The 72,089-nt window shown below is 43.2% G+C and overlaps 2 protein-coding genes and 1 long non-coding RNA gene across 3 annotated transcripts; all 3 read left to right on the top strand.

Moving 5' to 3' along the window:
- The first annotated feature begins 14,788 nt into the window (after positions 1-14,788).
- On the top strand, positions 14,789-37,462 carry LOC137359236 (deleted in malignant brain tumors 1 protein-like). Its single transcript, XM_068025296.1, has 5 exons — positions 14,789-14,913; positions 23,029-23,061; positions 23,817-24,131; positions 36,215-36,505; positions 37,317-37,462. The coding sequence occupies exons 1-5, from the start codon at positions 14,868-14,870 to the stop codon at positions 37,460-37,462; spliced, it is 831 nt and encodes a 276-aa protein (XP_067881397.1). The 5' UTR covers positions 14,789-14,867.
- A 3,457-nt stretch (positions 37,463-40,919) lies between these two features.
- LOC137359235 (deleted in malignant brain tumors 1 protein-like) lies at positions 40,920-58,092 on the top strand. Its single transcript, XM_068025295.1, has 6 exons — positions 40,920-41,222; positions 48,357-48,674; positions 48,758-48,838; positions 48,927-49,201; positions 54,151-54,251; positions 58,077-58,092. The coding sequence occupies exons 1-6, from the start codon at positions 41,198-41,200 to the stop codon at positions 58,090-58,092; spliced, it is 816 nt and encodes a 271-aa protein (XP_067881396.1). The 5' UTR covers positions 40,920-41,197.
- On the top strand, positions 58,090-59,934 carry LOC137359252 (uncharacterized). Its single transcript, XR_010971480.1, has 3 exons — positions 58,090-58,208; positions 58,944-59,100; positions 59,371-59,934. It is a non-coding gene; the product is annotated as an uncharacterized lncRNA (long non-coding RNA).
- Positions 59,935-72,089: the final 12,155 nt, after the last annotated feature.

Genomic DNA, 72,089 nt, shown 5'->3' with positions numbered 1-72,089 from the left:
ACAGGATTGGCAGATAAATGTTTCAGGATTTGCAAACTTCAGGCGGGATAGAGGGGGATGAAAAAGGGGTGGAGGAGTTGCATTTCTGATTAAGGAGAATATCACAGCTGTACTGCTGGAGGACACCTCGGAGGGGTCATACAGCGAGGCAATATGGGTGGAGCTCAGGAGTGGGAAGGGTCACGAAGTTGGGAGTTTTCTACAGGCCTCCCAACAGCCAGTGGGAGGTAGAGGAGCAAATATGTAGACAGATTTTGGAAAGATGTAAATGTAACAGGGTTGTAGTGGTGGGTGATTTTAACTTCCCCGATATTGACTGGGACTCACTTAGTGCTACGGGTTTAGATGGGGCAAAATTTGTAAGGAGCATCGAGGAGGGCTTCTTGAAACAATATGTAGAGAGTCCAACTAGGGATGGGTCCTTACTGGACTTGGTATTGGGGAATGAGCCCGGCCAGGTGGTCGGAGTTTCAGTAGGGGAGCATTTCGGGAGCAGTGACCATAATTCCAAAAGTTTTAAGGTACTTGTGGAGAAGGATAAGAGTAGTCCTCGGGTAAATGTGCCAAATTGGGGGAAGGCTAATTGCAACACCATGAGGCAGGAACTGAAGAATTTAGATTGGGGGCGGCTGTTTGAGGGGACATCAACATCTGACATGTGGGAATCTTTCAAACATCAGTTGATTAGTATCCAGGACCCACATGTTCCTGTGAGGAGGAAGGATAGGTTTGGCAGCTTTCGGGAAACTTGGATAATGTGGGATATTGTGAGCCTTGTCAAAAATAAAAAGAAAGACTTCATAAGGGCTGGAAAGCTAGGAACACACGAATCCCTTGATGAATATCAAGACAGTAGGAAGGAACTTAAGCAAGGAGTCAGGAGGGCTAAAAGGCGTCAAGAAAAGTAATTGGCAAATAGGATTAAGGAAAATCCCAAGGCTTTTTATACATATATAAGGAGCAAGATGGCAACTGGGGAAAGAGTTGGCCTACTCAAGGACATAGAAGGGAATCTATGTGTGGAGCCAGAGGAAAAGGGCGAGGTACTAAATGAATACTTTTCATGAGTATTGACAAAAGAGAAGAACTTGGTGGATGATGAGCCTCGAGAAGAGGGTGTAGATAGTCTCAGTCATCTCATTATCAAAAAGGAGGAGGTGTTGGGTGTCTTGCAAAGCGTTAAGGTGGATAAGTCCCCAGCGCCTGATGGGATCCACCTCAGAATATTGAGGGAGGCAAGGGAAGAAATTTCTGGGGCCTTGACAGAAATTGTTGCATCCGCATTGGCTGCAGGTGAGGTCCCAGAGGACTGGAGAATAGCCAATGTTGTTCCTTTGTTTAAGAAGGGTTGCATGGATAATCCAGGAAATTATAGGCCAGTGAGCCTTACGTCAGTGGTAGGGAAATTATTAGAGAGTATTCTTCGGGACAGTATTGACTCCCATTTGCAAACAAACGAACTTATTAGCGAGAGGCAGCATCGTTTTGTAAAGAGGAGGTCGTGTCTCACTAATTTGATTTTGTTTCTTGAGGAAGTGACGAAGATGATAGATCAAGGAAGGGCAGTGGATGTTATCTATATGGACTTCAGTAAAGCCTTTGACAAGGTTCCTCATGACAGACTGGTACAAAAGGTGAAGTCACACGGGATCAGAAGTGAGCTGGCAACATGGATAGAGAACTGGCTCGGTCATAGAAGACAGTGGGTAGCAGTGGAAGGGTGCTTTTCTGAATGGAGGGCTTTGAATAGCGGTGTTCCGCTGGGATCGGTGCAGGGAACTTTGCTGTTTGTCGTATATATAAATGATTTGGACGAAAATGTAGCTGGTCTAGTTAGTAACGACACAAAGGCTGGAGGAGTTACGGACAGTGATGAGGATTGTCAGAGGATATGGCAGGATATGCATCAGCTGGAGACTTGGGCAGCTGGAGTTTAATCCGGGCAAATGTGAAGTAATGTATTTTGGAAGGTCTAATGCAGCTGGGAAATATACAGTAAATGGCAGAACAGTTAGGAGTATGAACAGGCAGAGAGATCTTGGTGTACAGGTCCACAGGTCACTGAAAGTGCCAACGCAGGTGGATAAGGTAGTCAAGAAGGCATACGGCATGCTTGCCTTCATCGGTCGGGGCATAGAGTATAAAGATTGGCAAGTCATGCTGCAGCTGTACAGAAATTTAGTTCAGTCACACTTTGAATATTGCGTACAATTCTGTTCGCCACACTACCAGAAGGACGTGGAGGCTTTGGACGGGGTTGAGAAGAGGTTTACCAGCATGTTGCCTGGTCTGGAGCGTATTGGCTATGAGGTGAGGTTGGATAAACTCGGATTGTTTTCACTGGAACGACGGAGGTGGAGGGGCGACATGATAGAGGTTTACAAAGTTATGAATGGCATGGACAGAGTGGATAGTCAGAAGCTATTTCCCAACATTGGGTGGAAGAGTCAGTTACTAGGGGACATTGTTTAAGTTGAGAGGGGCAAGGTTTAGAGGAGATGTGCGAGGCAAATTCTTCACAGAGAGGGTGGTGAGTGCCTGGAACCTACTGCCGGGCGAGGTGTTGGAAGCAGATACGATAGCGACGTTTAAGAGGCATCTTGACAAATACACGAAAAGGATGGGAATAAAGGGGATACGGTCCCCGGAAGTGCAGAAGGTTTTAGTTTAGGCAGGCATCAAGATCGGCGCAGGCTTGTAGGGCTGAATGGCCTGTTTCCGTGCTGCAGTGTTCTTTGTTCTTTGTTCTAGATTAGAGGACAATATAAATGGCTTGGTACGATGAGCGGTTCTTTGCCAAATGGAGTTTAATCCTGAGAGGTGATGCATTTTTGGGAGGAATAACAAGGCAAGGAACTATAATGTGGATATCAGACCCTAGGAAATAGAGGCTCAGAGAGACCTTGGTGTACTTGTCCATAGATCACTGAATGCAGCAGCAGATAGATAAGTTTGTTAGGAAGGCCTTGCCTTATTAGCTGAGGAACAGAATGTAAGAGCAGGGAGGTTATGATGGAGCTGTATAAAATGCAAGTTAGGCCACAGCTGGAGTACTGTGTACAGTTCTAGGCACCACACGAGAGAAAGGATGTGATTGCACTGGAGAGGTTGCAGAGGGGATTCACCAGGATGTTGCCTGGGCTGGAGAATTTCAACTATGAAGAGAGACGGCACTGACTCGGGTAGTTTTCCATGGAGCAGAGAAGGCTGTGGGTGGGTGGGGGGGGGGGGGGCGGTGGGGGCGGTGCATGATTGAGGCATGTAAAATTATGAGGAGCATTTGTAGGTTAGATTGAAAGACACATGTTCCTTAGGGGAGGGGTCAGTAACCAAAGGGTACAGATTTAAAGTAAGGGGCGATCGTTTCGAGGGGATTTGAGGAAAAAAATTTGAACCCAGAGGGTCGTTGGAGTCAGGAATGCACTGTCTGAAGCTGTGGTAGAGGCAGGAACCCTCACAACACTTAAAACGTATTTAGATGAACACTAGAAACGCCATAGCATAGAAGGCTGCGGGCCAAGTGCTGGAAAATGGGATTACAATAGTTAGGTGCTTGATGGCCGGCACAGACACGTTGGGCTGAAAGGCCTGTTTCTGTGCTGTATAACTCTATGACTCTATGATTGACCATCGCACAGTAACTTTGGAGACCAAGTCCTGTCTTTACATTTTATGAATACCCACCATTGCGCTGTGTGGCAATACCACCATGCTAACTGGCATAGGTTGAAACAGATCTGGCAATTCAAAACTGGGTATCCATGAGGCACTTTGGGCCATAAGCAACAGCAGAATTACATTCAACCACAATGTGTAACTTCACGGCACGGCATATCCTCCACTCTACCATTACCATCAAGCCACGGGATCAACCCTGGTTCAAAGAGACTGTTGGAGGGCTTCCCAGGAGCAGCACCTTGAAACGAGGTGTCAGCCTGGTGAGGTTACAACACAGGACTACTTGGATACCCAACAATGGAAGCAACATGTGAGAGACAGAGTTAAACAATTCCACAACACACAGATTAGCTCCCAAACCGTCGCCTTCCCCACCCATATTGCCAGTCCTCCTGACTCCCAGTCTATTGCCAAAAGGCTTGAAAAATTCAGCCTGTTGAAACAGGCAAGACTTCCAGCCACATGACACACCAGATAAAATAACTTGTAGAGAAAACAGGCAAGTACCTTGGTCGATGAACTCCATTTTTCCCACAGTTCATATGAAACCCCTCCTTCCCCCTCCCACAAGCTTCGTGTACACTCTTAAACCGACAAGCTAACTGTTAAAAAATCATTCTTCATACTGTTCCCACTCACTTGTCTGGATGAGTGCAGGTCCAATAAAACTGAAACAGATCTCCAGTCCTGTCGCATCCAGTCGCGAATGTTGGTGGACAAATGATCAACCAACAGGAGGAAGAGGTTCCACAAATATCCACATCGTCACTAATAGTGGAACCCAGCACATCAATGCAAAAGACGAGGCTGCAATATTTACATCCATCTTCAGCCAGAAGTGCAGAGTGGATGATCCATCTCGGCCTCCTGCTGAGGTCGCCAGCATCACAGATGTCAGTCTTCAGCCAATCTTATTCACTCTACCTGATATCAATAAACAGCCGAAGGCTCCAGATACTGCAAATGCTCAGGGCCCTGACAATATTCTGGCAAGAGCACTGATAACTTGTGTTCCAGAGCTAGCCAGACGATGAGCCACGTTGTTGAATTATGACTACAACACTGACATCTACCTGGCAATGTGGAAAGTTGCCCAGGTATGTCCTGTGCACAAAAAGCAGGACAAACCCAACATTGTCAACTACCGCCTTATCAGTCTACTCTCGATCATCAGCAAAGTGATGGGAGGGGTGATCAATCGTGTTTTGAAGCGGCACCTGCTCAGCAATAACCTGCTCAATGACGCTCAGTTTGGTTTCCGCCAGGGCCACTCAGCTCTTGATTTCATTACAGCCTTAGTCCAAATATGGGCAAAAGAGCTGAACTCTAGAGGTGAGGGGAGAGTGACTGCTCTTGACATCACGGCAACATTTGACTGAGTTTAGCATTAAGAAGCCCCAGCAAAACTGGGATCAAAGGGCATCAGAGGGAAAGCTCTCCGCTGGTTGAGTGGTACCCAGCACGAACGAAGTTGGTTGTGGTTGTTGGGGGTCAATTATCTCAGCCCGAGGACACCAGTGCAGGAGTTCCTCAGGGTAGTGTGCTCGGATCAACCATCTCCAGCTGCTTCCTCAATAACCTTCCCTCCATTATAAGGTCAGAAGTGGGGATATTCGCTGATGATTGCACAATGTTCAACACCAACTCATAATATGTGAAAGCAGCCTGTGTTCATATGCAGAAAGACATGGAGAACATGAAGGCTTGTGCTAAAAAGTTGCAAATAACATTCACACCAGACAAGTGCTAGTCAGTGACCATCTCAAACAAGCGGTAATCTAACCATCTCCCCTTGATGTTCACTGGTATTAGAATTGCTGAATCCCCCGCTATCAATATCCAGTGGGTGACCGTTGACCAGAAACTGATCTGGAGCAGCCAGGTAAACGCTGTGGCTACAGGTGCAGGTCAGATGCCAGGAATTCTGCCGCAAATAACTAATATCCTGTCTCCCCCACTGCCTGTCCACCATCAACAGGGCACATGTCAGGAGTATGATGGAATAACCTACACTTGCCTGGATGGGTGCTGTTCCAACAACATTCAAGAAGCTCGACACCATCCAGGACAAAGCAGCCCGCTTGAATGGCACCCATTCACCAGTTTCAACATTCACTCCCTCCACCACCGACATACAGTGGAAGCAGTGTGCATCAAGAACAAGGTACACTGTGGCAACACACCAGGCACATATCAAAGTCGCTACCCATATTACCTAGAAGAACAAGGGCAGCAGATGCATATGAACAGCACCACCGTAATATTCCCCTCCAAGCCACTCACCATCTTGATTTAGAACAACACCATCATTCCTTCACTGCCGCAGTATTGAAATTCCAGCACTTCCTTCCTTATAGCACTGTTTGTGTACCTGCACCCTAAGGACTGCAGCAGTTAAAGAAGGCAACTCACACCACCTCAAAGACAATCAAGGATAGTCAATAAATGCTGGTCCAGTCGGGATGCCCACTCCCTATGAATGAATAATGATTTAAAAAATCTCACCTGCCCTCCCTCCGATCGCACATCTTAACTTTATTTTTTCTTGCCCTCTTCTTTTCACTTTCTAAAAAAAACCTGTTACATTTCTAACCTTTTCCAGTTCTGTTGAAAGGTCATAGACCGAAAATGCTAACTATGGCTCCACAGATGCTGTCAGATCAGCTGAGTATTTCCAGCACTTTCCGACTTATGGTCAATGTTCATTAGGTTGACTGAGTAACACATTAATAACAGGGATATCAGAAAATGACAGTGTTGGCAGAGAGATCCTCAGTTCTCTACTTTTATACTGCATTCCCTTCAGTATTTGAGAAATTCTGTGCAGATCCTGCACGTGTAATATAATTTAAATCTTTTCTTTGTTGAGTATCAGTGGTTTCTGCAAGTTCCGTGGTTAGTGTAACAATTTTCAATCTGTTCATGTGTAATTGCCACTGTTTGCAGGACTGATTAGCTCTTCACAGATACAAGAGGTTGACCCACATATCTTCAATCTCCACCACGCTGTGCGTGTGTTTCATGTTTCTCTGACAACCTGTTGCGGTCAACACCCATGGCTCATACTGAAATTGTCAGTCTGTGATATTTGCAAAACACACCTTGGGGGAACAAGTCTATCAGTTTGGAAAAAGACCGGATACAGCCACAGAAACCAAACAGTTTGTGGCAGTGTTATGGCGGTCTTTACCTTGTTTGAAATCATATTTGTCGAGATTGAAAATGCAGTTTGTGGAATTCATTGATTAAATGTCCATTTCTGGGGAGTTTCTGTTTCATTCTAAGTGAGATACGGAGGAATTAATCATTTGAGAATTTTCTACCTGTGATAACTCTATTGTGGCAGCTTAGGGACGGCCCAGTGGCGCAATGGTTCGCACCGCAGCCTCCCAGCTTCAGTGACCCGGGTTCGATTCTGGGTCCTGCCTGTGCGGAGTTTGCAAGTTTTCCCCGTGATTGCATGGGTTTTTGCCGGGTGCTCCGGTTTCCTCCCACAGCCGAAGACTTGTAGGTGATAGGTTAATCGGCTGTTGTAAATTACCTCCAGTGCAGGTGGGTATTTGGGTATATAGTAGGGTAGCATATTTGGGTGACACAGACTCGGTGGGTCGAAGGACCTGTTTCAGTGCTGTATCTCTAAATAAAAATATAAATTTATTGATCTGTTATAGTTCTTGAGACTCTTTTCATTGCCCAGATCTACTTTCACTCCCAAAGAAATCAGGCTGACATTAAATGTGATATAATGTGGCACATTATTGAAGCAACCCTCTGCCTTCAGATCCCCTCTTTGAATTGAATCACAGCAAGTTAACCACTGACATTGACAGAGGCTGCATTTCCAGTGATCGGATCACAGCGAGTTAACACTTTACATTAACATAGGCTCAAACCTCCTGATTGTATTTGATTCTTAACAGTATTCCTGCTTCATTAACCTATACAGGAAACAGCCTCAACATCTCATGGGATCTTCTATTTTAAATTAAAACCACAGCGAGAATTGATGCTTTGGAGTATCTGACTTGGATTGGACTCAGAGTGATTTATCGTGACCTGTTGATATTGTGCGTTATACATTTGGAAATTGTACACCGATTACAGATATTCTGTGCTGTGATTCAGTCTTTGTGATCAGAGATACGTTTATTTGCAGACGCTAAGCTGTCAACTATTTCCAATGAATTAATGATATTGCCCATACATGCTTCCCCCAATACTTTGTCCTTTTGAAGACAGAGGCGCAAGGGGAGAGCCAACTGTGCAACAGCCCCAACAAACAAATTTCTCTGCAGCACCTGTGGAAGAGCCTGTCACTCCAGAATTGGCCTTTATAGCCACTCCAGGCGCTGCTTCACAAACCACTGACCACCTCCAGGCGCGTATCCATTGTCTCTCGAGATAAGGAGGCCCAAAAAGAAAAGATCAGAGATACGTTTATTTGCAGACGCTAAGCTGTCAACTATTTCCAATGAATTAATGATATTGCCCATACATGCTTCCCCCAATACTTTGTCCTTTTGAATTTTAAACAACGTAATTTCAAATTCCGAGTTTTAATATGCTGCTGCAGTATCTTGACATTACAGAGCAGCAGGCAAGAAAAACAGAAGCAGAGAAATCACCACAACGCCAGGTGCTTCCTCTCAGTTCAACAGAAAAACACGCAGTGGCTGTTCTGAGGCTCTGCAGACTGTGAGCTGCTTTTTACATATTTCAGTCATGGAAAACCGTTCTTGACTCCAAGTGATCACCTTCCAGAAAACAGATTCCTTTTTTTTTTGAGGGAACACATCACATCACTCCCTGTATAGTTTAACGATGATGAAAATTCGCTACTTATGATGACCAGTCAGTGTGGCTGTGTGTGTTCCCCGTCTCTCGACAGTCTCAATGAGTGATTACATTTCCTCAAATAGGTGGCAGGTTTCCTGATAAAGCTGCACAGTCCTTGCATGGAGGGCAGCAGTTTTGAGAGGAATGGTACAGATACACTCTGCTGTTCTACAGTGGGCAAATACAGCAAAACTCAGCAGAAAAGCAGTGACTGTTGTATTGCTGATAATGGTGGTAATGGTAATCGAGGTGACTGCCCTCGACATCAAGGCAACATTTGACCAAGTGTGTGCTGAAGTAGATAACTTTCCTGATCCCATCATATTCCCTTTTCCCAGCCTCTCCAAAGTTATTTATCTATTGTTTGTAAGTCTTTACATTCAATTGTAACCTCACCCCATTTCCCCATGACATCATCTTCGTTAAAAAGTCAAAATACTGCAGATGCTGTAAATCTAAAATATGAACAGAAAATGTTGGAGCCACTTAATAGGCGAGGCAGCATTTTTAAAAAGAGAAAGAGACGTAACCTTCCCTTCTGGAGAATTTTCTTCAGAACTGGAACATGTTGTGCTGGAGCAGTGTTTCAGTAAGCACAGAGGCTGGGAATAGGGGGACGGAGGAAGGTGATAAAGAGAGAAATTGTGATGGGGTGGAAGGCAGTAGTGATTAAATGAAGAGCAGAATCATTACCAGAACCTGCTGTCAAAAACAAATGGGGGGCAGTAGGTCCCATGTGATTTTATTTTTGAAGTTGATGCTGAGTCAGGAAAATTCAAACAGTGTCGGAGGTTGAGGACAGGTGGGTCAGCTGGGAGTGGGACAGGGAATTGTAATGGCAAGTGAATGGAAGCTAAGGGACTTAATGGAAGTACTCAGCAAAACAATTGCGGTATGTGCTTCGCCATCGCAGTGCAGAGGACAATTGTTAATAATGGATACAATGGATTAGATAAAGAGTACAAGTAAATCACTGTTTGTGGGCCTGACGTTTGAAAGAGAGGAGGTGAAAATGGAGAGGAGGATGACTGGTGGTAGAGTTGCACTGAAGTTGGCAGAAGTGATGGAGGAAAGTTCATTGAATGGAGAGGCAGGTGGAGTGAAAGTTGAGGGTAAGGGCAACTTCTTTATGGTTAAGGAAGGATGGTAAGAAAGATAGTGGAACTGGAATTGAGAGGTTCGAATGCCCTTTCAGCCACAATGGCAATGAGCTAAATACACTTCATTCTAAAACACACTTCTAAATGGAAAAGAATAATCCCGTTTGCTTTACAATGTTCGTTACATTTCAAGTAAGATGTCCTTCTGATACAGCCAGGCCTGATAAGTCGACATTAACATTCGCACCACACACATGCCAATCAATTGCCTTGTCCAACAGGAGAGAGTCCAACCCCCTCTTCTCGAATTCAAACGACAATACCATCGCCGAATACGACAACATTAACATCCTGGGGCTTACCATTGACCAGACACTTTACTGGAGCAGGTATTTATATACTGTGGCGACAGTAGTAGGTCAAATGCTCGGTATACTGCAGCCAGCAACTCATCTACTGGCTCCACAAAGACATTTCGCCATCGACAAAGCACAACTCAGGAGCTGGAAGGATATTTTCCACTTGTGTGCAGAGTGCAGCTTCAACTATTTATAACAATTAGATGCAGTTTCCATGGAAACATATGGTGATTGCACGGCTCTCGGTCTGCTCACTAATATCAAGCTGCACCTTGCAGTCGCAACAGAAACGGATAGAATTCTGCGCATTGAATATCAATCCCAGTATTTATGAGGAATGAAGGACTATTTCATTGTGAAGTGTAAAATATAGTTACCACGATAGTTTATATTTTAAATAAACTGCTGTTCTAATGTGTGAACTGACAAGTTGCTACTCCAGATCTATCCAAATGTAATTGTCCATCCATCTGAAGCCCGGCTGGAACAGATCACTGGGGGGATGGTGACGGACTCGCGAATCGACTGTCCGGAGTAGTTAGGCATCTCACATTCGCCTCTCTGACTGGGAGAAGTCAATTTAAAATGTAATCGTCACTCCACGATGAACCATTACTGGGAAAGGCTTTAACGAGGATTAACTGCTGTCAATGGGAATCAGAGGGAAAATTCTCCACTGGTGGAAATCATACCGAGGACAAAGCAAGAGGGTTGTGGGTGTTGGAGGTCAATCATCTCAGTGTCAAGGCATCAGTGCAGGAGTTCCTCAGGGTAGTGTCCTCGGCCCAACCATCTTCAGCTGTTTCATCAATAACCTTCCCTCCATAAGGACAGAAGTGGGTATGTTTGCAACAGAAGAACAATATACTGGGGGATTCAACAAGTGAATCTATTCACTAATCCATTCAGAAAATGAGTGCTAAATAGTTTAGTGTTTATTCTACACCCCCTGAAAGTGAGCACTAGATTATGGAGATATTCTATCAGAGAACTGCCTAAAAGCATAAAAACGGTTTCACCTTCAATTACACTAATATAGTCTGGGACAGACCATAGTAAAGGAGAAGGTGGAAAACAAGATCAACAACTTCTTATTTATGTAGTATCCTTCCATAGTTAAAATATCCAAGTCATATTATCAAAGATAATTTGATAGCGAGCAACGTTATCAGATATTATGGCAGATGACCAAATGCTTCATCAAGGTGGTAAGTTTTAAGCAGCATCTTAAAGGAGGAAAAAGATGTAGAGAGGCAGAGGTTTAAGGATAGAATTCCAAAATTTAGGATCTTGGCAGATGAAAACAAGACAACTAGCGGTGGAGCGATTAAATTTGGGAGTGAGCAAGATTCCAGAATTTGAGGAGCACAAATATCTGATAGGGCTGAAAGAGATTACAGAGATAGGGAGAGAAGAGCTCATGGAGGGATTATAAAATAAGCGTGAGAATTTCAATATTGTTAAGGTGCATGACCAGAAGTTAATGCCAGTGCAGCGGTGATGGGTGAACGGGACCTGGTGTATGTTGTACATAGGCAGAAAAGGTTTGGATGTCCTCAGGTTAACTGAGGATGCAAAGAAGGAGGCTGGCCAGGACAGCATTGGAATAGTCAAGTCCAGAGGTGAAGATAGGGCAGTAAATGCTGCACTTTCTGGATGATAAATACATTTTCAGTTAAGGGAAAAGAGAAAGAAGAGATTCATTACAAATTCTAATTCAAGAATATAATCGAAAACCAAATAGTAAATAGAGTGTACAGGGAGAAATAGAAAAAGAATACAAGAAGGACAAAGAGAGAGTACAGAAAAGCTTAGCACCTAACAGTAAAGGGGATCACAAATCTTATAAAACTCAGAAAAGTAAAAGGGATAGTTAAAGGAATGGTGGGGCTGATTATGAAGAAAGAAACAAATATTCCTGTCGAGGCAGAGGGCATGACTGAGGTACTGAATGAACAATTTGAAACTGCCTTCATAAAAGAAGAGGCTGAAATTAATCTCGCAGTTGAGGAGAGGGAAGTAGAGATCTTGCACACGTTAAAATAGATGGCAAGGGGGTGCTAAAAATTTTAACATCACTAAATATCGACAACTTCCCTGGTCCAGATGGGAAGCATCCTAGGTTGTTAAAGAAATCTGGGTTGGAGATAACAAAAGCTCTGACCACAATGTTTCAATCCTCCTTTTATATCGCACTGGGGCCAGAGGACTGGAATTGGCAAATGTTCGAATCCTTTTCAAAACAAGAGGGGGTAAGCCTTGTGACTACAGGCTAATCTATCTAATTTCAGTGAAAGTTGAGAGAACTGCTCGAGGCCTACATCAAGGACAAAATTAATTCTCACTTGCAGAAGCATGGGGTAAGGTGATAAAACCATCTCGGATTTGTTAAAGGCCAATCGTGTGTAGCTAACCTGATTGAGTTCTTTAATCAAGTAAGAGACTGAAGTGGGCCTTGTGTATGTGGGCATCCAATGTTGACGAAGTACCTCATAGCAGACTTATTCAGATGATAGGAATGCATATTATTAAAGGGACTATGTCAGCACGAGTAGTCGATTGGCTAAGAGATAGGAGGCAGGGAGAAGTTGTGAATGGATGTTCTTCTGACCGGAGAGAGTGGGGGTTGCCTGGGAGTTGGTTTTAAGACTGCTGTTTTTCTCTCTACAAACAAATTACATAGACTTGGTTTTAGAATGTATAATTTTGACATTTGTCGATGGTTAAAAACATAGCTCTGTAGTAAATTGTGAATATTATAATAGCATATTTCATGTAGACAGTCTGCTGAAATGGGCAGATCCATAGTAGATGCAATTTATTGTGGTCAAGTCAGAAGTGATGCTCATTGGGAAAACATCATGTCAGTATAATATAAATGGTACCATTTTCATGGGATGCAGGAACAGAGGGATCCGGGGAATGCATGTTCATAAATCTTTGAGGATTGCAGGGCAAGTAGAGAAGCTGATTGAAAAATTGTATGGGATACGTGTTTTGAAATTGGGGTTATTAGATACAAACATAAAGGAAATCAAGCTAATCCTTTACAAATCAATTGTTATGACTCAGCTGGCGTCTTGTGTGCAATTCCAGGCACGAATATCTTGGAAGAATGTTAAGGCCTTGGAAAGGGTACAGAGGAGGATTAGCAAGAAGACACCATTGGTGAGGGAATTCATTTATGTGGAGAGAATACAGGAGCTTGGATTTTTCTCATTAGAACAGAGAAGGTTCAGTGGGATAGAAACATAGTAACATCGAAATAGGAGCAGGAGCAGGCCATTCGGCCCTTCGAGCCATTCATTATGATCATGGCTGATTATCCAACTCAGTAACCTGTTCCATCTTTCGCCCCATACCATTTGATCCCTTTTGACCCAAGAGCTATATCTAACTCCTTCTTGAAAACATGCAACGTTTTGGCCTCAACTGCTTTATCTGCCAGGGAATTCCACAGGCTCACCACTCTCTGCATGAAGACATTTCTCCTCATCTCAGTCCTGAATGGTTTATCCCGTATACTGAGCCTATGACCCCTGGTTCTGGACTTCACACCATCGGGAACATCCTTCCTGCATTTACCCTGTCAAGTCCTTTTCGAATTTTATAGGATTCTATGAGCTTCCCCCTCACTCTTCTGAACTCCAGCGAATCTAATCCAAACTGACTCAATCTCTCCTCATTCGTCAGTCCCGTCATCCCAGATTGAACAGAACTCAAACAGATGAGGGGTTATGATAGAGTAAGAATGAGCAAATTATTTCCTCTCATGAATACATTTGTCATCAGAGATCATGGCCAGGATTTTACTGACCCCCAGAGGCGTGATTGGAAGCCAGGAGGGGTGGGGAGGGGCCAAGGAGAAAAGCGGCGCGTGGCAAGGGATGTGGCAGGATAAGATCCCATCGTTTCGCCATCTTCCAGTGATCTCGGGGGCGGGATAGGCTGACCACAGCCTTTTCGCCCAGTGACAGATTGAGGATCTTAAGTGGCCTATTAATTATGGGATCATTCCACCACCTCTGTGATCTTACCAGCAGCGAGGTCCTTCACCACATGGAGAGGACACCTTGTAAAACGAGGCATTATCCCTGTGGCCTTGTGGTTGGGTTGGGGCGTCGCCTCCTTCATGGGTAATTTGTGACCCACAGAGCACCCCCACCAGGAACCAGTTCATTCCCCGGGGCCTCCCTATTTCTGCACCACAAGAACACCGCCTGGAGCATCTCATCGGGGCTTTACGGACTGGCTTTAGTGACCCCGCCTCACCTGCCTCTTCCCTGGGATTCCAACGCTGGGCTTGGGTCTGAGACCTTCCGTAGAACCGGCAGAATAACAGAATCTTGTTAAGATCTGGAAAGCACTATCTGAAAGAGTGATGAAATCAGATTCCAGAGGAATTTATAAAGACAATTAAACAAATGCTTGCAGTGGAATAATTTGCAGGGTTACGAGAAAAAGCTACATATGTGACAATAAATTAGACAGCTCTTTCAAACGTACGACTGTGACTAAAGTAGCCGAATGGCCTTTCTTGTGCATCTATGATTCTATGATCTGGACGCCAGATCAGTGATTAATTTACTTTTCACACTGTCACACGTCATTATCCTCGCAGGATAGGCTGGTAGTTGGAACTTGGGTTCATTTTATCCATTAATGGTCACATTTCGTCTCATTGGTGTGTTTTACCAGCCTGTAATTCACGGTTCACACAAGTCAAAATCTATTGGTTATTTGGAAGGAAACATTGGTTTCTGCAGAAACATCTGTCAAATAATTAATTTCCACAATAGCCAGACTTTCAGAAGCTGCTGGAAGCAGCTCTTAGTGTCTCAGAACAGCGTTCGATTAATGTTCTGTTCACATCGCTGTACCCGGCGCCAGAACGATGCTGCATTCCTTCCTGACCCTGTCTCTGCTGCAGCTTTTGAACTGTGAGTTACGGATTACTGAATGCATTATGTTATTTACTGATGCACTGATTATTATTACAAGACGTCTGTTTTGAATATATTTAACATATTTACTGAAGAACACATTCAGGTGATGTAGAAAGTAAATAATGCTTTATAAATGTTAATGTTCTTGTGTAGAGTTTAATGAAATATCGGAATTTGTTTATTGACTTCCACCTGCTGCTCGTACAGACAGAGCAGACTGGAGTTGAAAATCTAATGGGTCTATTTAAGGAGGGTCTGTTCGAAAAAGAGCCACTTCGCTGTTAGAATAGAATCTGTCAGTGTCTGGGATCAATTTACAGAAAACGGATCTATTTTATTTACAGTTGTCTTTCATTGGGTTGGTTTGAAATGGATACTGAAATGGTTGAGATAATTTGTCGAAGTTTCATTTGATACAAATTTTGGATTGATTGTTTCCATTTTAAGTTCTATTAGCTGCAAATAGGAATAAACCTCCATTTATATAAAAGTGTCTTGCGTTTATAAAGCGCATTTCACTACGTCAGGACGTCCCAAGAGCTTTACAGTCAATTAGGTACTGTTTTGTAGTGTCGTCCATACTGTAATGTAGGAAACGTGGCAGCTAATTTACACACAGCAAGCTCCGAAAAACAGCAATGTGATAATGGCCAGAATACTTTTTTTGTGTGTGTGGTATTGATTGAGGGATCAACATTCGCCAGAGCACGAGGGATAATTCCCCTGCCCTTCCTCCAAATACTGCACCTGAAAGGGCCGACGGGGCCTCGGTTCAACTTCTCCTCCGATGGAAAGCAGCTTGCACAGTGCAGCACACCTTCAGTCCTGCACTGGGGTGGCAGCCTAGATTTTGCGCACAAGTCCCTGGAATTAGACTTGAACCCACCCTCTCCTGACTCAGAGGCGAGAGTGCTAGCAATTGAGCTATTGCTGACAGGAATATTGTTTTGGTGACAGTAAACAAGTTTAGAATATTCTACAACTAATTAACGGGTATTTTAAATTCCCAGTTGAATTTGTGTCGAACACAAAGACCGCGGCAGTTTGTTTAATTTTTCCCCCTGCATTTCTTATACTGACACAGCCAGCTGAAATTGAAATTCTAATCTGATTATTTAAAGCGAGTCTGATAGAAGTAGAGCGCTGTCTTTGTTTGAATAGAGTTTATCAGAGTCTGGGTGTAAGTTATCTCACTGAGTGTGGAACAGCCGTCAAAACTACATCTACTGCCGACATGAACCGCCACACACATTTCTGTCACAGCTATTTCTCAATACAAGTGTTGTATGCTCTCCCAGTGATACAGTTCATGAAACTAAATATTTTAGAATAATTTGTTCAATGTTGAAGTGTTACCTTCAATCTATAATAACCACTCAACTGGAGATGGAACCAATATTTTTCAATTCGTTTTCATTATTAGTATAATTATCAAGTGCACTCTGCAAAAAATGATGTTACTAAAAGTTCCTTAATCTTTGGGGAATTTGCTCTGTGTTATTGATCAGTTAGTGATGATCTTCAAAATTAGTATCTTTTATATTAAATTAATTATTCTATTTCCTCCATTTTTTGTACAGTGCCTAAAGATAGTTAAGTTTCCCCAATCACATATTTTGACACAGTGTCATGTAGTGTGTAATGAGTTAGTGATAATGTTCTTTATTATTTTTCCAACGGCTCGATGTTTGTTGTTTTATTCCATTGATGATTCCATTCTCTTCCTCACTATTTACCGTGTGTGTTTGGTTAGATTGATCAGTCTCTGTCTATTGGAACTTTATTGGTTTACTGCCAGGACAACTTAGTCCCAGTGTTATCAGATACTTAATGTATTTAACGAAATATATTTCCGTGAGTATTAATAAATTGGATAGTAAAACCCAATTTTGTGGATTATTTAAATAACATTTTATTCAAGTCACAGAAAAGATAAACAATGAATTGCACTTGACTCCCTTATCCTTTTCTCCAATCGCCAGTTGCTCAGAATAACTTTTAAAAAGCAGGCATGTTTTATGACAAAAAAACAATGTTATTCTTTGCTATCATATGAAGCGAATATTGAAATAGTTTATCTCATTTGTAGAATTCACATTGAATACGGATCTTGGTCTGTTGGTTTGAGTTTACATTCCATCAATATTAAATAGGGAGCAATTATCCATTCTTCCGCTTTCAGAAAACATTGTTTTATAATATCTTCCATCTGATTAACACGTCTTCTAAATTCCCAGGTGGTACATGTGCGGAACTTTGATTTAAATCCAAAATTGTGAACTAATACCTTGGCAATTTGTTTTATTTGGTCCTCAAAAGCTCTTGTACCGATACAACTGACTGGAGTGGAAATTCTAAGCAGATAATTTAAACATAGCAATCTAGCAGTGGAACGTGATCACTGTGAGAGTAGAAGGCCTCGCAGTTTGGGGTCTGGGGTCGATGGTAATGCTGGGATGAGAGAACAGTAGTCAAAGCTAAATCTACTGCTGACTGAACCCACACGGGAATTTCTGTCCCAGTTTTTTACAGCAGAATTGCTGTCTGACCCTGTGTGGTATACTGAATGGAGCTGAAATAATTTCAATAGTTTGTTCCACGTTAGAATGTGGTACATGATCCATAAATATTGTATAATATATTAACGAGAGGCAGAACCAATATTATTTCAATGAGCATTCATTATTACTGTAATTGTGAAGTGCCTCTCCAAAAGATAATGTTACCGAATATTCCAAAATCTCCGGAGGATTTTCCATTTATTATTATTTACTTAATGATGACCTTGAAAATTTTGAACTTTGTATTGGAAATTCTCAACTTACTTCACATATTCATATGTGCAGCGTCAAGTAATAATTAATGTGACAAAGTCTCCTTCCACATGCTCCTTTGATGTTTAGCATCGTGAAGTGTTTCTTGAGATATCATGAATAGTCTCCTTCCACCTGCTCGATATTGTTGCAGAGTTTTTCGGTCGATGATTCGATTCAGTTTGTCACTGTTTTCAGAGCGGGTTTGGTTACATTTGTTAATGTCTGTCGACAACAAATGCTGGTTCACGACTGGGAAACCCACCCTTAATGTTATTGGATACTTCCATGATGAATTTTCTTTTGTTTTTGTGAAAGGGATTGTATTGTAAAATGCTGATTTTGAAGGTAATTTAAGAATATTTTCTACAAACCATAGAACGGAGATAAAGTATGGAATGTAGAAGACTCCCTGAATCTTTTTTTAGCAATCGGCCGCTGATCAAAATCAATTTATAGCAAATGTGCATATTTATTTTAATTTGTCATTTATTGAGATCGTATAAAGTGAATATTGAAACAGCTTCCTTAATATGTAAATTTATAATTTAATACATTTAGTCATTTTTGATTTTAAGTGTATCAACTTCAAATAGGGAACTGCTGTCCATTTTTGTCACATACAGTAAAAACGGATCTAATATTTTTCATCTGATTAACATGCAATTGCTTTTCCAGAGGAAATTTGAGTTAAATTTAGTTTTGTTACCAAAATTGAACATAAATGCGGCAAGGGTTGGTTTTATGTTGTTTCCTATGGCGCTCGTACAGATGCAAAAGACTGGAGTTAAAATTCTAATCAGGCATTTATAACGGAGACTCCTGGAAGTAGAAAGTAGTCAGTGTTGCAATCGAGTGTATGGGAGTCAAAACAACAGAATACTGGGATCTGTATCTAGTGCACTCATCCCAAATTGTCGCCTGGATTTCTCAGTGGAGTGCCCTGTGATACAGAGAATTAGATGAAATAGGTGTACAGCATTTGTAATATTCAGAAATGACAATAAAAGTTGTGTAATATATTAACTGGAGCTGGAAGCAATATTGCTTCATTTTTACTGATTATTAATAGAATTATCATTTACACCCTCCAGAAAAGATGCTACTGCTTTCAGGGGGATTCGCTGTTAGAACAGTTGTATTTAGTCACCGACAATCTTCAAAACTATGCCTTTTGACATCAAATCATGTTTTCTATTTCATCCATTTATGTGAACGGTGTTGTGTAGTAATTAGTGATTCTCACTATTATTCCACATGATTCCGACATTTGATGCTGTATTTAACATCCAGACGTGTTTCGGAATCTCTTTCCACATGTCCCATACTTTTTATATGGTGCGATGCAGTGTTTAATGAAAGATCCGGAGTTGTTTCCCAATCTCTGGGGAAAGGTGGGAAAGTGGATCTGGGGCAGTAGATCAGCCATGATCTTATTGAACGGCGGAGCAGCCTGGGTAGGTAGTATGGCTTAATCCTACTCCTATTAAATGCTTCAATGTCCTTCCACATGTCCCATACTTTGCGGAACAACCCCTGAATTCGCTTGCATATTTCAATTCAACAGACAATGCCCAGGACAATTAATATCGGTATTGTAGATGTTTAGAACATAGAACATAGAACAATACAGCGCAGTACAGGCCCTTCGGCCCTCGATGTTGCGCCGACCTGTGAAACCATCTGACCTAAACTATTCCATTTTCATCCATATGTCTATCCAATGACCACTTAAATGCCCTTAAAGTTGGCGAGTCTACTACTATTGCAGGCAGGGCGTTCCACGCCCCTACTACTCTCTGAGTAAAGAAACTACCTGTGACATCTGTCCTATATCTATCACCCCACAACTTAAAGCTATGTCCCCTCGAGTTTGCCATCACCATCCGAGGAAAAAGGCTCTCACTATCCACTCTATCTAACCCTCTGATTATCTTATATGTCTCTATTAAGTCACCTCTCCTCCTCCTTCTCTCTAACGAAAACAACCTCAAGTCCCTCAGCCTTTCCTCGTAAGACATTCCCTCCATACCAGGCAACATCCTAGCAAAACTCCTCTGCACCCTTTCCAAAGCTTCCACATCCTTCCTATAATGCGGTGACCAGAACTGCATGCAATACTCCAGGTGCGGCCGCACCAGAGTTTTGTGCAGCTGCAGCATGACCTCGTGGCTCCGAAACTCAATCCCCCTCCTAATAAAAGCTAACACACCATATGCCTTCTTAACAGCCCTATTAACCTGGGTAGCAACTTTCAGGGATTTATGTCCCTGGACACCAAGATCTCTCTGCTCATCTACACTACCAAGAATCTTCCCATTAGCCCAGTACTCTGCATTCCTGTTACTCCTTCCAAAGTGAATCACCTCACACTTTTCCGCATTAAACTCCATTTGCCATCTCTCAGCCCAGCTCTGCAGCCTATCTATGTCCCGCTGTACCCTACAACATCCTTCAGCACTATCCACAACTCCACCGACCTCCGTGTCATCTGCAAATTTACTAACCCACCCTTCCACATCCTCATCCAGGTCATTTATAAAAATGACAAACAGCAGTGGCCCCAAAACAGATCCTTGTGGTACACCACTAGTAACTAAACTCCAGGATGAACATTTGCCATCAATCACCACCCTCTGTCTTCTTTCAGCTAGCCAATTTCTGATGTGTCTTTGGTTATTTCCAACTGCGGTAACGTTTCTTCAGGCACTAGCTCATGCCTTGTAGACATAGCTTGTTAAAAGTTACTGATAATGCTGTTAGCACACAGAATCCGGATTTGAGGTTTTAACCTACAATAACTGCAATTTTATCAATTAATTTGTTTCTGAAATCCACAAGAGCTCACTTAATTGCGAAAGTTGTTCAAATTGGGCCTAAAGTCGTTTGCGATAACATAATCATTTAGAATCTTGACCCACCTAATAATTTGCCACGAGAATCATGTACTTATAAACTCTCTGTATTGACTGTATATTGCAACCCCTAAACCACCGCTGTCCCTCGTATTGTAACTCATTCAAGAGGTTAAATTCTGGGCTTTCAATATCCCACGTTTGTCCCGTTTCAGTTCACCTCCTCTGAGTTTATTATTTTTTTATAATTAATGTTTCTTTATTACTCGTTGTGGCAATCCGGTTCAATAGCAAGTTAATGTAAGTATAAAATATTAAAATAACTTATGTTTGGCACCAAAACCATTAGTCCAAACATCAGGAATGTAACGGTGCGACTAATGAAATCAGAGGTGTTGGGAAGCGAGAGTCGTCATAGACAGTGAGAGCAAGGAAAATGGGTGAACGAGACTGTCCGTGCCAAGATAACAGCAGCAGCGGCAGAGTTTTAGCTGAGTTGACGTTTACCTGGGGGAGGAGGCCGACCAGAAGAGTGTGAAAATAGTGGGTATATTCCCTGTATATAGAGGTGATTCGGATCACGGTTCAAAAAGAAATGCATTCAAACTTTTTCAAGAACAACAATGAGAGCAGTTAGAAATTGTGAGGAAGCAAATGAGAGTGAATGGAGGACTCAGCAGATATGAGGAGTACTGTAGATAAATGGAAACATAGTAATGATTGAGAAATGGGAACGAATGATCATTTCTCTGAGACCGCAAGAGATAAACTTGATGAATAGGCAAGCATGGGAGTCTCGGTAACAGATTGTTTAGATTCATTTTCGGGTCCTGAGCTCGCTAGCCAGGTGAAATTTACTGAACAAACCTACTTAGCCAGAGGTGATGGCGGGGTGGTTTCCTGAACCAATGTCGTCATTTTGGCGATATTGTTCTGCACCAGTGTATTGTCCATCCCTAGTTTCCCTAAGAAGGTGTGCATCAGTTTACTCCTTGAACCACTGGATTATCAGGAAAAAAAATCCAGCGTAGCATGTGTGGATACAGGCTGAAATGGTAAATGCAGGAAGTGTACAATAAAAGACTGAGTGGATTGAAGAGGATTCACGGACCCGATAGAAGCACTGAGGTTGGTCACTGGGAAAGGGGAATTTGTGCGAGCACACTATTATCAGGGAAAGTTGGCAGGAATGCTGAGGCTCCATGACTGGGATGAAGTCACACACTATTTACATTGCATAACTCGGAGCATAAAGAGACCAGTGAGATTACAGTTGGGAAACAGTAACTCATTCCAGATTACTCGGTAAGCACAGCTGAGGACAGCAATCGGTATCACGTTGTCTATAATATATCAGCAGAGTATATAAAGAGACAAGCGTACATGGGAGATATATTATCAACTGGGAGATGGGGAGCAGGTCAACACACCGTCTATAGTATATCATGTTGTGAATAGAAAAACACCTGGAAATCTGTGAGACACATTATCATCAGGGAGATTGGATACAGGTCAACGGACTGACTGCATTTTTAAAAAGCTTACCAGTAAACGGGAGGACCATTGATCGAGCATCATTAACTGGTAAAAGAATATGGCACGTCGGCGAGGGCAGTTTGCAAGAGAATCAGAACCGCAGGAACTTAGGATGAAACAGTCAGCACCGAGTTAGGAGACTGACAGACCATTCATCTTGTTTTGTTTTGTTTGAGGAAGCTATATATTTTATTGAACAGCAGAAAGGCCCAATTACACCTTTATAGAAACTTTGAAAGTTACAGGTGGTAGACTTTGCAGTAAATTAAAAGGCATCAAAATTTACCACAAGATCGGAAAATCTTTAATTTAATTTAAATGTTCCCATTCCTTCTCGAACTTTCGATCGGAATGCTCAATTCACTGAGAGTTTAAAAGCAGATCCATCACCACCCTCTTCTCACGGCACCTACACACGGGTCATCAATGGTCAGAGCACCATCAGCACAAATTTACAGGGCGAAGGGGAAAATGAGTGGGACAAATTAGACAGCTCTTACAAAGAGACAGCATCGGCAGCATGGGCCGAATGGCATCCCTCTGTGCTGTTCCATTGTAAGATTCTATAAGGGAGAGGACCATCACCACTGCCTTCTCAGAGCACCTTCACACTGGTAATACATAAAGACCACCCACCGTCACCACAATGGGAGAGTGTATCCGAGTGTCAGTGTGTGTATATGTGAAAACAATGCTGGATACATTTTGGCCCATTACCAATATTAATTTGTTGCAGAAACTGTATTTTCTGTTTTAAAAAATGAAATCACAGATCCTAATATAATTTATTCAGCAAAGGCACGGGAATAATCACCCTGCAGTTCGTTGTATTCGTGTTTTTGCTTTCTGACATTTTCATTCATTTCTTGTCCCAGTGAACTCTAATTGTCAATTTCTCATTTCAGGCAGACCAGGGAACAGTCAGGCTGACCCGTCAGGTAATCGCCCTTTATTTCCACACTATCTGCTATCTCTCTGCTCTGATCTATCCCATTAAATGTTAAGCTTGGACGACACTCTCAGTACTTTTTGTGATCACGGATTAACCCGCTGCCCGGTTGCTAGTCAGAAAGGGAGTGTGTCCCTCATTGTGTTAGTAAAGATCTTTAATTCCAGCTGAGAGATGGCTGCTGCCTTCATGTGGAGGGACAATAACTGAGGGTCTCTGAAGAGCAGAGTGTGAAGGATCAGCTCCACTCACACTGTTGCCGGTCCAAAGGTCCACCTCACCAATCTGACGTGATCTCCAGTTCACATGACCATCCAGCCCTGTCTTTATTGGCTGTGGTGGTTGTGGCGGAAATTTCCTCTGCTCTTCCCTGTTGCTGGTATCTCACTGTGTTCGCCCAATCAGTACTGAAAACGTAACAATGTGATAATTACAGCCACGCTCCTCTCCCCACTTCTGCAGATTAAATATATTCTGAGCCTGAACACACCCCGTTCCCTTTGGAGCCGTTGTGTTGGTGGGAATATCCGGCTGTCTCCCGGCTCCCTGCTCCTTTGCACTGTGTATTAGTATTACCGTTTCTTTTTTATCATGTGTAATATTTCCACCGGGTTTTATTAGGGTTCTGAATGTAGACGGATGTTCCTATCAATTCATGCCTGGTTAATGGGGAGGGTACGTGCGCTGGGAATCTGTGGGTTTAACGCAATATGAACGCTTGATAATATTTCTGATCTTTTACAGAGAAGGTGAAGCTGAGATTAGTGAATGGTGGCAGTCGGTGCGCTGGGAGAGTGGAGATTCACTACAGGGGACAGTGGGGGACTGTGTGGGATTCCTACTGGGACCTGCTGGACGCTGCTGTTGTGTGTCGGGAGCTGGGTTGCGGGACCGCGGTCTCTGCACCGGGTAAAGCTCACTTTGGGGAAGGGTCCGGACCCGTTGTGACGGATGAAGTAGAGTGCAGCGGGACTGAGGCTGCTCTGCGGGACTGCAAATCATATCAATGGGATCACTATTCCTGGTCACACGTCTATGATGCTGGCGTCATCTGCTCAGGTAAAATCCTTTCTCAGTTTCTCATCTCCCGCCGCAGCTAATGAATCCAGGAAGAAGTGAAAGTAAAGCAATCCGGGATGGTCCCTACCCGGAAAGTCAGATGATAATAATTCCATTAAACTCCGGTTGGAATTAATGTTAATATTCGGATCACTATTTAAAATAATATCATTAGTACTATATTGAAGAAACATTCTCCACCGGGAGCAACAAATATCTGATACTCAGCATACTTACAATACAGACAGAGCAGTTTGTATTGAGATTTTCCTTAAAGCCGCAGTGAATGATCTGAACCGCTGGAAATGTCACAATCTCAATCCAACTCTCCATTCATCAACCCAGCTGCCGCTACCGGGCATGTACTGTCAGCCCGGCTGTCCACCCGCAATGATCGCTTGGCCTCAGATCTGATATATTACACAGATTGTGAAGCTGAGACTGGGGAGCAGAGGAGGGAGGGAGGCAGGTTTCTCTGCCTCGGGGAGCCAAAGTAATGGGTCCGCAGTTATTGTGGGTATCACAAGAGGAAACAGCTCTGTAACATCCCACGGCTGCCTGCGCATTGCCATTTAAATATTGAGAAAGTGAAATTCGCAGAATATTAAACAAAAGAGCTAAGATAATTCAGGAAGCAGTTGCAACGATTAAACTCAACACAGTTGAACTATTCGAAGAAAAGCGGCGAGTTTTCCTGAATTCATGGCCAGTTACTGTAAGGAGGATATTGATATCCTTCAAGAGGATAAAGAAAGGCTGGTGAAATGGGCGGACGGGTGGCAGATGAAATTTAACGCAGAGAACTGTGAACTGATACATTCTGGTTGGAACACGGAGGAGAGGCAATATCACAGAATCACTGAACTGTTACAGTGCAGAAGGGGGCTATGCGGCCCTTCATGTCTGCATGGGCTCTCTGAAAGAGAAGTTCACTCATTTCCATTCCCCTGCCGTCTGTCCATCACTCTGCACATTCTTCCATTTCATATAACTGTCTAATTCCCTTTTGAATGCTACAATTGAAGCAGCTTCTGCCACGATCTCAGACAATCATTCCAGATCTGAACCACTCGCTGCATGAAAAAGATTTTCCTCATGTCACTTTAGCTTCTTTCACCAAATACTTTAACTTGGTGCCCTCTTATTCTCGATCCTTTCACCAGTAGAAGCAGTTTCCTTCCAGCTTCACTGTCCATAACCCTCATTATTATGAATAGCTCTATCAAATTACCTCTCCGCCTTCTCTTCTCCAAGGAAAACAGTCCTAACTTCTCCAATCTATCTTCATAACTGAAATTCCTCATCCCTGGAATAATTTCCATGAAAAGTCTCGTTACTCTCTTCAATGCCCTCATATCTTTCCTCAAGTGTGGCGCCTAGAACTGGATGCAATTCTCCATCTGAGGCCGAACTAGCGTCTTCTACAACTGCAATATTACTCCCTTGCTCTTGTATTCTATGCACTTATTTATGATGTCCAGGACAGTGTACGCTGTATTAAACGCTCTCTCGACCTAGCCTGCCACCGTCAATGACTTATGCACGATTGAACCAAGGTCCCTCTGCTCCTGTTACCCCTTTAGAATTGAACCCTTCATTTTATATTTTATCTCCATGTTATTCCGACCAAAATGAAACACTTCGCATTTCTCTGCATTGAACTTCATCCGCCAACTGTCTGCCCGTTTCACCAACTTGTCAAAGTCCTTTTGCAGATCTGCACTATCCTCCTCACTATTCACTATGCTTCCAAGTTTTGTATCATCTGCAAGCTTTGAAATTGTGCCCTGTACACCAAGGTTTAGTTCATTTATATATATAGACTGGGACCTGAATATTGAAGGATACATGGCATTTAGGAAGGGCAGGAAGCTAGGAATAGGTGGAGGGGTAGCTCTGTTAATTAATGATGGTATTAGCACAATGGTGAGCGATGACCTAGGTTCAGGAGACCAGGATGTAGAAGCTGTTCGGGTAGAGATGAAAAATAATTCAGGCAAGAAGTCACTTGTCAGAAGTGGTGTCTCGGCCACCTAACATTAACCACACTGTGGGAGGGGGTATAAATGAATAAATAATGGCAGCCTGTCAGAAAGGTACAGTGATAATTAGGGGCGGATTTTCGCCTACATTTAGACTGGGAAAATCAGATGGGCAGAGATAGCCTAGATGAGGACTGCATGGAATATTTTCGGGATAATTTCTTGGAACAATAACTTGTGGAGCCAACCAGAGAGTAGGCTGTACTCGACCTGGTATTGCGCAATGAGGTAGGAATAATTAATGACCACATAGTTAAGGCGCCCCTTGGTAGCAGCGATCATGATATGATTGAATTTTACATTCAGTTTGAGGGAGAGTAGAGTGGGTCCAAGACTAATATTTTAAACTTAAATCAGGGCAATTATGAGGACATGAATGCAGAGCTAGCTAAAGTGAACTGGCAAATCCGGTTAAGGGATAGGTCAATAGAAATGCATTGGCAGACAGTTAAGGGAGTATTTCAGATATTCACACAATTTCACATATTTCAACGGGAAAGAAACATTCCAAGAGTGTGTCCCACCATCCGTGGTTAAGTAAAACAGCCAAAGGTCGTATCAAACTTCAAGAAATAGCCTATAATTGCGCAAAAATGGGAGGCAGGTCAAAAGACTGGACAGAATTTTTTAAAAAACCAAAGGATGACGAAAAGATTGATAAGGCAGGTAACATTAGAGGACGAGAGAAGGCTAGATAGATATATAAGGAGCGATAGTAAGAGTTTATATATATATATATATATATATACATTTAAAAAAAAGAAAAGAAAAGAAGTAACAAAGTGAGCGTTGAACTTATTAAATGTGAGTCTGGGGAATTAATAATGGAAAATAAGGAGATGACAGATGTATTGAACAGATGTTTGGCATCGGTCTTCACTATTGAAGATAAAAGTAACATCCCAGTTTTAGCTGTAAGTCAGGAAATGGAAGGGAGGGAGTAACTCAAGAAGATTGCAAACACCAGGGAAAAGGAACTGAGCAAATTGTTGGAGCTGCAGGCTGACAAGTCCCCAGGACCTGATGTACTTCATCCTAAGGTGTTAAAAGAAGTAGCAAGTGAGGTAGTTGATGCGTTAATTTTAATTTTCCAACGTTCCCTAGATTCGGGGAAGGTTAATTTAGATTGGAAAATAGCGAATGCAACTCCTTTAGACAGAAAGGGAGGGAAACAGCAAGCAAGAAACTATAGGCCAATTAGTTTAATACCTGCCTTAGGGAAAATGTTACAAGCTATTATTAAAGATGTTATCGCAGGGAATTTAGAAACATTCAAGGTAATCAGGCATAGTCAACATGGATTTGTGAAAGGCAGGTCATGTGTAACCAATTGATTGGAGTTCTTTGAGGGAGTTACATGTGCTGTTGGTAAAGGGGAACTGGTCGATGTATTGTACTTAGATTTCCAGAAGGCATTTGAGAAGGTGCCACATCAAAGGCTATTGCATAAAATAAAAGTTCATGGTGTAGGGGGTAACGTATTAACATGGATGGAAGATTGGTTCGTTCACAGGAAACATAGAGTAGGCATAAATGGGTCATTTTTTTGGTTGACAAGAAGTAATGAGTGGTGTGCCATAGGGATCTGTGCTGGGGCCTCAACGTTTCACAATTTACAGAAATGACTTAGATGCAGGGACCGACGGTATGCTTGCTAAATTTGCGAATGACACAAAGATAGGTAAGAATGTAACTTGAGAAGAGGACATAAGGAGTCTGCAAAGGGATATAGATAGGTTAAGTGAGTGGGCAAAGACCTGGCAAATGGATTATAATGTAGGAAACTGGGAAATTGTCCACTTTGGGAGTATGAATAGAAGGGAAGCATATTATCTAAATGGTGAGAGATTGCAGAGCTCTGAGATACAGAGAGATATGGGCGTCTTAGTGTATGAAACGCAAAACGTTAGTATGCAGGTACAACAAGTAATTTAAAAAGCTAGGAAAATGTCATCATTTATCGCGAGTGGAATTGAATACAAAAGTAGGGAGGCTATGCTTCAGAGACACAGTGTATTGGTGAGACCACATCTGGAATATTGTGTACCATACTTGTCTCCTTATTTAAGGACTGATGTAAATGCGTTGGAGGCAGTACAGAGAAGGTTTACTCGACTAATATCTGGAATGGGTGACCTGCTATGCGAGGAAAGATTTGACAGGCTAGGCTTGCTTCCGCTGGAATTTACAAGAGGAAGAGGCGACATGATTGTAGCATATAATATCCTGAAAGGTCTTGACAGGGTGGTTGTGGAAAATATGTTTCCCCTTGTGGGAGAAGCTAGAACTAGGGGTCACTGTTTAAAAATAAGGGTCGCCCATTTAAGACAGAGATGAGGAGAATTTTTTTCTCAGTGGGTTGTGACTCTTTGGAATTCTCTTCCTCAAAAGGCAGTGGAAGCAGAGTGTTTGAATTTTTTTAAGGCAGAGGTAGGTAGATTCTTGATAACCAAGAGGGTGGAAGGTTATCGGGGGTCAGTGGAAATGTGGAGTAATCAGTTCAGCCATGAACGTATTGAATGGTGGAGCAGGCTGGACGAGTCGAGTGTCCACCTCCTGCTCCTAATTTGTATGTTCATACGTATGTTCTTATTAACAGGGTATATCTGATACATCATCTTTATTAATTTAAACCCCTCCAGTATCTGAATTACCTCCTCTGTAACCATTGCCCGGGGTGCATCTTCTTCCTTGGCAAAGACAGGCGCAGAGAATTTAGATAATACCTGAACTATACCCGCTACCTCCATATGTAAATCCTCTTTCTGATCCCTCATCGACCCCACTCCTCCTTTTACCACCCCTTTACTATTTCTCTGTCTATAGAATACTTTGGGATTTCTTTTAATGCTTGCTGCCAGTCGCTTTTCAAGGGTACAATTAGAAAGTGGCTGCAGCCAACAGTCACCTGGGAGTATTTTTGATCAAATCGTTGAAGGTAGCAGGGCAGGTTGAGAAATTGGTTAATATTCAATGGGATGTTGGCCTTTTTAAGTGGCGGTATAGTGTAAAAAAGTAAGGAAGTTATTATGAACTTTTGTGGAACACTGGCTTCACCTCAACTGGTGTATTGTGTACAATTCAGGGCACGGCACATTAGAAGAATGTGAATGCTATAGAATGGGTGCAGAAAGGATTTACAAGGAAGGTTCAAGGGATGAAAGACTTCAGTTACAATGATAGTTTGGAGAAACTGTGGTCGCTCTCCTGAGAACAGAGAAGGCTGCGTGGAAATTTGATAGAGGTGTTCAAAATCATGAGGGGAATAGACAGAGTAGATAGAGAGAAAGTGTTCCTCTTGGCAGAAAGGTCAATAACCAGAGAACACTGTTATAAGGTGGATGGGATAAGAACCAACGTTGACATGAGGAATAAGTTATTTACACAGCGAGTGGTTAGGATCTTCTGGAATGTTCTACCTGCGAGTCTGATGGAGACAGATTCAATTGTGGCTTTCAATATGGAATTGGACAAGCACCTGAAGAGAACATCTTTGCATGGCTATGGGGAAAGGGCAGAAGCATAGGACCAGCTGAGGAGCTCTTGCTGATAACCAGCATGGAATCAACGGGCTGAATGTCCTCCTTCTGTGTTGTAAACATTCTATGATTATATGCTGACTGTTGCATCTTGTTGGTCAGAAGCTGTCTGTCCAGTTTTTAAACCTAAAACTGTGAATGTGGTTTCAAGGTAATTAATTGCATACTTTGAAGGGTGATCATGACAGACTGTAGAAAACTGGCTGCAAAACAGTCAACAAAGTGTGGGTTAAAGGTAGTTATTCAGACTGGCAAAAGGTGAGAAGTAGTGCGTGACAATCCATGCCAATGAGCTACTGCTGTGCAAATGCTTTCTATTTCTCGGTCCATTCCTAAATTTACCGTGCACAACATTAAGAAGCGGCTGAGCACACTGCACATAACAAAGATTCGGGGCCCGATAACACTCCAGCTGCAGTGCTGAAGATCAGTGCTCTAAAACTAGCAACAACTGGAGCCTAGCTGATCCAGTACAGTTACAGCACCAGGATCCAACTGATACGGTGGAAAATTGCCCAGTTGCATACTGCCTAGAAAAGCAGGGAAACACTGACCAGTTCGCACCCAATCAACCGACTCCAATCAACAGCAAATCTTTCCTTGTGCTGGGTATGACTCCCCTTTCAACGTATCTCTCTGAAAATAATCCTCAATGTTTTTGTATTTTCTGCAGCTTTGTTAACCTGTATTGCTATTGTATTCATTTTTCTATCTGTACCCCTGAATCCCATTGCTCCTCGACACAATTTAGATTATCATTGTCCAAGGAAAATGTGTTCTCAGTCTTCCTACCCTAATCTGTAAGTGAACATTTATCTGCATTAAAATTCATTTACAATTTCGTTAACGTCATGTATTTTATCACAATTTGCCTTAGTATTAACCATTGTCCCAAGTACATGTCATTAATGAATATTGTAATTGTCTGTCCCTCCCTGAGTCGAAATCATTTATGCAAAATATGATCAATAGTACTCCCAGCATCAGTTCTTGTCGCACAATACTTCTTGCACAGTTCTAACTGCCCAAAATACTTTTTTGTTTGCACACAGCTGAACACTACTGTAGATGTGACCTGACCAGGATTTTTTTTTAGCTGTAGCATGATTTCTAGCCCCTTGTATTCCGTTCCTCCAGATATAAAGCCCAGCATTCCATTTGCTGTTTTTTTTTCTGTCCTTGCCCTTGACCCTGAAGTCTATTTTCCGTTTTTTCACCATTTCGAAAATACTGGAACATTTTAAATTCCAAATTGGACACCTCACACTTGCCAATATTGTAATAGTTTTCCACAGTCACTTAATCTATTTTTTTTGTTGTTGCAAATGTATGCTTAAAATATGCATGATTACAATATCGTTGATTTTTTTCAATGGCAATATTGAGTATGTCAATTATATATGGCTTTCTATTCAGCCATCTAAATCATTAATAAATAGTAGAGGTTTCTGTGGGACGGCGCCATCACATCCTGCCCGTTAGATGATCTGCCCATTATCCCTGCTGTCTGTCTCCTGCCACTAAGCTCACGTCCGAAGTAGTCAATAATTTGCCCTAAATCCTGTGAGCTGCAACTTTAGCCAACAATCAGTTATGAGGGATTTTGTTGTTTGCTTTCTGGAAGTCCATCTGATTAACATCCATTGAGCTTCCCCTGCCCTCTACTTTAGTTACCTCCACAAAACAATTGATCAGGTTCATCAGGCATGATCTACCTTTTACAAATGCATGTTGCCTATCTCTGATTGGCTGCAACTTTTCAAGGTGATCAGACACTCCATCTTTAAATGTACACTCTGGTAATTCCCTGACAACAGCTGTTAGGCGAACCAATCTATAATTCCCTCGATTCCCTCGCTAACATACTTTAAATAGCCGTGTAACAATTGCAATTTTCTAATTACTGTCCCAGCAGTTTGCTCTCAATCATTAACAAAGTGATGGAAGGTGTTGTTTACAGCGCTATCAAGCAGTACTTACCAATAAACTACTCACTGATGCTCAGTTTGGGTTTGTCGGACCACTCAGCTTCAGGCCTCATTACACCCTTTGTCCAAAAATGGAAAAAAGAGCTGAATTCCAGAAGTGAGATGAAAGTGACTGTCCTCGACGTCAAGGCAGCTTTTGGTCAACTGTAACAACAAGGAACCTTAAGAAAAGTGACGTCCATGTCCATACTGATGCAAAGTAATTATGTATAATTCCCGCCATTTCCTTATTTTCATTTATAATATCACCATTGTCATTTTAATGAGGCCACATTGCTCTTACTTACAAACTATTTTGGAAATTATTGTAAAAGTATTGTAGCTATTGCGATCTATTTTGTCACCCTTTGCTATTCTTTGTATATCTGCCATTCACGAGAATCTGGGCTCTTTTCCCTATTTTTCCATGTTTTTGTTTTCTTTTATACTTATGATGTTACTGTGTCTTGCATGCCAGTCCATAATAGAAGAGGTGAGTTTGGAATTGGACCATTCAATGCTGTGGTCATTGCGTTGAGTTTACTTGACGATGGCAGGCTTGTCCCATTCACTGCATCAGGGAAGCTATGGAGATCTATAAACACCACAACGTCCCCCTAACAGTGGCCTGCTCCTCAGTGGATATCTGGTTGTCTCTCCTCAAGAGACACACCATCCCCTGCTCTGCAGCCAACATACCACGACCAGAACAATAGTATGGATTGACCTGCCACGATACACTGTAGCTGACCAAACAGCAGCAAGCACAATGGCATGTACTGACCTTTCACGGAATATAATTAACAGACCAATAGCAGCTAGAACAAGCACCTGTAATAACCTAAGATCCTGTCCTTATTCCCATTCTCCACTACATATAAACCAATCGCTTCCACCAGTTCCAGTTGTTTCTCCAGACAATGGACAGAGTACACTGCCCAAAACGTCGAGGTCTGCCAGTATTTCTAGCAACTGTTTTGTCAAGAAAGCAACAGCTGTTTTCACCGCAGATTCAAGTGTTGTAAAGCTGTAAAATTGTCTTACTCAAATATTGCATGTTTTAGTTTTTCCTCTCCCGGTATTGCCTATTTACGTTAGATTTCCAACTTTGCTCTACCCCCTCAGCCAGCCCCCTCCAGCTTCCCTTCATCCACTTACAAGTTTAAGATTCCTGTAACAGCCTTATTTATCCTTTATTCTAGGACCCTGATCCCAACCCGGTTCAGGTGAAGCGCATTCCAACAGAACAATTATTTAATATCCCAGTACAAGTGGTGGGTACCATAAAAAGTAACACCTCTTTCCAACATCAACACCTTCAACCACGTGTTGACCTCCCTATTCCCCCACCCCCCACTCCCCATTCAAATGTGTAAGCGGCTTGTATAATAATCCAGAGATTACAATCCTTGAGATCTTCTTTTATAGTTCAGCACCAGGTACTCTCTGAAAAGAAACTCTTGCCTTTTCTTTCCTATGCTGTTGGTCCTTGCATGGTCCAAAACGACTGGATATTTCCCCTGCATTCTTGCAATCTGATTTGATATATCCCTCACTTCGCACAAGTTGGGCAAATACTGTTTGTGACTCCTAATACCCTAATGACTGAACTACTTAAAAGTATCAAATTATGCTCCACTCCTCCACCTTTTGCACAGCTTCCTGTTCCAACGTATCACGGTCAACATTCTGGCTGTCCTTCTGACAGTCTTCATCCTTATCCTCACAAATAGCCAGTACATTGTTCCTGTTGGAAAGATTCATTTTCTGCATATCCTCGTTCACCAACAAATCTGGATTTCCATTACTGTGGACTAGAAGCTGCAACAACCTCATTCTGACCCCGCACCTCTCTACAAGATGTGACTGAAATCTGCAGCAAACTGTCCAATACTCCTCTTGCTGCTGTCTGTGTTGGGGTATCTCCAATTCCCACTCCAGCTTTATGGCCCAGAGCCAGAGAGTTTGCAGGTGGATACATCTACTACGGTCATTTTCCCTCGGGATAATTGCGTCATCCACAAAATCCTATATCCTGAAAAAAATAACTGCTCTGCCATAACTTAGTCTGTCTTTATTTTAGAGTTAAAATTATTTGTAGATGCATTTTAGGTTTAAAGCTATTTTACTGGTCTGCTAATGCCGAAACACTGAGCACTCACCAATTAACTTAATACTTATTTGAAACTTATCCACGTCCCCTCATACTCTGACTTGACAATTGCTTCCCCTCTATTTGTCTGGTGTCTGCTTCTCCCAATAGGCTCTGCTGCTGCTGGCTGTGGTGCTGTGTTAAATCAGTGACTCCACACACTTTCTCAAGCTGAACAGACAAAACAAAGCACTTCGTTATAAACCCACGCCATCTGCCACTCAGAAGGACAAGCACAGCAGATGGATGGTAACAGCGCCATTTGCAAGTTCCCCTCCAAGCCGCACACCATCCTGATTTGGAACTATATCAACGTTTCTTCACCGTCGCTGGGTCAAATCCTGGAACTCCCTACCGAACAGCACTGTGGGTGTACTGAGAGCGCATGCGCTGCAGCAGTACAAGAAGGCGGCTCACCACCATCTTTGCAAGGGCAATTCGGGTTTGGTAATAAATGCTGGCCTGGCCAAAAACCTCCACTCCCTGTGAAAGAATTTAAAAAAACAACCTCCTTTTCCCCCTCTGCACCGAATACTTTCTCTGAGCAAACTCTAACTTCCCACTATGTTCATAATGTATTCAGTTAACATTGCAATCTGTGGTTACACTCTGCCTTACTAGAAGACTAAAAATGGAAACATAGAAAATAGGAGTAGGAGTAGGCTAGTCGGCCCTTCGGGCCTGCCAAGCAATTAAAAAAAACATGTTTGATCATCAAATTCAGTACCCTCTTCCGTTTCGTCCCCATACCCCTTGATCCCTTTGGCATTAAGAAAGATATCCATCTCCTTCTTGAAAATATGTAATTGTTTGGCCTCCCCTGCCTTCTGCGGTAGAGAATTCCGCAGGTTCACCACCCACTGAGTGAAGACATTTCTCCTCATCTCGGTTCTAAATAGCATACCCCATATCCTGAGACTGTGACACCTGGTTCTGGACTCTCCAGCCATCGGGAACATCTTCCCTGCATCGAGCCTGCCTCGTCCTTTTCGAATTTTATAGGTTTCTATGTGGCTCTATCTCGTTCTTCTAAACTCTAGTGAATATAGGCCCAGTGGACCCAATCTCTCCTCATACGTAAATCCTGCCATCCTAGAAACCAGCCTAGTAAATCTTCTTTGCACTCTGTCCATGGCAAGGGCATCCTTTCTCAGATGAGGAGACCAAAACTGCACACAGTACTCCAGATGTGGTCTCACCAAGGCCCTGAAGTAAGACATCCCTGTTCCTGCACTCAAACCCACTTGCAATGAAGTCTAATGTGTTATGCCTTTGCAGGCTCATTCAAGTTGCAACTGTTTAGACCGTTTCCAGCTGACAGTAATTACCCCAGATCGGACAAACACAGCTGATTGACTGCTGACTGCGAACTTGACTTGCACGATTAACTACTAACATGAACTGCCTTGCAGCTTTTTTATATTGCAAGTTAAATTCTAAATGTTAAGGCTGGATTTCAGTCTTACACACTAATTACCAAATTCTACACTTCCCACTCTGTTTATAACACATGCAGCTAAAGGTCCACACTATGCCTAAAACCTTTGACTTAACTCGACCGACCTCAGAACTTGCAGAAGAACATTGCCCAGGCAATCAATTTCAGTTCAAGAAGAAGGTTCTGACAACGGTTTCAATGGCAAATAAAGTTGAGCAATAACTGCCAGAGATGTCCACATCCCTCATGAAGACAAGCAGCTCCTAAATGGCCTTGTTTTGTATTTGTTCTCCTGATCTTCTCTAGCGCATCTATCAAACCCCTTAAACATTTTAAACACGTCAACTCGATAAGGTCTAATCATTCTAAACGCAATCTACTGTAAACAAAGTTTATGCAACTTGTCTTCATAATGTAATGCTTTAAGCATTGTTGTCATTCCAGTGACTCTGTCCAGCACCACCTCCAAAGCCAATGGTTTACGAAGTGCGGTGCCCAAAAGCGACAACAGATACAACAGAAACATCACATCCTTCTGAGTTTTATATTCCAAGACCCAAGAGATAAAGTCCAACAATCGATTAACGTTTGACAGAAGAGCTGTTAAATTTTGAGTATTCACCCAACTTCTTAAAGAGGTCCTGTAGTAATTATTGTGAGGGAAGGACACAGACCTGAAACCCTTGTTCTCTCCACAGATGCTGCTAGCCCTGCTCAGTATTTCCAGCATTTTCTGTTTCATTTCAGATCTTCAACAGCCTCAGAATGTTACTTTTGTGTTGCTGTAGTAATTCTAATTGTTTTTTGATAGATAATTTGTGTAAGGTATGGCTGGATAATCGTGCAGATAAAATTTTACTTTTTTTTTACCCATTTTCTATTTTGCTGTTTCTATGCAGAGGATGATTTAGAAATTATTTGGATTTGTATTTGTTTCCAATACAGGGAAACCTGAACCTCGATTGGTTGGTGGGATGGACAGATGCTCCGGCCGGGTGGAGGTGCTACATGGAGACCAATGGGGGACGCTGTGTGACCTTTACTTTGATGTGGAAGACGCCAACGTGGTCTGTGAGCACCTACAGTGTGGGACAGTAAACTCAATCCCGGGAGGAGCTCACTTTGGGAAGGGAACTGGTCCAGTGTGGAAGGAAAATTACAGGTGTCTGGGGAACGAGACGCGATTGTGGGATTGTCCTGTTTCATCCTGGGAACAGTTTAGCTTCTCACATGAAAACGATGCAAGTGTCATCTGTACGGGTGAGTCATCTCAGTCAATTCTGCTTTCAAGCTTCATTGACTATTTCCACAGGTTTCTGATTCACTAGTTTTGCTGAACCCATGCTTCCTTTGTCATTAAGATTCTGAGATGTGTTTGTGGGTTTATTGGTCTGAATTAAATTTCAAATGAATCAAATCTTCACTCCAGTAAACATTTAATACATACAATGACTAGTTGGTAGTACTTCGCGTCATATAATATCTATTTCTGGGTAAATCTGGGGCATTTTTCATGGGCTATAGAATCAGCAAGATGCTCCCAGGACCATTGCCATGGAATGGAAATGTTGCTCGAGCATTGAAACTGTTATCAATGTCGGCAGTTCAAATATGAATGATCATGGAATTCTCTGCAAAGATCAGCTGTTCAATAGAAAACACTGTGAGCTTGTTGCAAGATACATAGTGTGAGATATATTTTAAGTTCCACCACACCGATTGCAATAAAATGATATTGAATGACGTAATTCGTTATTTCACCAATGTGCTATGTCTTTGAAAATGTCACAAACATGATGTAAATTTAAATTCGCCCAGTTTCCGGGATTACATTTATCTCTCAGCCAGCACCCTCATATAACAGAATATCTGCTCAGTTATCTGATCACTGTATGTGGGACATTGCTCAGTGCAAAAGTGCTCCCACGTTTCACAACTTAAAATACAGGTAATAAAAACAGTAAGTGCTGGAAATACTCAGCAGTTCCGGCAGCATCTATGGTGAGAGAAAGAGTATCAACCTTTCAGTTTGTGGATCTTTCATCAGGACTTCGAAATTTAGCAGTTTTTTTAAAGAAAGGGGGAAACAAGGAAAGAATGAAAGGAACGCTCCGTGATGTGGTGAAAGACAGGAGAGATGAAATGGTAAAACGGACAATGCAGAACAAAAATATGTTGGAATGGGCCAAGTAAAAAGCACATTTCTAGAGGAGGTGCAAATTGGAAGGCAAATATCGTCCAATAAAGAAAAAAGGGGGAGGGAATCCAATCTAAAATTGCTGAACTCAGTGTTCATTCTAAAATGCTGCAAAGAGTCTAGTGGAAAGAGGAAGTGCTGTTTCTCAAACTTATGTTATCCTGCATTGGAACTGTGTAGGAGAAAGAGGAGAGAGAGGTCAGAGTGGGAGTGTGGTCACAATGAAAATGACAGGCAACTGGAAGCTGAAGGTAAAGCTTGCAGACTGAACAAAGGTGTTCTGCAAAGTAATCACTCCACTGTGTTTGGTCTGCCAATGTAAAGGAGACGCATCATGATCCGTCAACACAGTAAATACAGTATACGAAAGAGTAAGCAGTACAAGTAAATCGTTGTTTCACTTGGAAGCAGTGTTTTGGGGCTTGGATGGTGAGAAAGGTGGAGGTAACAGGGCAGTGGTTGGAACTCCTGCGCTTTCATGGGAAGTTCCTGTGGGAAGGGGTGTTGAGAATGATTGAAGGGAGTATCAGGGTACATTTTCTATACTTAATAAAGAAATAGGAGGCTTATTAAAGCAGGAATATTCTGAAGAGATCATACATTTGGAGTATTTGTTTGATGGTTAGCATTGCTGTAACCCTCTCAAGTCGTTTTTGTTGCGAATGCAGTATATTACATTGAAAGAAGTACAAGCAAATCGCAGTGGGGGGGGGATCCTCGGTTGAGGAAAAAGGAAGACACATCAGAAACGCTGTCATGGAAGGCAGCATCATCAGAGCAGATGCGACGGAGACGGAGAAACTGGGAGAATGGAATGGAGTCCTTATAGGAGGTCCTTACAACCACTGTGGCTTCCAGGGCCCTCAACCGTGTCTAGCCCGTTTCCTGCACCTCTACCCTCTCCCCTTTCCCTCCCTCCCCGAACCGTGACAGGGATCCCTTGTCCTCACTTTCCACCCCATCAGCCACCATATCCAAAGGATCATCTTCCGCCATTTCTGCCACCTCCAGCGTGATGCCACTATCAAATGCATCTTCCCCTCCCTTCCCCTGTCAGCATTCTGAAGGGATAATTCCCTCCGTGACACCCTGGTCCACTCCTCCGCTACCCCACCACCTCATCCCCTTCCCACGGCACCTGCCCCTGCAATCGCAGGAGGTGTAATGCCTGCCCATTTACCTCCTCTCTCCTCACTATTCCAGGCCCCAAACACCCCTTACAGATGAAACAGCGATTTACTTGTACTTCTTTCAATGTACTATAATGTATTCGCTGCTCACAATGTGGTTTCCTCGACACTGGGGAGACCAAACGCAGACTGCGTGACTGATTTGTGAACACCTCCAACAGTCCTCAAGCAGGACCCTGAGCTTCTGGTTGCTTGCCATTTCATCACTCCCCCTGCTCTCATGCTCACATCTCTGTCCTGGGATTACTGCAATGTTCCAGTGAACATCTACGCAAGCTCGAGGAACAGCATCTCATTTACCGATCAGGCACTCCACAGCCTGCTGGACTGAACATTGAGTTCAATAATTTCAGAGCATGACGGGCCCTCCATTTTACTTTTATTTTTAGTTATTTTTTCTTTTCCCTTTTTAATTTTTTTTGTTTTTATATTATTTCATCTTAGTTTGTTCAGTTGGTTTACCCACTGGTTTTTTATGTTTGTACTTGTGGCTGTTCAATTTTCAGTCCGTTAAAACCCTTTCTGTACTAATGCTTTGTCTTTCAACACACCATTAACACATCTTTGCTCCATGTCATTCTGGTCAGCTATTCTGTAACCTCATCCTATCTACACCTTCTCCTTTGTTATCTCTTGCCCCACCCCCACTTAACTTGCTTATAACCTTTTACGTTTCTAATATTTGTCAGTTGTGAAGGCGGGTCACTGATCTGAAACATTAACTCTGCTTCTCTCTCCACAGATGCTGCCAGACCTGCTGAGTATTTCCAGCATTTCTTGTTTTTATTTCAGATTTCCAGCATCTGCAGTATTTTGCTTTTAATTTGCTATTTCTCAAACTTATGTTAGCCTTCATTGGAACTGTGTAGGAGAAAAAGGAGGGAGAGGTCAGAGTGGGAGTGGAGTATACAATGAAAATGACAGGCAACTGGAAGCTAAAGGTAAAGCTTGCAGACTAAACAAAGGTGTTCTGCAAAGTAATCACTCAACTGTGTTTGCTGTGCCAATGTAAAGGAGAAGCATCATAATCAGTCAATACAGTAAATACAGTATGCAAAAGAGAAAGCAGTACGAGCAAATCGTTGTTTCACTTGGAAGCAGTGTTTGTCGGCTTGGACGGTGAGAAAGGTGGAGGTAACAAGGCAGTGGTTGCATCTTCTGCGCTTGCCTGGGAAGTTCCTGTGGGAAGGGTTGCTGAGAATGATTGAAGAGTGCGAAGAGTGCATCAGGGTGTCACAGAGGGAATGGTCCCTTTAGAATGTAAAAAGTGGAGGGAAGGGGAAGATGTGCTTGGTAGTGCTATCACATTAAAGGTGCTGTAAATGGTGGAAGATCATCTGTTGAATATGGAAGCTGATGGAGTGGAAGATGAGGAGAAGCAGAATCCTATCATGGTTCTGCGAGGGGGGAAAGGGTTAAAGCAGAAGTATGGGAAATGGAATGGACGTGATGGGGCACTGTCAACCATGGTGGGTGGATGAGGAGGTGAGGAGAGTCCTCGGATGTGGAAAAAGGAAGACATATCTGGAAGCACTGGTATGATCGGTTGCATCACCAGACAGATACAATGCAGGTGGAGAAAGTGGAAGAATGTGATAGAATCATTCTAGTATTCGTGGTGTGAGGAATCATAGACAAGATAACTGTGAGAGTCCCCAGAATCAGAGACACAGATGTTGAGGAAGGGAATGGAAGAGTTGAAGATGGACTATGTGAAAATGAGGGGGAGAAATTGGAAGAAACGTTGATGATGCTTCAAGTACAGGGCGAGAGCAGGACATAACAGTACATGTGGACAGGAGGACAACCTTCAGTCCCTCAGGTCAGTCACCTGTCAGCATTAGTGACTACAAATCAAAAGTGCTTCATTGCCTGTGAGGCGACTTGAGATGTCATCGGAAGCATTGTGGCAACGTAAACTTGTCTGTTTCTCTCCATATGGGATGAAAGGAACTGTCATCTGTCAGGAGCCATTTAAAGCCCCTGCCCCACCCTTCGGTCTCATCACTTATCAATTGCCGGTATGTGCCGCGCTCACCTCCAGTTCATTTTACCCTTGGCCCCCAGTTTAACCAGCGGAAGCTACTCGGTATGTCTCCAAAATGTATTTACTGAGAAAAGATGATGGTGAGCAACATCTGCCGACACGCCTTCTGAACAATGATGACAGAAATAGTAACCATCAAAATTAATACTTTTTCTGGTGGCAGTGAATTATGCTTCAATTTCACCATTGTGTTTCATATTGTAGATGAAAATTGGTCACTAAGGCTGACTAACGGGGGAAGCTGGTGTGATGGGCGAGTGGAGATTTACTACACCGGCAGCTGGAGGAGATTGCAGGACAGACTCTGGACCCTGAATGATGCCAACGTGGTCTGTACACAGCTGGGCTGCGGTGAAGCGACAGCCGCTTATAACTATTCAAAGGACGGAAAGAGTGAAGGACCCATCTGGGTGAATGATGTCCAATGTGGAGGAAATGAATTGCAGCTCCAGAACTGCAGTTTGTTCACATTGAATTCGTCTCTCACTGACAGTATGGGTGTTGGGGTCCTGTGTTCAGGTAAACAAATTCTTCACTGCTTTTACAATAACAAAGAAGTGAAATGTCTAATCTGCTGAGAAATGTGATAATACAGGTTACTTGTTCCTGGGTGTCTCAAATCAGTAATTTCATTTGAGGGTAGGGGATGAGCATGGTGGGCGGTGGGGGAGCTGGGGATGGATGGGGTGGTGTTCAGGGAGAGAGAACACGGACACAATTAAACAACAAGAACTTTTTTCTCACAGAACTTTCAATAAACACATACATCACAAAGAGTTTATCAGGAATGTAATCGGACAGAAAACTGACACAGAGCCAGACAAAGAGATGTTAGAGTGGGTGACTAAATTTTTAGTCAGATAGTTGGATTTGAAGAGGCGGAGACACAGAGATGTTTGGGGTGGAAATTCTCATCTGGGTGGTTAGATGGTTAAAGGCTAGACTGAAAGTTGTGGGGGATGGAAGTGGGAGATGTACAAGAAGCTGGATTCAGATAAATGCAGAGCTCTCGAAATGATTCAGGCTGGAGGAGGTTATACTGATGGCAGGGGGAGAGCATGAAGGTGTCTGAACATGAAGATCATAATTGAAAACTCGATGCATTGGCAGCAGGGATACCAGTGAGTGCAGTGGCGTTCCTGAGAGGGGCTTAATGGAGGGCAGGCGACAAAGCTTTGGATGAGCTGATGTTTCTGGAGGATGCAGGATGGGTTATCACCCGGGAGAACATTGAAATATGCTGTTCCACAGACAACAAAGCATGGGTGAGCATTTCAGCAGCAGATGGGCTGCGGCAGGAAGGGAGGTGAATGATGATAGAGGTGAAAGATCTCTATTTTGTGATAAATAGAATACAGAATTGGACTCTCAGCTGTGGTATCAAATCCGGCGTCGAGCTTGCAATCAGTTCCATTGTGCAGTATATAAGTGCAGGTAGCTGTGTGGGAGTTGTTCTGGTGTAAGTTTCATTAGGCTCTGTATAAAAGTAGACAGATGTTTTGGACCAGATGCTTGAAAGTTCCATTGTGCAGCATGTCAATGCAGGCATATGTTCTGGGGAAGTTGTATTGTGCAGAATGAAAGCCTCGACCGATGTTTTTTTTTAGAATTAGAATCAGAATATTTCAGCGCAATACAGGCCCTTCGGCCCACGATGTTGCGCCGACCTGTGAAACCATCTGACCTACACTATTCCATTTTCATCCAAATGTCTATCCAATGACCCCTTAAATGCCCTTAAAGTTGGCGAGTCTACTACTGATGCAGGCAGAGCGTTCCACGCCCATACTACTCTCTGAGTAAAGAAACTACCTCTGGCATCTGTCCTATATCTATCACCCCTCAACTTAAAGCTATGTCCCCTCGTGTTTGCCATCACCATCTGAGGAAAAAGACTCTCACTATCCACCCTCTCTAACCCTCTGATTATCTTATATGTCTCTATTAAGTCACCTCTCCTCCTCCTTCTCTCCAACGAAAACAACCTCAAGTCCCTCAGCCTTTCCTCGTAAGACCTTCCCTCCATACCAGGCAACATCCTAGTAAATCTCCTCTGCACACTTTCCAAAGCTTCCACATCCTTCCTATAATGCGGTGACCAGAACTTCACGCAATACTCCAGGTGCGGTCTCACCAGAGTTTTGTACAGCTGCAGCATGACCTCGTGGCTCCGAAATTCGATCCCCCTACTAATAAAAGCTAACACACCATATGCCTTCTTAACAGCCCTATTAACCTGGGTAGCAACCTTCAGGGAATTATGTACCTGGACACCAAGATCTCTCTGTTCATCTACACTACCAAGAATCTTCCCATTAGCCCAGTACTCTGCATTCCTGTTACTCCTTCCAAAGTGAATCACCTCACACTTTTCCGCATTAAACTCCATTTGCCATCTCTCAGCCCAGCTCTGCAGCCTATCTATGTCCCTCTGTACCCTACAACATCCTTCGGCACTATCCACAACTCCACCGACCTTCGTGTCATCCGGAAATTTACTAACCCACCCTTCTACACCCTCTTCCAGGTCATTTATAAAAATGACAAACAACAGTGGCACCAAAACAGATCCTTGCGGTACACCACCACTAACTAAACTCCAGGATGAACATTTGCCATCAACCACCACACTCTGTCTTCTTTCAGCTAGCCAATTTCTGATCGAAAGCTCTGAATCACCTTCAACCCCATACTTCCGTATTTTCTGCAATAGCCTACCATGGGGAACCTTATCAAACGCCTTACTGAAATCCATATACACCACATCCACTGCTTTACCCTCATCCACCTGTTTGGTCACCTTCGAGAAAAACTCAATAAGGTTTGTGAGGCACGACCTACCCTTCACAAAACCGTGCTGATATTTCGCTAATGATAGTTTGGGGTTGTTCCAACGAACATGTATTTAAATATGACAGAGTGGAACTTACAACATATGAGATAGTTAATGATTCAGATTTAATACCGATTGGTTACAGTAAGTATTTTTTTCGGATACAGCGGCATTCAATACATTCCATCGTTTCACGTCAGAAGTTTACAGTGCCGAATGGTTATTACACACTCAGTCAATGGACAGAGTAGAGTATGTCATCTTGTTCTTTAGTTAGGTAGATGTCCAGCTCCACCCAACATTTATGTCCGCCTACAGAAGCCATGTGTCTTCTCCGTGTCTTCTACTTCTCCATCTGATGGGTCACATCCTGATTCTTATTCCCCAAAGTGCCTGACGCAATTAGTCCAATCATTTTTGTCTCGTCCAGATTAAATACTGGTTTCCTGCTCAGCCAGGAGGTCTACACATCTGGAGTTCAATTGTCCAATGACACTTCCTGATCCTGTCCAACATTTTGCAGAGAGATCCTGTTTTCTGCCCTCTTTGTTCACTCCAACAGTCATATATTGATATAATTGTTAGTTTAGATCATTGATATTTTACAGACAATAGCAATTGATAATATGCCTCACAAGTTTCGTCTGCTCATTGAACATAATAGCAGCAGCCTGTCTGGACAGAGAGGTCTGCATATTCCCTGTTCAGACGTATGGTTTATCTCTAAAATTACTCAAATGTCTTCATTGTCAAAGACAGAGTCCCATCCTTACAAAAGTAAGTGATTCTGTTATGCAATTAATATTACATCGATTTATGATAATGTTATAATCAACACGACCCTGGAACATAGTTCTACACGAAGATACTGCATATTGCAAGACTGATGTTCAAGGGTAGAACTTGTGGACGTTACATTCTCCAGTATGAATTGGAAGTAATATATAGGGTGGATAAAAGAAATTCTGGCCTTGCCAGTAACACCCACACCCCATGAAAGAATTTTAAAAAAAACAGAAAGGCTGGGTGACATCTGGCCAACAATCTGGTAATATAATCCTGAATGGATCAATCACATAAAGCATCATCGGGTCCTGCTCTTCTTTGCTAAAACCACCCGTTAGACAATGATCATCCAGGAAGGCAAAGGAAACGCGCAGCATATCTTCTCCATCATAAATCTTCCCCCTGAACCACTCCCCTGCCTCGTCCACCCTGAACTCCAAAAATAAATGAGAGGACTCCTAGACTTTTTGTCACAAAGTTCAAAAATATCTGTTCAGTCGCCTCCACAACTTACCTTTCTTCCCCAATCCACCGGGCCTAACTTCCTATCAGTTGTTAAACCCCACCCCGCACCATCACCCTGAATTCGCTTTTCTTGTTTCTCTCCTAGAGTCCTTCACGCTCTCTCTGAACCTATGCTGTTGATGAAATCCACGTCTTGCTGTGTGCGCCTTATTTCTACTAAGATACTGAACAGAGACATTCCCTTGCTGGGTCCCATGACAGCTGACAATATTAACGATTCTCTCTTTCTCTCTTCATGTTCAGCCCCCTCTCCTTCAAATCAGCAGTCGTCATGCCTCTCCTCAGAAAGAAACCATTGACCACCTGTCCATGCAAATTATTGCCCCAGCTCCAACTGTTCGTTGCTCACCAACGTCCTTGAATGTGTTGTCGCCTCCCAAATCCATGCTCATCTTTTATGGACTGCATGTTCCAATTCCTCAAATCCGATTTCTATCCACACCACAAGACCAGAATAACTCTTATCAAAGTCACAAATGTCATCCTAAGTGATTGTAACAAATCTAAACGTTTCCTCCTCCTATTTCTTGACTTGTCTACAAATGTTGATATGATTGATCATGAAATTCCTCTCCAACCCCTCTCCATTATCCCCTGGCTGGGTGGGACTACACTCAGCTGGTTCTAGTCTTATCTGTGCAGTCATAGTCAGAAAGTTACCGGCAATGTCTTCTCTTCCCGCTCCTGCAAAGTCACCTACAGTGTCACCAAAGGATCTATCCATTGATACCTCATTTCTCATTTACATGCTGCCTTTCAGTGATATCCACAAACTGAGCCTCAGTTTCCACATGTATCTCACTGTATCCAACTCTACCTCACATTCAGCTCTCTTGAGCCCTCCACAGCCTGTACACTGTCAGAATTCCAGTCTGACATTCAGTACTGCATCAGCAGAAAATTCCTCCAACTCAGTATTGAAAAGATAGAAACCATCAGTCCCCATCGCATGTTTCCTTGCTGCCAACTCCATTTCTCGCCACACCAACTGTCTGTGACTCAGGCAGACTGCTTGTAATCTTGGTGTTACATTTGATCCCGGGGTGAGCCTCCTACCAAATCTCCATATCTTCATTAACACTGTCTATTTTCACCTCCATGACATCACCCGAATTTGCCGTGATCTATTCTTGTCGATTGCCCTTTTCCCTCCAGACTCGATAATTCTAATGTACTCCTGGCTGGCTTCCCTAGTTCCAACCTCTGCAAATTCTGCTGTCTCGACCAATTGCCACTCAGGCATCTGCCCTCTGCTCACTGACCTACTTTTCCCAGCAATGCGCGGTTTTAAATTTCTCATCCTTGTTTTCAAATCCCTTCCTGGCCTCGCAGCTCCTCTCTTTGCAATCGGCTCCATTTTGACAGCTCCCAGTTCTGGCTTCTTGAGCATTCCTGATTTCAATTGCGCACCATGGCGGCCGTGCCTTAAGCTGCAAAGGTCACACGCTCCAGAATTGCTTCCTTAAATCTCTCTGCCTGTCAACCTCTCTTCCCTGCTTCAAGATACTCCATAACAAGCAAACTCTTTGACTTCGCTTTTGGTCATGTGACCTAATATATTCTTTGGTGCTCTGTGTTAAATTTTCTTTGATATCACTCCTGTACTGCGCCTTGGGATGCTGCATTACGTTAAGGGCGCTAGATAAATGCAAGTCACTTGCAATTCAAGATAAAGGCAATAGGAGATGACAGTAAATGTCTGACCAAGATAACAGATAAGGGTAACATACATGGACAACGAACATATACAGTAATAAAACATGGGTATAAATTAATTGTTATTCGTGTGAGTGATCGCCTGTACAACAACGTACACAGCGTTCAAAACATAAAATGGGAACTGGAGAACATAACATGTCAAAGCCAGATGTAGTAGGATATCTGAAACATTTCTGTTCATTACATTCTGTGTAAGAAGCATGTGTAAACAGATATTCTGTTTTATAGCTTTATTTACCTGTCGCAGGCGCATTTAACATGTCTTGTTTTAAAGCTGGTGATGGTGCAATGAGTTGCATTGAGTGATGAGGTGAATGTCTATTGAAAGTATAATCCTCCTGTACTGTTGTCCAACAGACCACGTGCAGGTAAGGCTGTCTGACGGTGGAAGCCCATGTACTGGCCGAGTGGAGATTTATTACAATGGGATATGGGGTTCAGTCTGTGATGATTCCTGGGATCTGGCGGACGCTGACGTGGTTTGCAAACAGCTGGGTTGTGGAAAGGCCTTGGACCTGGCACTTCCGGCATCTTGTGAACGAGGCTCAGGGCCAGTTTGGTTGGATGAACTGAAGTGTTTCGGTAACGAATCATTTCTCTGGGAATGTCCCTCAGCATCGTGGGGTAACCACGACTGTTCTCATAAAGAAGATGTGAGGATCTTGTGTTCAGGTAAGGGTGCTTCCATGTGCCCATTTTCCGTAGTGTTGTGCACATGGCTTCACAGGGAAGATATGACATCGAATTACATACAATGGACAGCACAGAATCTGGCCATTCGGCCTTACTGGTCAATGTGGTGTTTATGCTGCCCACGAGTATCGCCCCATATCACTGCATCTAACCCTCTTTGCATATCCGCCTACTTCTTTCTTCTTCATGTACCTATACAGCTTTACCTTGAAGGCATCGACGCTCATCACTTCAACAATTGCATGTGTTCGGAATTCAAAATTCAAACCACTCCGAGCTAAAAAAAATAATTCTCCTGAATATTTTATTAGATTTGTTCATGATCATCCTATATTTATGATCACTAGCTTCGGTTTCTGTCACTTTATAAGTGATTAGTGCCCCTGTATCCCGAGGTCTCTTTGCTGTTATACATCATTTTAATCCTTATTTTACAAGAAGTACGTTGCCTCTTTATTCTTCCTATCAACACTGACCACCTTAGACTTATCTGTATTCAACTCATTTGGCAATTGTTTGCCCATTCGGCTCTTTTACTAACGTCTTCCGTATTTCGTATTTGTTGTTCTTAGTGTTAACTATATCCCCAAATTGCTGTCATCTGAAATTTTGAAATCATGTCTCCCTTGTCTAAGTCAAAATCGTTTTTGTAAATATTGAGCAGCAGTGACCCCAGACCTGTGGAACACGACTTCCCACCTTCCGCCATTCTGGGTTACCACATTTAAACCCGACAGTGTGCTTTGTAGCTCGTCTTATACTATTCTTCCACTGATCTCTTGACTTCACATGCTCTGACCCCAGTCATGATCTCACGATGTGGTTCCTTGTCGGAGGCCTTCTGAAAAAAAACATGCATGTTGCGTTGACTGCATTATCCCCGTTATCTTTCTGTAACGTCTCAAAACAATTCAGTAACGTTGTTTGTCTTTCTGTTGTTCAACCCGTGTTGATTATTCTTTAATACATTATGGGCTGCCGGTGTTTTTCTATCGCTTTTCTTGAATACTTACCGGAAATCAGTTTTGAGCTGTGCAGTATGAACATACAACGAGTTATCAATCTAACTATCTGGATATTTCTTGTGTCATTGACAGAGCACAAAGAGCTGCGGCTGGTGAATGGGAAGCATCGCTGTGAGGGGAGAGTGGAAGTGTTCTACAATGGCACCTGGGGAACAGTGTGCTCGGAGAGACTTGATGGACCTGATGCAGAAGTGATCTGTAAACAGTTACAGTGCGGTCCCCTCAGTTCTATCGATTATTACACTCTGTCATTCGGAGAAGGATCTGGACCCATTTGGCTCGGTGGGATGGAGTGTATTTCACACGAATCGTTCCTTTGGCAGTGTCAAACAGAACCGTGGGGGAAACACAACTGTGAACACAGGGAGGATGCTGGGGTTATTTGTTCAGGTAACACAACAAACGTCTCAATCTGTGAGTGTCATTTCAAACATTGGTGGCTGATACAGTCAGCATGTTTCTCTTCTCAACAGAAGCAAAAGTAACTGAGGAGCAGCTCCATCGATCAGAGGACTGCATTCGAGAATATGATTGTAAACATGTACTTTCACCAGGTGCTACTTCCTCTTTATTATACCAACTATCTGACTTGTACTCCTGTCTTATACTACATCAATAATAATAATTGATTCTCTTTGCCAGATTCTGGACATTGGTTGCGCCTGTTTGGAGGTAACACCAACTGCTCTGGGAGAGTGGAGATATTGTGCAATAACAGCTGGGGCACGGTTTGTGATGACTCCTGGGATTTGTCCGATGCCAATGTTGTCTGCAGACAGCTGGGTTGTGGTCACGCTCTATTGGCCCCCGGAGGAGCTACTTTTTCTCAGGGTGACGGTGTTATCTGGCTGGATGAGGTGAAGTGCACTGGAAGCGAATCTTCTCTGGCCGACTGTCCTTCCTCATCGCCGGCTCAATCTGACTGTGATCACAAGGAAGATGCCAGTGTGATTTGTTCCGGTGAGGGTGGCAGGGTTTGGAGAGTGGGGTTAGGGTACCTTGTTTTGTTAAATTGACTCATTAGTTCGGGAAATTAAGAACAGTATTTATCGTTTAAATGGAAAGTGCTGAAATTTCATCCTCCTGAACTTTTTGTACAATATATTCCATAGGGTTCGATGTGCCTCCAATTGCTTTCCCATCCACATCTGCAGGTACTTACCATTATTAATAGTCCAGCTAGCATTAGAGTTTGTATTAGTTGAATTGGTATTGTTGTCATTTTCTGAAGATGCTATGTGCACGTTCTCATTGACTGGAACATTTTGTTGCCTCACCGCATATTTCAAATGGTCCAGTTTAAATTCCGCTAATCCCAGTTTCTGGCTGTACCTGAACTGTCCTGCACTGATCAGAAACATGGGGGCACTGTCTCTGTAATTTAGATTGTTTCACACTTTCCTCTGGTGCAATGTGCACCACATAATGGGGAATGTTCAGCCCAACTCATTGCCTGGAAGCAGTGGATATAATTATTAAATACTTCTTGCAAATATTTTATCACACAAGATGGACTGTGTCTGTGCTAAACCTTTCTTTATTTTTGTCATTAAGAACAGGGATATAAAACTACTTCCATCCTAGTTGCAGTCTGCTTCGGAGTCCTGCTAATCTGTGTGTTGGTCTCACTGATGGTGGTTATACAGAAAAAGTCAATCAGAAGAGGTGAGGCTCATATCTTACCGTGGAACAAACAGAAAATCGCAGATTTCATGTCATATACTTGCAAGACTTTCGGTCAATGCAGCTTTCTATGGACTGTCAGGTGACCTTGTTAGAAATACATTGCAGTCGTTTTTGCTGGTTTTCTCCATTCAAGGTGCTCCAGAATGAATAAAATGTGACATTCAAAACGGAGAGTGATTTGAAGTGTTCACATTCACTGTGAGAGTTCATCACATAATACATGAAACTCTGGAAGAATTTACTTATTGTAACAATGGATCAGGAAGATAATTTGATTTTTTGGGCTGTGCATTCAGCTATTTATTTGACTGTTCATCTTCCTTCATCCATTGGGTATCAATTCCTGCCCTTCAGATTCGGGCTCTGGGCATCCAATCGCGAGTTGTCTAACCGGGCCTGTCAGTTATTTTGACAAGTGATACTTGTATAGGACCTCCTGTATTCACCAGCGGTGATTCGACATTCCAAAACAACGCTTGCACTCATATTTCACCCATCTAACCCACTCCTGATTTATTATAAGAAATGGACCTCTTAATAAAAAGCACTTTTCATAATAATATAGAGTTCTTATAGAAAAATCTCACTTTCTCTCTCTGAATAAGAAAAAGTCCATAGCTAGGACAGCATAGACCTGTTATCTCTGCCAAGGACCCGGCCAGAACAGCCTCTGTAACAAGACAATCATAAAGCTGAAAAGATCGAGCCTTGTAACTTGACTAGACTGGAAGTAGTTTGCAAACGATCACAAGCACGAGATCAGGTCATGGAGTCATAGAGTTATGCAGCAGAGAAGCACTCCCTTCGGCCCAACGTGTCTGTGCCAGCCATCAAGCACCTATCTATTCTAATCCCGTTACCCAGCACTTGGCCCTTAGCTTTGCATGCTATCCCATTTCAAATGCTCATCAAAATACCTTAAATTTTGTGAGGGGTACTGCCTCTACCACCCCTTCTGGCAGTGTGTTCCAGTCTCCAATCATCCTCTTTGTGAATAGTTTCTTCCTCAATACCCCTCTCAAACACCTGCCCCTTACATGAAATCTATCCCCCCTGGTTACTGACCCCGCCGCTAAGGGAGCATGTTTCTTCCTATCTATCATATCAATGCCCTTCACAATTTTGTATACCTCAATCAGGTCCCACCTCAGCCTTCTCTGCTCTAAAGAAAACAACTCTAGCCAATCCAGTCACTCTTCATTGCTGAAATGCTCCAGCCCAGGCAACATCCTGGTGAATCGCCTCTGCACTCTCTCCAGTGCAATCACATCCTTCCTTTGGAGTGGTGACCAGAACTGTACACAGTACTCCAGCTGTGGCTTAACTATAATTTTATACAGCTCCATCATAACCTCCCCGCTCTTATATTATATGACTCGGCTAATACATACATGTATCCCATATGCCTTCCTAACCAACTTATCTCCCTGTGCTGCTGCCTTAAGTGATCTATGGACAAGTACGCCAAGGTCCCTCTGACCCTTTGTACTTCCTAGGGTCCTACCATCCATTGTATACTCCCTTGCCTTGTTAGTCCTCCCAAAGTGTATCACCTCACACTTCTTTGGATTAAAGTCCATTTGCTACTCCCTCGCCCATCTTACCAGCCCATCTATATCGTCCTGCAATCTAAGGCTTTCCTCCTCACTGTTTATGACACCAGTAGTGTTCGTGTCATCTGCGGTCTTCCTGACATACCTCCTATATCCACGTCTAAATCATTAATGTACATTACAAACAGTAATGGCCCCAGCACCGATCCCTGCAGTACACCACTGGTCCCTGGCTTCCAATCGCAAAAATAACCCTTGACCGTCACCCTCTGCCTCCGGCACGAAGCCAACTTTGGATCCAATTTTCCAAATTGCCCTGGATCCCATGGGCTCTTACCTTCGAAAAGGAAATAGGAGAGATCAGGGCCAACATATTCCCGTAAAGTTGAAGGGTAGGAGCAACAAGTCCAAGGGAACCCTGGATGTCAAGGGTTATGGAGGATTAGATAAGGAATAAAAAGGAGGTTTGTGACAGATTCAGAGCGCTGAAAATAGCGCAAGCCCTAAAAAAGTATAGAAAGCACAGGCCGTACTTAAAAAATGACTTTGGAGAGCGAAGAGGGGGCATGCAAAAACACTTGTGAGCAAGATAAAGGACAATACCAAGGAGTTTTTAAAGTATATTCATGGAAAGAGGATAACCAGGGAAAGAGTAGGGCCGATTAGGGACCAAAGTAGCCATCTGTGTGGAGCCGGATGACATAGATTAGGTTTTAAATTATTACTTTTCATCTGTGTTCACCATGGAGATGGATGATGTTGGTGTAGAGATCAGGGAAGGGAATTGTGATATACTTGAATAAATTAACATTGAAAGGTAGGAAGTATTAGATGTTTCAGTGGGCTTAAAATGGATAAATCCTCAGGCCCAGATGAGATAGCTTAGTTTAGAAATACAGCACTGAAACAGGCCCTTCGGCCCACCAAGTCTGTGCCGACCATCAACCACCCATTTATACTAATCCTACACTAATTTCATATTCCTACCACATACACACCTGTCCCTATATTTCCCAGCCACCTACCTAAACTAGGAGCAATTTACAATGGCCAATTTACCTGTCAACCTGAAATTCTTTGGCATGTGGGAGGAAACCGGAGCACCCAGAGGAATCACACGCTGACACAGGGAGCACTTGCAAACTCCACGCAGGCAGTACGCAGAATTGAACCCGGGTTGCTGCGGTGCTAACCACTGCGCCACAGTACTGCCCTGGGAGGATGTGCCACATACTGTTACGTGAGACAAGGGAAGAGATAGCAGGGGCTTTGACACAGATTTTCAAATCCTGTCTGATCACAGGAGATGTACCAGAGGACTGAGGACAGTGAATGTGGTACCATTATTCAAGAGGGGTAGCAGGGATAAACCAGATAATTACTGGTTGGTGAATCTAACATCAGTGGTACGGAAACTATTGGAAAAAATCCTGAGGAACAAGATTAATCTCCACTTGGACAGGCAGGCATTAATCGGGGAACTCAGCATGGCTTTGTCAGGGGGAGATCGTTTCTAACAAACTTGATTGAATTTGTCCCCAGTCTGCTGCAGGTAAATATATGAGAATGCAAAAAAAATAGATACATAGACTTATCCGAAAATATGCACAACAAAACTACTCTGCATTCACAATACCTGGCTTTGTCTCTTTACTATCGGCATCTCTGTGATTTGGATGTGTTCGCAGATAATTTACTGTTAAACGCTCGTGGTTTGCAACTAAACTTTAATCTCCCTACTCTTCATCTGACAGGTTCTGTCACTGGTGGCAAGGGTTCACCGGCTGGTTTATACCAAGCAATTTATGAAGAGATTGAGAATATTCCACCTGGCAAGGATTCCTATCAGATCCGGCGTTCAGGTCTGTGTTTTATATTTCAGACCGAATTTTGTCCAGACAAATGTCACTTCCACTTAAATACCCCATTTTAATGGTCAGTTTACTGACTGAACACTGTCAGAAATCCGTTCACTATCACCCTGTGAAGGTGGCCTATCACAGTGCGAGTGTGTCTATATCAGTGTGTATAGTAAGATGAGCAATGGGTTTGGGAAGATTCCCACCCATCGCGAATGGTTAAAGAACGTTATTTCAGTTTGTTTGTAACTTTCATGTAATTGTATTCCATTTAAACTAGACCATAAATAATCACTGCTCTCAGGAGGAGACAGTCACATTGACTCAGATTTTATTTCTCGAGGTGACTGGATTTCTGGATCAGAAACACGTTCCCATCAGGAACTCCTTACCTGAAATCAGTGGTTTCTACAAAAAAACTTATTCTGACACTTTGTATTCTGAAGCTTAACATGATATCTACAAATTCCACTTCATGATACTGGGGCAACAACACTAGAAAATCGATGAAAGCTTTGTCCTGTGATATATTTAGGGAGCGATTTAACCATTGAGATAAATTTCTGAGGTTACAACAAAACACACAAAGACGATTTCCCTGGTAGATAAATGAGAATCCTAAACGATTCAATAAGTATATTAAGAGTAAATGGGTAGCTAGGGAGAGAGTAGGCTCCCCTTAAGGATCAGTGTGGTAATCGATGTGTGGAGCCACGGGAAATGGGGTAGGTCGTAAATGAATACTTTTCGTCTGTATTTACCGTGCAGAACGTCACGGAAGCTAATGCGTTCAAGGGAGGGACCAGCGATATCCTGGAGCATATCAACATTACAAGGGAGGAGGTGTTGGAGGTTTTGAAGCACATTAAGTTGGATAAATCTCCGGGGCCTGACCAGGTGTATCCTAGGAGGCTATGGGAAGAGATTGCTGGGACCTGGCAGAGAGTTTTGTATCATCATTAGCAACGGGTGAGGTACAGGAAGACTGGAGGAGAGCTAATGTTGTGCCTTTATTTAAGAAGGGTAGCAGGAATAAGCCAGGGAACTACAGGCCGGTGAGCATTACATCAGTGGTGAGAAATGTATTGGAAGGGATTCTGAGAGACAGAATTTATATGCATTTGGAAAGGCAAGGTCTGATTAGGGATAGTCAGCATGGCTTTCTGCGTGGGAAAACATATCTTACGAATTTGATTGAGTTTTTTGAGGAGGTGACCAAGAGGATTGACGAGGGCAGGGCGGTGGACGTTGTCTACATGGACTTTAGCAAGGCTTTTGACAAGGTCCTGCATGGTAGGTTGTTCCGGAAGGTTCGAACACATGGGATCCAGGGTGTGGTAGCACATTGGATACAAAATTGGCTTAGTGATAGGAGGCAGAGGGTGGTAGTGGATTGTTCTTCTTCAGATTGGAGGCCTGTGACCAGTGGTGCGCCGCAGGGATCGGTGCTGGGCCTTCTGTTGTCTGTCATACATATTGGTGACTTGGATGAGAATGCAGGGGGCATGATTAGTAAGTTTGCAGATGATACCAAAATTGGTGGTATAGTGGACAGTGAAGAAGGTTATCTAAAGCTACAACAGGATATAGATCAACTGGAAAAGTGAGCAAGGGATTGGCAAATGGTATATTTAACGCAGGCAAGTGCGAAATGATGCATTTTGGAAAGTTGAACCAGGGAAGGAGATAAACAGTGAATGGCAGGGCCCTGGGAGTGTTGTTGAGCAGAGAGACCTTGGGGTGCATGTACATAGTTCTCTGAAAGTAGCAATACAGTTAGACAGGGTGGTGAAGAAGGCGAATGGCATGCTTGCCTTCATCGGCCGAGGCATTGAGTACAAAAGTTGGGACGTCATGTTACAGTTGTACATAACGTTGGTTAGGCTGCACTAGGAGTACTGTGTGCAGTTCTGGTCGCTGCACTACAGGGAAGATGTGATTAAGCTAGAGAGGGTTCAGAAAAGATTCACAAAGCTGTTGCCTGGCTTGGAGCGCTTGATTAATAAAGAGAGATTGGATAGGCTGGGTCTGTTTTCCCTGGACCGAAGGAGACTGAGAGGGGACATGATAGAGGTATATAAAATGATGAGAGGCATAGATAGGTTAACTGGCCAGAGTCTGTTTCCCATGTTAAGGGTGACTAAAACTATAGGGCATTGATTTAAGGTGAGAGGGAGGAGGTTTAAAGGGGATAAAATTTTTCACACAAGGAATAGTGTTTATCTGGAATGAGCTGCCAGAGGAGGTGGTGGAGAGTGTAACAGTAGTAACATTTAAGAGGCATCTGGACAGGTACTTGAATGAGCAAGGCATAGAGGGATGTGGAATTAATACAGGCAGGGGGAATAGTATAGATAGGCATTATGGTGGGTATGGACGCTGTGGGCCGAAGGGCCTGTTTCTATGCTGTGCGACTCTATGACTCGAATTTCAAATCCGTTATTGCCCTCCTTGCACACTTTTCTACCCCATTATCCGGGATGGGGCTCGGTTTTGGAGCCCCACCACCTGCCGTTTGAGACTCTGAAAGGGAAAGAGACAGGGTGGAGGGATTTTGGATTAAGAAACTGTGCTCACTGACTATGTTTTACACTATTGTCTCTGCTCTGATGTCTGAAATCTGACCGACCGGCTGTACTGCGTATTGTTTTAACGGCTCGCTGTATGAGCCAACATTTAAGGTCCAACCCTAGTTGCTCTTGAACCACTGCAGTCCCTGTGATGAATTTTCCACAATCACGTCAGATACAAAGTCCCAGGACATTGTCACCAGATGATGACGGTATTATGTTATTTATTCGAACGTGCCAATCAATCTCTCCAATAACCATCCATGTTTGTGTTTAACAGTTACTGATTCCATTGAGTCCCTCAATCAGATTGAATATTACACCAGTTACAGTTTGGGTGACACGGATCCTGGATCAGAATATCCTGAAGGGAACATCTCTAGAATTCGGGGTGGGTACATTTTTACTTGTTACCATCACGTTTTTTAACCCATCACTCTGTCTGATATCTAAAATCAACAATTAAATCAATCAGAACTCACTCGCCCGAAAATGATGCTGCTGAAGACATGGAGATTTGCTGAGTGAGTTTAGTTTAAAAAAATGGAGAAATAATTTGGATTTCTACAAAATCATCCCGATTGTATCCAGTAGTATAATGGAATTAAACTTTCAGTTCATGATGTTTTTCTGACACTGTTGTCTTGGCGGTGCAATGTGAAATTTGCGTGTATGTTGGATGGGTGATTCGATGGGATACACGTGACTTTTAAATGGAGGGCAGCATTTTGTTCCACAGTGACCACAGTCTGGGAGTGAAAATGCCGCTGGATAGCGGTGCAAAGGAAACCTGACGTCCTTACACAGTTAGGTGATATTCCCCGAGTCGACCGAGCTCGTGGGTGGAGGCTCCACTTTAAGATGCTGGGCAGATAACGGAGCAAAGAAAACAGGAAATTCATGGCAATTTGCCAAACTATTCACAATTTAGTGAAAGGCGGGCGAGACTAAAAGTTTCAGAGACTCGCCATCGATAACCAAGGTGAAGTTCAGAGGAAGGTAAGTTTTGGTTGTGAAAAGCATTGTGGCACTGGAGGGAAGGGGAGAGATATTGAATCACGGTACTGGCAATCTGGAGGCTGACCGATCTTGGCGATCACAACAGAGGTATTCAGAATGAGCATCCTCTCTGACTTATAAGATAGGTATATAAAATGAAAACAATGAAGGGCTTGAGAAGTGAGAGCAGCAATTTGCAATAGGTGTCATCCACTCCTGTTTTGAGATCTCCCATTGTGGAGGAGCATCAGAGATGGAGAGAACAGCAGTCCCCAAGGGTTGGTCTGCTGCACCCAGAGAGGGACAGGAATCGTGAGGCTGGAACAGAGTGTGGATTAGCAGGGCAGCACAGTAGCACGCAAGCAGCTTCTTGAGTGCAGATGATGCTACCCACGAGTGGGTTTACCATCACAGGCTCTGCTTCCTGCAAATGTCAGAGCAGCAGTGTCACTGAAGATTATGCCTTACCAGGGAGGTGGTCACTGAGCTGGAGGAGGATCTGATGGAGGAGGATCTGAACCAATGAGTGGGGGCACCCCTCCTCCAATTTCATTTTCATATTGTGTGACATTTAAGGCTGTCAGCTTAATGTTAGGCACTGCACTCACCTTGCCATACTACATCAGGGCATTGATCCTGTTCCTGCACTGAAGCCTCTTACATGGGACTACCTCACGTCTGCTCAACTCCTCCTCAATCTCCTGCCAGGCCCTGCCTGCCAGCCTAGCCGGCCTCCTCCACCCGTTCCGATGGGAAAAGCGCTTCCCTCCTGCCATTGCCGCTTGGAGGAACACGTACAGGGAGACATGAGAAAACATGGGCTCCACCCTTGCTCTGACTGCTGCCATCTTACAAACAGACCAGTTGTCAGTCCTCCCACCCAATGTCCCACAGTGCTCCTGTCTTTCAATCGATTGCTGGCTGCCGTTTAAAATATATGACGGGCCTATGATGACTCAACTGCCGCGGCACGACATGGTCCTACCATTCTTCAGCCTCAAATCTCATTCCAGCTGAAGATCACAGTCAAACCTGGCAAGCCTGAGTAGATTGGCGTCTAACAATATCATTCTAAATATTCAGTGTTACCATGTGATTTTTGTGAAAATTTTTATTTCCTCTCAGGTCTGGTCCCCGGTGATTATGATGATGTTCAGACTGGAGCCATTGACACTCAGGATGGTCACTTGTTGCTGGACAGTGTTCCTGATGATCTCTTCACACTGACAAGTGCCGGCGGTGATCTCTCCACTCTCAGTGAGTTAAACTCCCACAGTCACCATCTCTCTGTTTCTACTTTGAATTTCATTCCAATCGGCGATCTCACAGACTGCTGATTGATTTAAATTCATGTTGTGATTAAAGCAAATTAGTCTCCTCAATGGGGCGGCGCAATGGTGCAGTGGTTAGCACCGCAGCCACAGCTCCAACAACCCGGGTTCAATTCTGGGTACTGTCTGTGTGGCGTTTGCAAGTTTTCCTTGTGTCTGCGTGGGTTTTCTCCGGGTGCTCCGGTTTCCTCCCACAGCCAAAAGACTTGCAGGCTGGTCGGTAAATTGGCCATTATAAATTGCTCCTAGTATGGGTAGGTGGTAGGGAAATAGAGGGACAAGTGGGGATGTGGTAGAAATATGGGATTAGTGTAGGATTAGTCGAAAATGGGTGGTTGATGGTGGGCCAAAGGGCTTGTTTCAGTGCTGTATCTCTGAACAAAAGTAAATGCTGGACTTATTTTAGAAAATACATCCTGACGTTATCTCTGTTATGAACACATTCACTGGAAATCCTTCAGGTGCTCAATCTAAACACCCTGATTCGGGCTCAGCAGATCCACTTCATCTGCTATCACCCAGCGGGAAAATAACAACACTGTGAATGGAGCTGGAAACCATTCAAATTCCAGTCCCCATCACCTCATTGACACTTATACAGATGACCCGCACTGAACTCACTTTTAGTTCAATAATTAATCCATCATCTTTCTCTCCATAGTATACAACTCCCAGACCCGCACTGAAACAGCTTTGCTGGTTCCCTCCAATCCTGAAAACAATGTGGATGTTCACTGTGACACGTTCACAGCAGCAGACATTCCACCAATGACGGGCAGTGACTGTGCGGTTCAACATCTTACATCTGCATAAACCCGGTAAGACCAATGCTGTATTATTTGTTCCATTTATTTGTGCTGACAGTGTACAGTCCCGGCTGGTTCTTATATTAATATGATAATGAATGGCGTCTTCAGCAGTCAGTGATTCTAAAGTATCGCAGAGAACATTCTGTGTACTTACTATTGAAATAGGAGGATTATTGAAACATCAATATTCTGAGTAGAGAACATCGACTGTATTTGATGTGTTTATTTGATGGTTGGCATTGCTGTAACCCTCTCAAGTCGTTTCTGTTATCCTTTCAGCTGAAAAGTCAGCCTCAAATCCAGCAAATGATGTCTAAAGGTGTATCACAGACCGGTGGAAAATATTCTGTGTTAAATCTGAAACAATGGCATGAACATTTCCAACAGTGTGAACATGCTGAATGTGCTTTACTTCACGATATAAGCATCACTTTGCGTTCATCAGTCACCAGATTACTTGGTGTTGGAATAACAAGATTTGGCTTTTCTCCATATTTTCTCTGAAAGTGTGCGTAATCTGTTTAATTAAAATACCAAACAGAATTGATTTCGGATCATTTCTCTGTCTGTACAAATACTGAGATACATTCCTCCACATGTAATTACCAACACTGACACAGAGATTAAATCCATTGCTTATCAATAAAGAGTTGGTATGAAATTCGTTCTGTAACCGTTTCACATGTTCATATCCTATTAAAGAATGTTTAGAATACGTCTGTCGAAGAATAAATGGTCTGTCTCTTTTATCTGCATTTATTGTATCGGCTTCCTCCACCGCCATCTACTCGATGTGGACAAATTACTGCAGTTTATAATGTAAGTGTTGATGTACAATGGAAATAATGCAAAATTAATAAAAACATTGATTCCATGTTTTAGCTGTAATGTGTGTCTTTGTCAATATTAATTCCAATATTATGATTCAAGTTCTAAATATACACCAATTCCTAGATACAATACAATGTCGTTTTACTGTGCTGCACTATCCCGGAGTATGGCGGTAGAGCAGGAGAATCTGATCAGAAATTAATGTGTTTTTGCAATTTAATTCTAAGTATTTTAGTTCGTCATCAGTGGTGTGCAATTGTTACTCAGTCGGGAGAACGACTACATCGTGCTGACTCTCCAGCTGATGGTGATTTTTGTTTTTGGTCGGCTGACTGAAACACCTGTAACCACCAGCAGAGGGCGAGCATTATTAGACTTGAAATCAGATAATGCTGGAAACACTGAGCAGGTCTGGTATCATCTGTGGAGAGAGAAACAGCACCAGCTTTGCACGTTAATGCGATTTCTTCAGAACCATGTAATGATTGAGATTATTACTTTTAGCAAAGACAGAACCAGGGAAAAGCGGCATCGTGGCGCAGTGGTGAGCACCGCAGCCTCACTGCTCCAGGGACCCGGGTTCGATTCCGGGTACTGCCTGTGTGGAGTTTGCAAGTTCTCCCTGTGTCTGCGTGGGTTTCCTCCGGGTGCTCCGGTTTCCTCCCACAAGCCAAAAGACTTGCAGGTTGATAGGTAAATTGGCCATTATAAATTGTCACTAGTATAGGTAGGTGGTAGGGAAATATAGGGACAGGTGGGGATGTTTGGTAGGTATATGCGATTAGTGTAGGATTAGTATAAATGGGTCGTTGATGTTCGGCACAGACTCGGTGGGCCGAAGGGCCTGTTTCAGTGCTGTATCTCTAATCTAAATCTAATCTAAGGAGGCATGGAGGGAATAAAATAATTAAGGTTTATGTTAATATGGAGGCAGGTATGATTAAATGAATCCTGTCGCCTTTACTCTCTCTGATCCATGTCCCTGTGATCTGCAACACTTCATTCTCTCAACCATGACATTGTCATTAAACCTGCTGACAATGGGATCTCTGTTGTTGTTTTCTGAAAAGAACCTTGGGGAGCCTAAGCTCTAACTCTCTGGCGTATCTTCCCAATTTCCCTGGACCATGATCACACCAGCGAACATCAAGTCATCCTTTCGCATGCTATCACTGCACATGGAGAGTGGACCTGCGTGAGAAGGGCAGCGGCGGCATGAGATAAAAAGCTGTGGCAGAGAATCCCTTCTACCTCTCTCCACCTGTCAGAGCTGAGGTGTGTCATCTCAGAAAAACAGGTAGGTGATTGGTGGGTATCTCATCCGTGCCTGTTTTGATTAGCCAAGTGGTTTAAATGATGAGACGTGATTACAGATGATGAGTACAGTTAAGAAATTCACATTTAAAGTATTTAACATCCAAATTAATTAATTAGAATAGAGATAGCTGGGGAGGCGATGTGTTGTAGCTGTATTATGTGGGAGCTGGTGGACACTAGTGCGATCCACGGTGACCACATCTGTAACAAGTGTTGGCTGCTCGAGGACATTCGGCTCAGAGTTGATGAGCTGGAGTCCGAGTTGCGGACAATGTGACACAGCAGGGAGGGTTAGAGTTACCTGGACACTGTACTTCCGGAGACAGTCGCGCCCCTTATATTAATTACATCAACTTTGGACTGCAGTTAGGGACAGGAGGGTGTGACTGCGAGTGAGGCAAGTATGGGGATCTAGAATTTAGCTTTGGAGGAGACATATCCAATAGTTATGAGGCTCCTGCTCCCAGTGTGGACGAAGGCACAGGCTGAAGGGAGGATGAGCGAACTGACCACAGCACCATGGTTCAGAGCGCCATTCAAGTGGGTAAGAAAAGAGAAATGTACAAATAGGGGTTAGGATAGTTAGGGGAATAGGTACTGTTCTCTGCAGCAAAGATAGAGAGTCCCGAAGGCTGTGTTGCCTACCTGGTGCCAAGGTTGAGGAGACCTCTTCTTGGCTTCAGACGAACTTGGAATGGAAGGGGAAGGATCCAGTTATTGTAGCCCATGTAGGTACCAACGACAGAGGAAGGATTCGGAAAGAGGTTCCGCTGAGGGACTATGAGCAGCTCGTGCTAAATTAAAAAGCAGAACCACAAAGTCAATAATCTCCGCAATACTACCTGAGCCACGTGGAAAATAGCGCAGGATAAATAAGATTACAGAGGTAAATGCATGGCTCAAAGATTGGTGTGGAAGAAATGGGTTCCGATTCATGGTGCTCTGGTACCAGTTCTAGGGAAGGAGAGAGTTGTTCCGTTGGGACGGGGTTCATTTGAACAATGCTGGGACCAGTGTCCTGCCCATATGCCCATACGTATAACTAGGGTTGTAGATTCGATTTCAAACTAATTAGTGCGGGGGACGGGGGTGGGGGGTTTCAATTCAAGGGAAGTTTTAAAAACAATCAAAAGGAAATGAGAGATCAGAGATGCAGGGTAGTGAAGAGGTGAACAGTAATCAAAGTGTGACAGGAAGGAGCAGAAAATATAAGCAAAATATTGCAGCAGAAATTAGAACCAAAATGAGTAGTAATGGGAAAAAAGTCTAAGCTTAAGGCTCTTTATCTGAATGGACGCAGCATCTACAACAAGATAGATGATTTGCCAGCACAAATAGAAATAAATGAATGTGATTTGAGAGAAATCACAGAGAGATGGTTGCAGACTGACCAAGACTTGGAATTCAAAATTCAAGGATATCTGACATTCGGGGAAAAAAGGCAAAATTGGAACTTTGTTAATAAAGGAAGGTATCAGTGCGATATCCTGGGCTTGTTGATGCTTATTCACACTGAACCAGCTCGGCATGGTGATCAGTATTCTGGGCTGGTTGACCCATTTCCACACTGTACCAGCTCAGCATGGTGATCAGTATTCTGGGATGGTTGACCAATATTCACACTGTACCAGCTCGGCATAGTGATCAGAATGCTGGGCTGTTTGACCCATATCCACACTGCACTAGCTCGACATGGTGCTCAATATCATGGGATGGCTGACCCATATTCACATTGTACCAGTTCGGCATGTGATCAGTATCCTGGGCTGGTTGACCCATATTCACACTGTACCAGCTCGGCATAGTGATCAGTATCCTGGGCTGGTTGACCCATATTCACACTGTACCAGCTCGGCATAGTGATCAGTATCCTGGGTATGGTTGACCCATATTCACACTGCACCAGCTCGACATGGTGAACAGTATCCTGGGTTGGTTGACCCATATTCACACTGCCCCAGCTTGACTGGGCGATCAGCATCCTGAGCTCGTTCAAGCATATTCACATTGTACCAGCTCGGCATGGTGATCATCTCCAGTCAGTCCATAAGAATGACCCCGAGCTTCCGGTTGCTGGTCATTTCAGTACACCACCCCTGCCCTCATGCTCACATCTCTGTCCTGGGATTGCTGCAGTGTTCCAGCGAACATCAACACAAGAACATCGTGGAACAACATCTCATTTACCTATTCGGCACACTACAGCCTGACGGCTTGAACACGGAGTTAAATCATTTCAGAGCATGACGCCCCCCTTTGTATTTTTGGTTATATTTTCTTTTGTTTTCTTTTTCCTTTTTTATTTGTTTACTTTATTTTAGGTTTTTCAGTTTGTTTCTACTATGCTTACCTACTGTTTTTTAATGTGAGTGACTGGAGTGCGTTCTGCTCAACAGTCAATTCTCACCCTCTTTGTCCTCACGCTTTGTATGTCAGCACACCATTAGCACATTATTTGCCTTTGTTCCATGACAATATGGTCAATTAGTCTCTGACCCTGTCCTATCAACACCTTCTCCTTTGTTATCTCTTGCCCACCCCGTTTTAGTTGCTTAAAACCTTTTACATTTCTAATATCTGTCAGTTCTGAAAATCGGTCACTGACCTGAAACAATAACGCTGCTTCTCACTGCTGTCAGGCCCACTGAGTATTTCCAGAATTTCTTGTTTTTATTTCAGATTTCCAGCATCTGATGCATTTTGCTTTTATCTTAGTGTTTAATTCACTGCCACTTCTCTTCCAGTAATTACATTGAAGAAGTTCTGCTCTTCTCTCCGACGGGATTTTCGTTTGCCTCTTTTACCTTGTTCACTTTCATTGCTTTCTATTTCCGTCGTGCTGCTTGCTAAAGTGTCTACCAAAACATGTTTTCACATTAACATTTCCTTCCTCAGTGACTGTCTCCAACTCCGACTTATTCCACGTGGATTCCAACTGAATTTGCATCCTTTTTTTTAATCCAGCAGGATTACAGGCATCTCTACGAAATACAACGTTCGTCGGACAGCTGTTCTTGCCGCATCCTGAGATCTACACTGGATTTCTGCATGTGCCCGCCGCATGTACACACTGGACCTCTCTCTCCACCAAGAAGCACCACCTCACGTTATCTCAAAGCTGTTCTATTCCTCAGTTTCATTTCATCCTTCGTCTTATCCTACGCATTAATATTAGTCTTTTTTCTTCCTTTCATGTGCTATGGAACGCAAGTTCCAACAGCTGATGGGAACTAATGCCCCTGCAGATCCTCCTTCCGTTTCTCTTCCCTCTGACCCAACCCCTTCTGATCTGACCCCTTTCCATGTATTCACTATACCCTCTGACCTTCCCCTCTCTGGTGCTGAACTTTTGGTGCTCAGCAAAGGATTCAGTTTAATCACCTTCCACCCCCACATCAATGAATTCCGTGCTTGGCACGACATTAACTTCTTCTTCCATTGCCTTGACGTCCATGCTCACTTCTTTGCACAGGAGTCCTTCCCCGGCCAGAAGACCCATTCACCCGCCTCCAGCATGCACCCTCTACCTGGACCCTTCCCTCTGGCCTCTTAACAGCTCTTTATCTTTTCATTGAAAACTGTCAGCGTGTCATCATAATTTCTCTGCCACCCACACTCACTCTAAACTATCCCTGCTCTGAACATGCCAGTCTCAGTTCTAACCCCGACATTGTCATCAAGCCTGCAGATAAGGGTGGTGCTGTTATTGTCCGGTGTACCGACCTCTACCTTGCAGACGCTCAGTGCCAACACTCAGACACTTCTTCCGATTCCCCCGGGACTGTCACTGACCTCATCTCCTCTGGAGATCTTCCGTCTGCAGCTTCCAACAGAGACATGATTAATATAGAGTATAAAACATGCCAGCAAATTGTTAAACAACATGAACTCACCATTACACAGCTTATAGTCTGGTTAATTCTCAAATGGGAAATACAACTAATATAGAGCATAAATTGTTCCAGTTAATTGATAGATTAAATGCCATCACTAATACACAGGCTATAATATTCTGATTAAGTGTTAAATTATGCATGATATCTAATTTATAGAGTACAACGTCGCAGCTAATTGTTAAATTAGATGTCATCCCTAATACAGAGGGTGAATATCCTAGTTAGTTGAAAAAGGAGGAATGTTAACTAATATAGGACATGAATTGTTCCTGTTAATTGTTAGATAGGACACCATCCCTAATACACAGGGTAGAATATTCCTGTTAACTGTTAAATTAGGCATCAAAACAAATATAAAGTGTAAAATGTTCCAGCTAATTGTCAAATTTGATATCATCCCTAATTCACAAGTTGTAATATTCTGGTTAATTGTTAAATTACACAGGATAACTAGTGTAGAGTGCTTAAAATTCTAATATATTGTCAAATTTAATGTCATCCCTAAGACACAGGTGATGATATTCGTGTTCATTGTTAAATTAGACATTACAACTAATAGAGTGTGTAAAATGTTCCAGTTAATTGTTAAATTTGATGTCATGTCTAATACACAGTGTAAAATATTCTGAATAATTGTTAACTTCGACAAGCTAACTAATACAGAGTGTAAAACTTTCCAGTTAATTTTTAAATTAGATATCATCTCTAATACACAGGGGATAATCTGGTTAATTGTTACATTAGTTTAGTTTAGTTTCGAGATGCCGACCATCAACCACCCATTTATACTAATCCTACACTAATCCCATATTCCTACCACATCTCCACCTGTCCCTATATTTCCCTACCACCTACCTATACTAGGGGCAATTTATAATGGCCAATTTACCTACCAACCTTCAAGTCTTTTGGCTTGTGGGAGGAAACCGGAGCACCCAGAGAAAACCCACACAGACAGGGGGGAACTTGCAAACTCCACACAGTGGCGCAGTGGTTAGCACTGCAGCCTCACAGCTCCAGCGACCCGGGTTCAATTTTGGGTACTGCCTGTGAGGAGTTTGTAAGTTCTCCCTGTGTCTGCGTGGGTTTCCTCCGGGTGCTCCGGTTTCCTCCCACAGCCAAAAGTCTTGCAGGTTGATAGGTAAAGTGGCCATTATAAATTGCCTCTAGTATCGGTAGGTGGTAGGGGAATATCGGGACAGGTGAGGATGTGGTAGGAATATGGGATTAGTGTATGATTAGTATAAATGGGTGGTTAATGGTCTGCACAGACTCGGTGGGCCGAATGGTCTGTTTCAATGCTGTATCTCTAAATCAAATCAAAATAACCGATAGAGAGTGCAAATGTTCCAATTAATAGCTAAATTAAATTTCATCCATAATACACAGGGGATAATATTCTGGTTAATTATTAAAATGGACATGATAACTAATATAGAGCGTAAAACGTTCCAGGCATTTGTTATATTCGATGCCATCCATAACACACAGGGGATAATATTAAGGTTAATTGTTTGAATGGACATACAAAATAATATAGAGACGAAAACGTTCCGGGCATTGTTCAATCAGATGTCATTCATATTAAGTAGTGGATAATATTTTGGTTAATTGTTAAATTAGACATCATATCTAATACAGAGTGCAAAATGTTCCCATTAGCTGTTGAATTAGATGTCATCCCGAATACAAAGGGTATAAAATTCTGGTTAATTGCGAAATGGGGCATGATGATTAATACGGAGTATAGAACGTCCAGGCATTTGTTACATTAGTTGTCATCGCGAATACACAGGGTGTAATATTCTGGTTAATTGTTAAATTGGGCATGATGATAAATGTAGAGTGTAAAATGTTTCAGTGAATTGTTAAATTAGCTGTCATCCTGAATACACAGGGTATAATATTCTGGTTAATTGTTAAATGGGTCATGGTAATTAATAAGAGTGTATAAAATTCCAATATATTGTCAAGTCAGAAGCCATCCCTAATACAAAAGGAATGATATTCTGGTTAATTGTTAAATGGGTCATGGTAATTAATAAGAGTGTATAAAATTTCAATATATTGTCAAATTAGATGCCATCCCAAATACAAAAGGAATGATCTTCTGGTTAATGGTTAAATTAGACAGTATAACTAATAAAGAGCGTAAATCGTTCCACTTGTTAAATCAGATGTCATCACGAAAACACAGGGTATAATATTCTTGCTAATTGTTAAATTAGACAAACTAACTAATATAGTTTGTAAAATGTTCCAGTTAATTGTTAAATTAGATGTCATCCCTAACACACAAGTTATAATATTCTAGTTAATTGTTAAATTATACATGATAACTAGTATAGCGTGCTTCAAATTCTAATAAATTATCAAGTTAAATGTCATCTCTAATGCACAGGGAATAATATACTGGTTAATTGCTTTTTTAGACATGGTATCTAATACGGAGTGTAAAACGCTCCAGTTGGTTGTTAAATTAGATGTCACCAATAATACACAAGGCATAATATTCCGGTTAGTTGTTAAATTAGGCATGATATCTAATACATAACATGAATTGTTCCAGTTAATTGTTAAATAAGATCTCATCCCTAATGCACAGGGTATAAAATTCTTGGTAATTGTAAAATTAGACTTGATAACTAAAGTAGAGTGTAAAACGTTTCAGTTAATTGCTAACTTAGATGTTATCCCGAATACACAGGGTTTATTGTTCTGGTTAATTGTTAAATTACGCTTGATAACTAATATAGAGCGCTGTAGCACCTGTTTCCTGACAGCCGTCCGAGAAATACTTACATGACTGTTGCGGAGTGGGGCTGCTGTCAATCTGGCAGCAAAGCAGAAAGTACTGCAGAAATCCAGCAGGTCAGGCAGCATCTGTGGAGACAGAAGCAGAGTTAAATTGTCCAAGTTCACAGACCTGAAAGTTAACTCTGCTTCTCTCTCTGCAGATGCTGCCTGACCTGCTTAGTTACCCTAACACATTCCGCTTTGCTGTCACATACTTACCCTGCTGTGTCCCAGTGTCCTGTGAAGTTGTGATTCTCTTCTCCCACTTAAGTGTAACATTCCCTCTTGTAGGCGAGCTGCACCTGGGTGAATAATCTTAATTTTGCACATTCCAGTACGTGAGACTTAAATAGACCATTAAATGTATTACAGAGGTTTGCAGAGAACACACTGATACAAATGGGAATACACGTGTGTTACAGCAATGTAAACACTCCTTTCACTAAATGTTCCTCACCAACATGTGTGTCCTTTTCTCTGTGGGAATGATATGTGCCAACATGTAGCGGGAACGTCACATCCTTTTGCACCGTTGGCACTTCAGGAGAGCCAACGTATGCAAAAACACCATTACTATGCCATGATTACTCATGAGCGTCTGCAGGGACTCAGTGACATGGACATTGCATCAGTGTGGTTTGCAGAGTTCATGGTGGTTCCGATGGAGCAGACAGCCTTTGTCTGATATGACACCTCTGTACGTCTCTCGCTCACTGCTAGCCCTGTGTGCAGAGCCTGGGTGTCATCTGCCCTCCAATGTATCTTTCATGTTGTATGTCCTCAGCGTCCTCATATTCCGAGGAGGAATCTATTGACGTCTCTCATCATCAAGCCAAGCCTGGCCCCTATTGGGTGCATACTTGTGCAGACCAGCAAAGAAAAGAGTTGGCCTTTTCGGCCTGTAGTACAGGGCATTACCCTATCCATACAGCCATTGAAGGCGTTCTTTCAGCATGTCGATCAGCTGCTCAATGGTGGCTCTTGTAGCTCAGTGGCTGGCGTTGTACTTCTCCTCTGCAGCAGTGGTGGAGTCTCTCACTGGTGTTGGGAGCCATGTCTGCAATGGATATCCCTTAACTCCAAGAGGCCACCCCTCCCTCTGGGCCAGTTCAGTGAACAGTGGTGGTGGCCGGGACGGGTGCAAGACCCAGGTGTCATGACAGTTTCCTGAGAGGTGGTCACACATTCGCTGCAAGCAACTGTGGTGTTCACATACCAGCTTCACCTGGATTGAGTGGGCTCCTTTAATATTGACGTCTGCAGGTGGTAGCCTGGCAGTAGACCTGATGACCACTTGTGTGCAGTCTATGAACATTACAACCTATGGTTCTCCGGCAATGATGCCAGAACCAATGGCCCTCTGGGTCTGGCTGTGAGAGTCCGGCCTGAAGTGAACATCCTCACTGGCCATCCGGTGCGGCCATTGGTGACCTCCCTGATGCAGCGGTGCACTTCTAACTGCATGACCCAACAAGGTCTCTGGTGGTCCCCGAACAGGCTTCAGAGGGATCAGCCTCGGGACCGCTGTAATGATGAGAAACAAAGGCATGGGATGTCCACAGGAGCCCATGGGCTGCAGGCCATCCTTGAGCAGGGCACAGAGACATGCCACCACCCTCTCTATACGCACAATCTCCTCTGACACTGGTGATCTGACATCTGTTGGTATATCATGTGGGGCCTGGTAGATGTACCGCAAACGTAATGGCCAGGTCCCCTTGGTGGCTGCTGATCACGACCAGGGGCCTCTACACGGATCGCACCTGCCTGTTGGTATTGCCTCTAGCATATACGGATCCTCACGTGCAGTGGATCACACAATGGCGGACGAGCCAAATCTGTTGCCATGTGATAAATAAGGTTGCACCCATCATATATTCGAAGGCTGCTAATAGGGCAAGGATTGGCGTTGATAGGCACATCAGCTGCTTTCCTGGATCAACTATGTGGGGTGCCATGGCATTTCCCAACTTCGCCGACACTTGGAGTGGCACAGCATGTCAACATCAAGATCCTACCAGCTGAATCGATTGCCAACAGCATCCACATAACCTTAATTCTCCTGCCCTTTCTGGCACCCTCCACTCAAACAGGGTGCAGTGTGTGCCATTGGCCCCTCACAAACACAGAGAGCACACTGTTAACGGAGGGCTGGCACATGATAATTCGCTTCATGTGAGCACAGCTTTCCCTCCAGTAATCCCAGGCCGCATCCCATTCAGAATGCAAAGGAAGATCCCTGTGCATCGTCCTATTCTCCTCCCTTTCAGAATGCAGAGTTAGACCCTTTCATAGAACATAGAAACATTGAATATAGGAGAGGAGTAGGCCATTCGGCCCTTCGAGCATGCTTCACCATTCATTATGATCATGGCTGATCATACAATTCAGTAACCAGTTCCCGCTTTCACCCCACATAATGGTCAACCAACCCAGTTTACAGATCGCCAGTCTGAGCTGGGACAGTGTGAATATGGGTCAACCAGCCCCAGGACACTGATCACCATGCTGAGCTGGTACAATGTAAATGTCGGTCAACCATCCCAAGATAGTGATCACTATGCTGAACTGTCAATGTGTGAATATGGGTCAACCAGCCCAAGATACTGATCACCATGCCAATCTGGTACAGTGTGAAAATGGGTCAACCAGGCCAGGATACTGTTCACCATGCCAAGCTGTTACAGTGTGAATATGGGTCAACAATCCCAGGATATTAGAACATTACAGCGCAGTACAGGCCCTTCAGCCCTCGATGTTGCGCCGACCTGTGAAACCATCTGACCTACACTATTCCATTTTCATCCATATGTCTATCCAATGACCACTTAAATGCCCTTAAAGTTGGCGAGTCTACTACTGTTGCAGGCAGGGCGTTCCACGCCCCTACTACTCTCTGTGTAAAGAAACTACCTCTGAAATCTGTCCTATATCTATCACCCCTCAACTGAAAGCTATGTCCCCTCGTGTTTGCCATCACCATCCGAGGAAAAAGGCTCTCACTATCCACCCTGTCCAGACCTCTGATTATCTTATATGTCTCGAATAAGTCACCTCTTCTCCTCCTTCTCTCTAACGAAAACAACCTCAAGTCCCTCAGCCTTTCCTCGTAAGACCTTCCCTCCATACCAGGCAACATCCTAGTAAATCTCCTCTGCACCTTTTCCAAAGCTTCCACATCCTTCCTATAATCCGGTGACCAGAACTGCACGCAATACTCCAGGTGCGGCCGCACCAGAGTTCTGCACAGCGACAGCATGACCTCGTGGCTCCTAAACTCGATCCCGCTACTAATAAAAGCTAACACACCATATGCCTTCTGAACAGCTCTATTAACCTGGGTGGCAACTTTCAGGGATTTATGTACATGGACACCAAGATCTCTCTCCTCATCTACACTACCAAGAATCTTCCCATTAGCCCAGTATTCTGCAATCCTGTTACTCCTTCCGAAGTGAATCACCTCACACTTTTCCGCATTAAACTCCATTTGCCATCTCTCAGCCCAGTTCTGCAGCCTATCTATGTCCCTCTGTAACCTACAACATGCTTCGGCACTATCCACATCTCCACCGACCTTCGTGTCATCCGCAAATTTATTAACCCGCCCTTCTACACCCTCATCCAGGTCATTTATAAAAATGACAAACAGCAGTGGCCCCAAAACAGATCCTTGCGGTACACCACTAGCAACTATACTCCAGGATGAACATTTACCATCAACCACCACCCTCTGTCTTCTTTCAGCTAGCCAATTTCTGATCCAAAGCACTAATTCACCTTCAGTCCCATACTTCTGTATTTTCTGCAATAGCCTACCGTGGGGAACTTTATCAAACGCCTTATTGAAATCCATATAGACCACATCCACGGCTTTACCCTCAAACACCTGTTTGGTCACCTTGTCGAAAAACTCAATAACGTTTGTGAGGCACGACCTACCCTTCACAAAACCGTGCTGACTATCTCTAATGAACTTATTCTTTTCAAGATGATTATAAATCCTATCTCTGATAACCTTTTCCAACATTTTACCCACAACCGAAGTAAGGCTCACAGGTCTATAATTACCAGGCCTGTCTCTGCTCTCCTTCTTGAACAAGGGGACAACATTTGCTGTCCTCCAGTCTTCCGGCACTATTCCTGTCGACAATGACG

This window comes from Heterodontus francisci, unplaced genomic scaffold (genome assembly GCF_036365525.1).
Source record: "Heterodontus francisci isolate sHetFra1 unplaced genomic scaffold, sHetFra1.hap1 HAP1_SCAFFOLD_124, whole genome shotgun sequence".
Classification (NCBI taxonomy): Eukaryota; Metazoa; Chordata; class Chondrichthyes; order Heterodontiformes; family Heterodontidae; genus Heterodontus; species Heterodontus francisci.
The sequence above is the reverse complement of the archived record's forward strand: the minus strand, read 5'-3'. Positions and strand labels throughout refer to the sequence as shown.

Excerpts from the sequence above, each read along its gene's own strand:
- LOC137359236 (XM_068025296.1), top strand. The coding sequence starts at position 14,868 with ATGCTGCATTCCTTCCTGACCCTGTCTCTGCTGCAGCTTTTGAACT. Across the intron at positions 14,914-23,028 it reads TCTGCTGCAGCTTTTGAACT|GCAGACCAGGGAACAGTCAG; the intron begins GTGAGTTACGGA and ends TTCTCATTTCAG. Across the intron at positions 23,062-23,816 it reads CAGTCAGGCTGACCCGTCAG|AGAAGGTGAAGCTGAGATTA; the intron begins GTAATCGCCCTT and ends GATCTTTTACAG.
- LOC137359235 (XM_068025295.1), top strand. The coding sequence starts at position 41,198 with ATGGGTGTTGGGGTCCTGTGTTCAG. Across the intron at positions 41,223-48,356 it reads TGTTGGGGTCCTGTGTTCAG|AGCACAAAGAGCTGCGGCTG; the intron begins GTAAACAAATTC and ends TGTCATTGACAG. Across the intron at positions 49,202-54,150 it reads CTTCCTCATCGCCGGCTCAA|AACGTCACGGAAGCTAATGC; the intron begins TCTGACTGTGAT and ends TTTACCGTGCAG.